The 72089-nt window shown below is 39.4% G+C and overlaps 2 protein-coding genes, 2 long non-coding RNA genes and 1 pseudogene across 5 annotated transcripts; 3 read left to right on the forward strand and 2 right to left on the reverse strand.

The window, feature by feature from the left end:
• The first annotated feature begins 2892 nt into the window (after positions 1-2892).
• Positions 2893-31664, forward strand: LOC143873748 (uncharacterized). Of its 2 annotated transcripts, XM_077376834.1 has the most exons (4): positions 2893-3364; positions 4613-8966; positions 15716-15859; positions 31434-31664. In XM_077376834.1, the coding sequence occupies exon 2, from the start codon at positions 4681-4683 to the stop codon at positions 8914-8916; it is 4236 nt and encodes a 1411-aa protein (XP_077232949.1). In that variant the 5' UTR covers positions 2893-3364; positions 4613-4680; the 3' UTR covers positions 8917-8966; positions 15716-15859; positions 31434-31664. The 2 variants fall into 2 exon arrangements, with proteins under 2 accessions (XP_077232949.1, XP_077232948.1); XM_077376833.1 differs by lacking the exon at positions 15716-15859 and having other exon boundaries at positions 2894-3364.
• A 1385-nt stretch (positions 31665-33049) lies between these two features.
• LOC143885153 (chitinase 2-like) lies at positions 33050-35953 on the reverse strand. Its single transcript, XM_077389178.1, has 2 exons — positions 35781-35953; positions 33050-34076 (listed from the first exon to the last, which is right to left on the reverse strand). Exons 1-2 carry the CDS (start codon positions 35839-35841, stop codon positions 33235-33237), a joined length of 903 nt encoding a protein of 300 aa, XP_077245293.1. The 5' UTR covers positions 35842-35953; the 3' UTR covers positions 33050-33234.
• Positions 35954-44948: 8995 nt separating this feature from the next.
• On the forward strand, positions 44949-45662 carry LOC143885160 (uncharacterized). Its single transcript, XR_013253160.1, has 3 exons — positions 44949-45095; positions 45337-45434; positions 45646-45662. It is a non-coding gene; the product is annotated as an uncharacterized LOC143885160 (long non-coding RNA).
• Positions 45663-53307: 7645 nt separating this feature from the next.
• On the forward strand, positions 53308-55627 carry LOC143885165 (uncharacterized). The gene is made up of 4 exons (XR_013253161.1): positions 53308-53368; positions 53634-53773; positions 53883-53943; positions 55374-55627. It is a non-coding gene; the product is annotated as an uncharacterized LOC143885165 (long non-coding RNA).
• A 5716-nt stretch (positions 55628-61343) lies between these two features.
• LOC143885169 (chitinase 2 pseudogene) lies at positions 61344-62339 on the reverse strand (annotated as a pseudogene).
• Between the last annotated feature and the right edge of the window lie 9750 nt (positions 62340-72089).

The raw sequence follows: 72089 nt of genomic DNA on the forward strand, positions 1-72089 counted from the left end.
CATCACCCTTGATATTTGATCCATGGAAGCATCACCCTTGATATTTGATCCAACTGACTGTGCATATAAACAAGGTACTCATCATCTCATCCTTGATATTTGTCCCCATGGCAGATCACTTTTTGAGAAGAACTGATATGATGAATGGCTTTATTAATATGTACTCATCATCCCATCCTTGATATTTGATCCAACAACAACTCATATCAAGGGTGGTACTTCTATCGTACTACCTTTATGTGTTTAGTTGGCCTTTCATCATATAATTTCTCCATTTTAGAAGCTGTTGTGACATCAACTATCAACGGTGGTACTTGATGAGTATGTGTTTATTTGCCCACTCATAATATAATTTCTCTCATTTCTCTTTGTTTGGATGCTGAAAGGTGGCTGAGATTAGTGGAAGAAGAAATCACAAGAGAGTTGACGAGCATGGAAGATGTTTAGGTGTTGCCTAGGAGAATAGTGGAAGAGCAATAAGTAGTGCTTGGCTGCGCGTCAAACCTCTAGAAGAATAGTGGAAGATGTAGGGGTGTTATTACCAAACTACAGAGTGGAAGAGAGAGAAAAAGATAATAAGACAAGACCTTTTCCACTCTTCTTCCACCAAACTTCCACCAAAATGGTGAAATTTGGTTGGAAGATTAGAGGAGAAAACATTTCCGCCACATGAACGCCACGTAAGAAAAAAAGGCAATGATTACATATCTAGGAGTCAAAGGGAGTTTAAATGCAAATATGGTAACCAAATAGTGTCCGACGATTCATTGGAAGATCATTTGTGTTTGAAACGCCTATGATCTTACATATTGACAATTCCCTTTTTATGTGGAACATACCCGTATATCAATAATTATGATCTTACATATTGACAATTCCTCAATATCTTGTTCAATTAGAAAAGTGTTCAGTAATTCTCTAACTACTAAAAGCTATACAATTCTTAAAAAGCAATCAACAGGCAATTAGAAAAGTGTTTAATAAATGGAGAAATTATATGATGAGTGGGCACCCATGCAAGTGTACGGGGCAGCATCCCTCGATATTTGATCCAACAGAAGCCTCTTCAAAAGTGGAAAAAGTGCGTTGCCCGTTGGATAAAATCTCCAATAAATGGAATGGAATTATATATTCGCCCCTTTTTTTACTTGGGACAGCCCCCTGTAGGGTAAAATAGAAGTCATTAGGGGTGCAAGTTTGGCCCTGACCCGCCCTGAGCCCGAACGTCAGGGTTGGATTTTCTAACCCTGAGGGCGGGTCAGGGTTCATTTTTTTTTACCTTGACTCAGGTTGGGCGGGTTTTGGGTTAATGCCTTGGGTACCCCGACCCGACCCTGAGTTTTCTATTATAGAATTGAACCATCTGTGCATGTTTCTTTTGCTAATGTTTTCTATTATCTTGGATTGATGTTTCTTTAGATTATTATTCTTAATTGTCTCTGTTGCCCGCATGTTGTTGAATTCATATTGTCTTATTTTGTTCACTTTCTCTGTTTATTGATCATTTTGTTCCATATGATAAGTGATTGCTTTATTTGTGGCACTCTTAACAGGTATTTGCACTAGGGTCAATTAGGGCCGGCCCGGCCTTGCCCAATCAGGGCGGGCTAGGGCCAGCACAATACCCTGTAGGGCAGGTAATGGGTTGAGGTTTTCCGGCCCTGACTCAGGATCAGGGCCGAGATAATGGGATCCAGGATTGGGCTAGGGTTTTGTAAAACCCGGCCCAACCCGACCCTGTTGCAGCCCTAGAAGCCATTATTCATTAATACACTAGAGGGGGCGTCCCAAGGAAAAGACGGGGTGAATAGCGAATATATCAATTCCCCGCTCATTTGTTTTGCCTTTGTTTTGATAATGACAGCTACTGTTTTGCAACAAACATAAAGTGTTTAATAAAGTAAGGAGTTTCATTATAAAAATGGAGGATTACAGGGAGAGTGGTTAATACTATGTGATCTAAACCGTTGATACGGTGGGGCCCCATCACCAGATTGTAAAAGAATATCCAGTCCCATTCCAAACACATCCCGCCCACTCGATCAACCATCAATGCAAGCCCCATTTCACTCGAGCGGTTAGGACTCCCCATGTCATCCTGGGGGTTAACTTAGCCCGTGAGATTTTGTTGTGGCCCACAAGATCAATTTATGGGAGGCACATACTAGATAATGGTAAACCAGTCGCGCGACTGTTCATAGCAGTCCTCATCGCTTTAACTTTCCTTCCACGGATGATGACATGCATTTTCCTTCCTCACACACACCGATCAGTGCTTAGGGCAGCACCAATCTACATGTTAAGATACGAGAAAAGCCGAATTTACTAAAATAGTCCTCATTCTGAACTGAATTGACCAAAACTACCCCATACTTCCCACCTCAAGAATTTACATGGTGCGGCCGTGCAGGCCAAAAAAAAAAAAAAAAAAGTGGGACCCACATTGTTTGGGTGATCTAAAGCGTTCATTTGTTGGTCCCTAACGTAGATAGGGTGTGCCAGAAAATCTTATACATAGGATGATCCTAACCCTCCGATCCACTGAGGTTTTTGCCCATTTTATTTATACCTTCACAAATATGGAAGGGTTAGGAGCATCCTTTGGAGAAGATTTTATGGGCACACCTTATCTACATCAGGGCCCAACAAATGAATGGTTTGGACTTTGGACCACCCAAAAAATGTGGGACCCACTGTTTTCTTAGCGCTACACGTGTCTGAACGGCCGTCCGCCTTATAATTTCTCACCCACGTCAATGGAAAGTTGGAAAAACTCCTGATCAATTATTTAATTAAGCAGGGGTAATTTAGTAATTTTACAGTTCAACAAGAGTCAATCGTGTGGGTCAGGTCTATTAGCCGGGAAACTCACATACTCGCCGGAATCTGACCCACAAGACCCAAAGGCGTTGTCCCTTCCAACGGTCTCAGTTTGGCTACTGAGTCTCCGACTACGTTCTCTCTCCCTCCTCTCTCAGCCCTTTTTCGTCTTTTTCCCTCTCTCTCTCTCTCTCTCTCTCTCTCACACACACACACACACACACACACAAACCCTCGTTCCTTTTTATTCCAAAACATCGATTTAACAGCGAAGAAGACCTTTTGCTTATCGCCGCCCTAACTCGATCTGACGAACCAGATTCAGCCACGTCGGCATTGTCTTCTCCCTCTTGCTTCCTCTTATCTGATATTTAACCGCCTCGTTCCCTTTCCTCTCTTTCTATTTTCCCTTGGTTTATTTTTTTTCCCTTTCTAGGGTTTCATAGCCCTGCAAAAAAAGAAGGGAAGGAGACAAAATTTATCGGGATTTAAACGGATCGTGACCTAGCAATCGGAGGCGGAACTGGTTCTGTGATCGAATTGGGTAAGATCTTTTGATCGATTCCTTTTTTTTTTTTTGTTTTTTTTTTTTCAATTTTTTCTGTTTTTATAATGAGTAGAAATTTAGGTTTTTTGACGTTAGGGTTTGGTATTGCAATGCTAGAATCGGAATTGTAAAAAAAATTCTAGCCTTTTGTTTTATTTTTATTTTGTTTTGGTTTCTAGGGTTTGGATCGTTTTCCTTCGGGGATAAGGTTGAGAATTCGGAAGAACTGGTTCTGAGATCGAATTATGTAGATAGTTTGTTCGATTTCTTTCTTTTTGGCTCTTTTTTCTGTTGTTTTAATGAGTAGAAAGTTAGGTTTTTTGACTTTAGGTTTGGTATTGCAATTCTAGAATGGGAACTGTAAATTTTTTTGAAGCGTTTTGTTTTATTTTTATTTTGTTTTGGTTTCTACGGTTTGGATTCCAAATGTAAAAAATTAGGTTAAATCTTTTGTTTATTTTTTTTGTTTTGTTTTGTTTTTGCTCTTTTTTCTGTTGTTTTAACGAGTAGAAAATTAGGTTTTTTGGCTTTTAGATTTGATATTGCAATACTAGAATTGGAACTGTAAAAAAATTTGTTAGAGTTTTGTTTTATTTTTTATTTTGTTTTGGTTTCTAGGGTTTGGATAGTTTTCGGGGAGAAGGTTGAGAATTTGGTTCGTTTAGGGGAAGAATTTGGCTGAGATTTTGCCCTAAGAACTGGTTCTGTGATCGAATTTAGGGTGCAACTCGGGTCGGGTTGCGACCCCGACCCGAGAAACCATTTACTCAACCCGAACAAACCAGAGGTCAAACCATTTACTCAACCCGAACAAACCAGAGGTCAAACCATTTACTCAACCCGAACAAACCATTTCCAACCTGACCCAAGTTCAACACGACCCAACCCGACTTTTTAAGCTTACTAAAATAAAAAATGATAAAAATGTCGGGTTTCACTCGGGTTGGGTTGCTCAAGCCCTCAACCCGAACCCAAACCCGAATTCAACCCGGGTTGGGAAAACTCAACCCAACCCGACCCGACCCACCCAACTAATTTTTTGGGTTGAACCCAACCCGAGTTGCAACCCTAATCAAATTAGGTATGATCTTTTGTTCGTTTTTTTTTTTTTGCAATTTTTTCTGTTGTTTTAATGAGTAGAAAGGTAGCTGTTTTGACTTTAAGGTTTGATATTGCAATGCTAGAAATCGGAACTGTGGAAATATTTGTAGCGTTGTTTTATTTTTATTTTGTTTTGGTTTCTAGGATTTGGATGGTTTTTCAGAATTCGGTTTGTTTAGAGGAAGAATTTGGCTGAGATATTGTCTGGCTTCATGGCGATTGTAAAGAATAACATTGGGGTTTTGAGATTAGACAGTGATTTTTTGCCAGAGAATAGAGATAGTTTCTTGAGTGATGAAGACGAGCTTCACACTCGAAGCTCCATGTCGGAATCGGAATCAGACGACGACGACGACAATGATGATGGTGATGATGAGGTGGACTCCGGGGCAGGGTCAGACGACTTTGATTTGTCGGAATTGAGGGAGGTTGGGGAAGAATTTTGCCAATTAGGTAACCAGACTTGTTCTATACCTTATAAGCTTTACGATCTTTTGGATTTGGGCAGGGTTCTTTCGGTGGATTCGTGGAATGATTGCCTAACAGAGGATGAGCGCTTTAGACTTGCAGAGTACCTCCCCAACATGGATCAAGAGACATTCATGAGGACCCTGAAAGATCTCTTCTCTGGTAGTAATTTCCATTTTGGTAGCCCCCTCACTGAACTCTTCAGTCAGTTGAAGGGCGGGCTTTTTGAACCTAGAGTCGCTCTTTACCGACAGGGTCTCAATTTCTTTCAGAAGCGAAAACACTACCACCTTTTGCGCAAGTATCAGAACTCTATGGTTAGTAGTCTTGTTAAGATAAAGGATGCTTGGGGAAATTGTGCAGGGTACAGTATTGAAGAGAGACTTCGTCATCTGAATATACTAAGAAGCCAAAGTGGTTTGATGTATGAAAGGGATGAAGGGTTGGGATCGGAGACCGACTCGTCGGCAAAAGAGGAGTCCAGTGAGGGTTTTTGGACTAAAAGGCTGAAGGAAAGTAGGCCTGGCGCAAAGATGAGTCATCGAGCTGTATATACGGTGAGATCGCCTTTGGATGTTTCATCTCAAGGAAGGCCTATGACCCTAGAACCCACAAAATATGGAAAACCGAACCCGAAAGGGATTTTGAAGGTTGCCCCACCAAAGGTTGCTTCCAAGAAGGGACATACTGCAGCTGTGGGTCGGTTTACGGGTTCTCTTAATCATGGTTTTGAGACAAAAACTAGATCATCTGCTTCTCTTTTAGCTCGCCAGGTTCGGAGTCAGATAAGAGATGATGACTATGATGATGATGAGGACAATGATTTTGATGATTCGAAAGAAGTTTATGGAATGAGTTTTCAGAATAACCGGAATGCAGCACGAGGAAGTGCAGTGGCTGGGGTTAGGTTGTTGAAGGCCGGAAAGAAACAAGACTTTTTGAAAAAGCATGGCATGGATGTTCACAGCCCGCTGGGTGAGGAGGACACCGAAAGTTACATTGGGTTGCCTTATTCCATGAAAAATGGGAGTTTGTATTCACATGGCAGGAACATGAATATTAAACAGACGGGGAACTTAGAAATGTTGACAGGCAAACTGATTAATGACCGACGAGATGCTGGGAAAAAGGACAAGTATTCCGAGAAGCTTCAGCGATCCATGTTTGAAGATCAAATGAATACTACAAGAGAGAGAGGTCAGCATCTCTCATTGAAAGGAACTCGACTTGACTGGTCAGGTGGAAATCAGCCCATTCGGCATAATAAAACACAAGAAGAGGCTTCTAGAAGCAAGAAATGGAAAACAACGGTGGAATTTCAAACTGGCAAGAACAATGTGGGGCCTGATTCAAAAGTTAGTTCTTATAAGACATTTTCTTCTCAGATGAATGACCCATACTTCCATTTTGATGATAGACCCAACACATCGCAGGAGAAGTTTAAAAGGAAATTTGCACAAAACGGACGAATGAACACAGAAGAACTCAGAGGCATGTATGCTCAAAGTGAGGAAACAGAGTCTGATTCCTCTGGCCAGGTTGATGAAGATGATGATACCAATCCTTCAGTGAGGAAATTGGGATATCCAAGTGGCTCCTTTGAGGGGCGTTGGTCTGCTTCTGTTAAATCAGTTGACGATTCTAAAAATGTTGGTAAACTGGCGAGAAAAAATAAAAAGGAACATGTTCAGGTTCTTGATGGACTCACTCGGTCTTCTGTAATGGGTGGTGATCTTGGCGAACAGTTAAATATTCCAGATAAGGAAATCTACTCATCAAAAGGAAAGCATAGGGGTAAGATCAATGAGTCCAGATACTTGCGCGAGTATGGTGCAGACCGATTGGAGGATAAAAATTTCTCTGGTTCAGCTAAGTTAGTAGATGTTCGTAAACCAACTTATAAATTGGTGAAGAGTGGCCAAATGCAGGGTGATCCTGGTGAAAGGTCACACCTGCTATTTTTCAAGACCTACTCTCCAGAGAGAAAACGGAAAGGGAAGGTTGATCTGGACTATTCTATGCCTCAGTCCAATTATTTGCATGAATATATCAGTGGTAATTTGGATGAGGACGATTTGGTGACACACAGTTTTGGGGACCACCAGGCAAGAACTAGTATATCAGGGAAGAAAGTTGTTGAAGCTCATGTAAATGACGCTGAACATAATGGAAGATCAAATATTCATTTATTAGGATGCAACTCAATAGCACGGAAGCGAAAAGGGAAGGTTGATGCATCATATTTGGATGGGCCAGAGGAATCTGATAACCTACAGTCTAGTTTCGATGACCCCACCTTCATTTATAAACGAGGGAAAAAGAAATTGGAGGGTGAAACTAGTTTGTTGGCTATGGTAACTTCTGATGCTATCATTCCAGAAAGGGGAGTGGTAGATGCAGTGCCAGAAACAAAGCCGCCTAAGAAGCCATTTACTTTGATTACTCCTTCTGTCCACACTGGCTTTTCATTCTCCATTGTACATCTTCTTTCAGCCGTCCGAATGGCAATGATTACTGTGCATTCCGACAATCCCTTAGAGGTTGGCAACCATCTTGAGAGGAGTGATGGAAGACCAAAGCCTAAGAAAGAATTCTCTTCTCATGATAATCTGGATGTAAATTCTTCAGAACAAACAGGGCAGAAGAATTTTCCTTCTCTTACCGTTCAAGAGATTGTCAATCGTGTCAGATCGAACCCTGGGGACCCTTGTATCCTTGAAACACAGGAGCCACTTCAGGATTTGGTCAGAGGAGTGTTGAAGATTCTTTCATCCAAAACAGCACCTTTAGGAGCAAAGGGTTGGAAGGCTCTTGTATTTTATGAAAAATCTACTAAAAGTTGGTCCTGGATTGGCCCAGTTTCCTCTGCCTCATCCGATCATGATATGGCTGAAGAAGAAACATCATCTGTCACTTGGGGTGTCCCCCACAAGATGCTTGTGAAGTTGGTTGATGCGTTTGCTAATTGGTTAAAGAGTGGTCAAGAGACCCTTCAGCAAATTGGAAGCCTTCCTGCACCACCCATGATGTTAATGTTGCCCAACATGGATGAGAAGGAAAGATTTAAGGACTTGAGAGCTCAGAAAAGTCTCAACACGATCAGCCCAAGCTCTGATGAAGTCAGGGCATATTTTCGTAGGGAGGAACTTCTAAGATACACAATTCCAGACAGGGCTTTTTCTTATACTGCTGCCGATGGTAAGAAATCCATAGTTGCCCCACTGAGAAGGTGTGGTGGAAAGCCGACATCAAAAGCTCGTGACCATTTTATGCTTAAGATTGATCGACCTCCTCACGTCACGATCCTTTGCCTTGTAAGGGATGCAGCTGCCAGATTGCCTGGGAGTATTGGCACCAGAGCAGATGTCTGTACTCTGATAAGAGACTCACAGTATATCGTGGAGGATGTTTCTGATGCACAAGTTAACCAAGTCGTTAGTGGGGCTCTTGATCGTTTACATTATGAACGCGATCCTTGTGTACAGTTTGATGGGGATAGGAAATTGTGGGTTTATTTGCATAGAGATAGAGAAGAAGAAGATTTTGAGGATGATGGAACCTCATCTACAAAGAAATGGAAAAGGCAAAGGAAAGAAGCTACGGAGCACTCCGACCTTAGAACTGTAAATGATGTGAGCTATCATGGGACTACAGATCAAGTTGTAGGTAGTGGTTCAGGTGCTGGATATGACTTCAGTTCTGATATCAATGCCGAGTCATCATCCATCTATGCAGGGGAGAAAACAGAGCTTGCATATAATGATTTGAGGCCTAATATGGAGGAGAATATCGGGCCCTTCATTGATTCAACACAAGGAAGCATGCATCAGGGTCATCCAATGGGTTGGGAGGTTCTTGACTTGAATAATTCACGGGAGAACAAAATGGTGTGTCAGGAGAATTCCACAAATGAAGATTTTGATGATGAAACATTCAGCAGGGAAAGGCCAATTGGGCTTTTAAGTGCAACCCTTGTGTGAAGAACAAATGATCCATGAGTGGACCCGTCATGTTTTATAAATTGGTCCAGGTACCCTTCAAGATCCAATATCTCTCATGCTTTATAAATTTTTATTGTTGTATTGACCTTTGCCATTGCAATGTCAGAATTTGCACTGTTTAGCTGATCCATATGCATGTTGATGGTACCATTGAAAAAAAAAAAAAAAAACTGATCCATTTGCATGGTATTCTTCGTACTTCGATACATTATGCATGATGCTTGTACACATGTAGAATGAATTTCCTTTTTTTGATAGGTATGCAGAATGAATTTTCTTCCCTGCTAATATATTAAGAGTGTGCCAATATAGTTATGGGCAAAAGAATATTAATTTAGACATTGTAAAAAAAAACACTTCGGAATGAGTGTTTTACTTGCATCTGGCACTTATATTTAAGTGAAGTGCCATATCTATGACATGGGCTTCACCGTACTGTACCCAATTTATATAGAGGAAAACCTCTTTTTTTTTAATGGCTTATATAGAGGAAAACTTATTTTCCAAAATTGTAGTTGATACCTGGTACAGTTAAACTCCTTTCTTGTTTACACAACTGTTGCTTATGGGGACGTGTAATAACAAAGAGAAATACAAGAATAATAGTATAGTAGTCAAGGGAATAAGCAGATAAAAAAGTGAAGATTAACATAAACTGACTAACTTTGTAGGTCAAAGTTTTCCGATAGCACAAAAACATTCTATGTTTTGCAGAAAATCATCATAAAAACACTAGATACTGCCTTCAAATCAACCCTAAAACCCTAAAAAAATCCCTGCCCTTGATCTAACCTCATTTCTCTCGTTGAAAAATCCTAACCATTGATGTAACCCTATTTTGACTTTCCTTGACACACACACTTTTTTCATCTCTATCCTATAGCAACTAATGTGGATTCTGTCAAGCTGGGGATCGCCTCAGTTGTCGAAATAAATTTCTAAATGACATGGAAAGTGGGGTTTTACTTTTAAAGTGTCCATTTCTACGCTGTTTCTCCTTTTTTTTTTTACTTCCTTTTTTTTGAGGACCGAGATGGTCCTCAAATTTTACTTCCTTTTTTAAACATATAAAATTAATAGAATTAGCAACATGGGCTTATTGCAATGTTATTTAGGATTTTAGTATGATAGCTTTTCATTTTTTTAGTAATCTTTTGACGGGTTGATTTATTTTTTTTCCCCACAAAAGTTATTACTTGACAATCTTTCTCTCAAAAGTTATTACCTGAGAATCTTTTGTAGTCTTGTGGAGGTCTTCTGTCGGTTGTTGGGTTAAAAAAACATTTTACTTTATTGGTTCATTGTCTTATAGAAGAATATGCACTCAGAGAGTAAGACTTACAAAACTCTTAGAGTGATGATGACTCAGGCAATCAAAATTTAAACGTGGGTGCCCAGTGCCCACTTACCCCATCTCCACTATCTTTCTAAAATGCTATAACCAGAATACCCAATATCTTAACCTGACAGTTCTATAATTAAGAGCTGGATTTGTAAAATTTTCCTTCCCCATCAATTTCAATGCTTGGTTTGGGTCAGACCGACAGAACAAATGGTTCAAGTTCTCAACTGATTGGCTAGGCCCAGCTGTGGCAAGGTTTGGTTCTAGTAATTGTATAGACCATCTTAGGTTTGGTTTGACCTGAATTAGTTAAAACCAGCCAGTCCAAACCAGGTTTAACAACAAGGTGAAAGTAATTGCAACGGTTATGGGGCACTGAAGATAACATCTGCTTACAACAACTGCATGCATTTAATCCAGTATGCGACTCTGAGTAGCCAATACCCTATCTAATTAACTGAAAGAAATAAGGATCTAAATATAGTCTGGCATAGATACATCATACATATTAGGCGATACATAATGGTTTTTCACAATGAGTGTGTGGTCTGACACATATTACTGAGACTCCCTGAGATGACAGCAAAAGTTTCATTTCTTCCGTCACTAGAGATAGTTGCTTGATGAAGACGCAGTATAAGGTCTACTCAGGCAGGTTTTAGAAACTCAGCATCACATGTCATTTTGCCGAGACCCATAAGCGGTACTTATTGTTGATGGCAGTAGGTATTGGATGATACTTATTTCCTTTCAGGTACACCAAACCATAGGAATCAGCAATGTATAAGTTAGAAAACAAATAGCTAGTAATAAAGACTAAACATTTTATTTCTGACTCAAATGTAAAGAATATACTCTAACCTGTCTATATGGATGCATGTGGACTATGGATTAAAAACTCTGATAAAACCAAGTTGTGTTTTGCTTAAATGACTCAGTTTCATCCTATACTAATCCTAAATACACGTGTTGAATTTGGAAGGGTCTCTTAAAGCTGTATTTCGATATGTTTCAGCTGTATCCTAAATACAGTCTCTCTCTCTCTCTCTCTCTCTCTTGCGCGCGCGCGCGTTCGTTCGCTTTCTCGTTTTCTTTTTCATCCTGGAATGTTTTGCAGAAAAACCACAGGACTATAACACACTATCCTTTATTTTTTGCTTGAATTCTAGAGAGACCTTATCTTTGGGTGGCATAATTACGTTGATCAAGGACATTCTCTGTGGCATAATTACGTTGATCAAGGACATTCTCTTTAATTTGTTGTTGTACTTTTATGTACATAATAAAAAACCCTGCAACTGTTATTTGTCATATTGAGCAGCTCCAAAGGAATTTCATATAGGATGATTCGGATGAAAGAAGAAGATATCACATGGTCAGATTGAAAGAGGCTTGTTAGCCTAAATCAACTGGAGGGTCGGTTATTAGGGATCTTAAGGTGATGAATAGGGCCTTATTAAGCAAATGGTTATTGCGGTTTCGGGAGGATCCTTCTCATTTATGGAGAGAGGTAATTGCCGACAAATATGGGGTGGGCTTTGGTGATTGGCACTCGGTGGATGTGTAGAGGCATAAGGGGATTATTGCTTGGAGGGACATCTTATGAGAGGCTGCTTTTCCATAGAGGAATCAGATTTTGCGTTGGGATGGGTGATAGAATCAGATTTTGGACAGATTGATGGTGCAGCCAGTGAGCCTTGAAGGATGAATTACCAGACCTATTCTTGGTGGCTTTTGTGCAGGATTGATTGGTCAAAGACTCTTTTTGCAGTTTCTGGAGAGACAATAATAAGGTTAACTAGAAAATTATGTTTCACACTAAATTCTTTGACAAGGAGATCAAAAGGTTGTGACATTGATGGCTTGCTTAGAATCGACATTTATTAAACGGACTGGAGAGGATAGAAGAATTTGGACAGGGAATATCGATGGAGCGTTCTCTGTTCATTCTTTCCATCATCATCTAGCTCCGGTGACTTCATCCTCTCCAGCATTCAGAGCATGGAGAACTCTTGTGGTCTTGCGGTCTTGCCCCTCTTTGGGGGTGTGCCTTATCTTGGGAAAACATGCCTCGACATAATCCTCAGAGTGGACAATCTTCGGAGCCATAGGAAGATTATTGCCGATCATTGTGCCTTATATAATAAGGCGGGTGAGATCCTCAATCATTTATTCATTCATTGTAGGATGATGAGAGCCATTTAGGCTTTTATTCTATATCCTGTGTGGGTCTTCCTGCACGCATTGATGATCTTTTTGAGGAATGGTCTTTTGCTCCGTGGCCTCCATGGTGCCGGATACTGTGGAGTCAGATCTTTAAAGGAGTCTCGAAGAATATCCATAGAATGAAGCAACAAATTTTCTCCCTCATTGTGTTTTGGGCTAGTAGGCATCCTGAATTCAAGGGTATTGAACTCAAACACATTTAGACGATTGTGGGATATGGTTCAGCTTAGTAAGATTATGTTTGGTTTCCGTGACCCCTCTCTCCCAAATGGGTTCCATCCCCCTAAAGGCTTTGTCAATCTCTATGATCTCATTGTGGAAGGGATTCCCTTAATGTGATTCAGTGGTTGAAGAAAGGAGCATCCTTCTGGAGGTTCACAAACAAGATGGAAGAGATCTTGGATCGTTTGATAGGTCATGATGTCAAATTTAATCATGTTTGGAGGGCGGTTAACAGGGAGACGGAGCGGACTGGCTAGCCTTTGAGTTTTTCGATTGTCCGCCCCCCTCGATCCTTTGTAGTTCTTTCTTCTTACATTTCTTGATGATGTGACACGGTCTACTTGAGAGCCATGTGTTCCTTTCAGTTCCAGTTATATGAGACATTTTAGATTAAGTTTTATTTCTGTTTCACTAGGTTTTATTTTATTTTTATGGACATTTTATTATCCTAGATGTGGAGGCTGTCAGTAGATCCAAATATTGGCAAAAGTCCCCTCAACCCTCCTTATAAAAGCCAAAAGAGGAGAGCCCTAGCGATGATTTTTGACGTTTTGGAGCTTCTCTTTTCCTCCCCTTTGGTAGCTGCAGATAAGCATCCATCTATCCCTCGGTTTTTCTTCTTCTTCTCCCATCTTTCTTCACTTTCTTCACTTTCTTCCCCCTCCTCCTTTCTCTCCTCCCATCTCCTCTTTCCTTCTCATTCTCTATTTTCCTTTCTTTTTCTCTTTTCTTTCTTTCTTTCTCTCTCTCTCGACTAGTCTATAGTCTTGGGACAACCCACCTCCACCCTCCTCCCTCCTTTCACTCTACTCTCTCATCTCATAGTGCTGTCGGCTTCCACAACATCTTGACGGCTCCAGCTGACAGTCCAGATTTTTCTCCCTAAACCCTTGAGCAGCCCTTATTGATATGTTATTTCCCACTCTCTTCTTTTGACAGCTAGTCGTCGTGAGTGACCGCTCTTCCCTTTATTTCTGTTGTCTTTCAATTAGTTATAGCCGAACCAGCCCCTATCTCCTCACCTATTTGCACTTTCCTTATTGTCCTACTCGATTCCACTTTTTAAAAACTGCAGTTATAACAATTACTTCCCTTCCTCATCACCTTGTGGTTGTTGCCTTGCCTTGTCAATCATGGTTTTAAATTTCCACCGAAACTGACACGAAACAACTGAAATATTTTTGTTTCCATCCCCACTGAAACGAAATCACAATGGTTTTGTTCCACTTGATTCTTTCCATCGAAATTTCGGAATTTCAACCGAAATTTGACCGAAATGGTCGAAATGACAAAAATTGGAAAGATGTTATGGTTTACCGTGTATAAATATATTATAAATCGAAAAAACACTACAAATCGAAGAAACACTTTTTTTCCTGCTTTTCTGTGGATTTTTTTGAGAAATCTTGTTTTGGAAAAGCCTAAAAAGTTTGGATTTTTTTTCTGGAAAATCCTACTTTTAAAAACCCTAAAATGCTTGGAATTTTTTCCTGGAGACATGTTTTCCTTTGATTTGTTTTTACCAAGGCCTTGTTTTTTCCATCTAGAACATTTCTAGCTTTTACCAAGGCTTTGCTTTTCAAACTTTGATTTGTTGCATTATAGATAAGTTGTCATTCCGATGTAAATGGTGCAAATTGCGGTGTCAACACCAATTCTCTCCTTTGCTGGGATTTCTTGGAACGTTTCTTAAACTTTATAGGTTGAGGTTTCGAGGATTGGTACAGGCAATTCAAAAAAAAAAAAAAAAAAAAACAATTGCAAAGGTAGAAAAACATTTAAGATTTTAAATCTTTGTCAACATGCTTTGTGGGCCATCCTAGTTGAATCGAAGGTGGAACAACTTTTCATTTCAATGTGAATATTCATGAGAATTTCAAATTTCAAAACCCAAGCATCTTACAAATGTTGAGTACCTAAGCTCAAAAAGAGGAATGTTTTTGCTAGCCATTTTTCTTTGCATTTCATTTCATTTTTATTAATGTAGAGAATGATATTTGGTAGGCGGCATCAATTTACTGCACAACAAAGTAATCGTATCTTATGCATGGGAAGTTAGATCGGTCATTTTACTTTCTTATACTTCATTACATTGTATTTCTTTATTGACTTTACTGTTCTAGACATGTGCGACAATGCATGTCACTAGGTGTTCGATGTGATTAAGCCTTTATGGATGGTTTTCTTTTTTATGTGATGGTTTCTAAGTATGTATTTGTGCTTATTCTAGCATTTCCAAAAGTTTCATCTTAAAATTTTATCATTTGCATATGTTTTCATACGTTTCTGTGATTTTACAAGATTTCCACCGAATTTTCTAATCAAAACCAAAATTTTTTGTTTCTGTAGTTACCGAAACCGAAATTTAAAACCTTTATGTCGATTTCCTTGCACCTCCACCAATTTTCTCAGCTTTCTCTTCAATATCGGTGACTGGTACAACACTTGGGGCGGATCGTGGCTGCTGTGATTGCTCTTGCTCTTCTTGGGACTTCTACACGACGGGATTTGAGGCCAAGGCATACTCGATTGTGTGGGGTCACTCTACTTTCTTTTTAACCACTAGTTAAAGACATATCTTGCTGGTTTTTCACCCTTGGTCAGCAGGCTTACTGTCGTACTTCTTACCTTGATCACCATGCCTTTTCTATATTTTCTCTCGGGCCCTAGTTTGCTTATTTTTGCATTATCTCATATTGCGGATAGACTGACATTATTATCTCATCTTCTTTATATACATGATTTATTTGGCATGGCCATGTGTTTGCAAATTAAATTTGGGTGAATTTAACCTATTTAGTAAAATAACTCGGAAACTATGAATCTTTGTGAATATTAGGGCACGTTTGGCTATCATGAACTGTTTTTCATGATAAATCTGGGATTTGCCCCATACATCTGTAATACCCGGTAAAAATAACAGTTATTATGCATAAAAACTATTCACATGTTATCATTCCCCTCAAGTTTTTCCTATAAATAGAGCAGTCAGGAAGAAAAAAAGGAAGAAAGAGAAAGAAAATGGAGGAAGAGAGGGAGAAGAAGGAAAAGGCTAGGAGAATCACTTCTTCCTGATCGTTGTCATCTTCAAGGTCAAGCATCTCCAAATTCCCACTTCTCAGGTTTGATCAGGCAGGTGATAGCTAGACTTGACTGGTCTCTTTTCTCAATGAAAGTGATAGGGATATGATTATATGTTGTTTTATTCAGATATTTCTTATCCGTTTTACTTCAAATATTCATTGTTTACATTTGGAAAATATCAAATCATATTTGTTTCAAAATGATGAAATGTGTTTCATTCTGGAAAATGAAATAAAATATGTTGGCTTTTATATGAACAAAAAGTTTGAATGAAAAATGACAAATGAAAGAAATGGAAGAGGTAAATGTACGGTAGTCTCTCTCACGTGACGTGTTTGTATCTCTGAGCCGTCGACTTACCCAAAAGCGGAAGTGGGCCAAGTCCAAAGCGGACAATATGAGGGTGAGGCGGATTGTTACAGGAAACTTCAGAAATAGAAACAGTTGGAAACTATTGGGCTTTAAATGGTTTGTTTTACTATCTGGTTAAATTGTTTCTATAAAAAAAATCCTATTAGTATTAGTTTTAAATTCACATTATGTTTTATACAATATACTGCATATTTTTATAGAACTGTCTCTTATTATTGATTTCAGCTACTTGTCGAAGCTTCTATATACATGCTCTCCCAACCCACTTTTTCTCACCAGGATTTGAAAATTTGGATGCGGGAGTATTTGTCAATGAGAAACCTTAGTTATGAGAAGTGTGAAAGCAACTTGAGGAAATACAGAAATGATGAATTTAGTCAATCTCCTCAGATGTAAAAAGGTTTTAAATATGTCATACTTGGGATTTTTTTGTAAATTCAGGATGTACTTTAACCTTCCGCTGTGTAATTATATGAATAAATATGTTTTATTGCCCGTAGCGATCCGTGCAGTAAAAATCCGGGTCATTATACTCTGTTGCCAGCTTACAATGAATTAGGAGGTGGTGGATTGATTTCCCTGCCTCTATACATAGAGCGCAATAATCGATAAGCATCATCTTCCTCTATCTAAGTAAGTTGATGGTTTGAATTTTTTCAAGAATCGCCGTCCATCCGAACAAGCATACCCCGGTGGTGCTTGAATGTTCCACACTTTGGCTACTTTGGAGCTACCTAGGCAAGGTAGGAGATGATGATAAAAGGAAATTCCTCATCTGAGTTCCATACCCAAATTCTTTTATCTTCCTCATCTAACTTGATATAGCACCTTTCCTGATGCTGAAAGCTCCCCACCACTTCTAATTCCTTGTTGGAAAAGTTTTTTCAAAATGCTGGGGCCCATATCACACTGTTATCTAGTCTGCTAAATCAATCTTTAACCATGACGTGTTTGTCCATTGCTGCGACAAACAACTACGGATACAAATCTTTCAACGGCTCATTAGTACACCACTTATCCCACCAAATTCTGATTCTATCCCCGGCACAAACTTTGAATTTTACCCCTTCCAAGAACCTTGTTTTAAAACACAACACAACCCTCCATATGGTTCTCCCTGGTTTTCTGAACTTTTCTTCTGTCTCCCAAATTACCTATACAGAACCCATGCTTGCTTGCACCGGCTTTCGCCCACAAGTTGTGACCCTCCTCTCCATATATTGATAACCACTTCCCTAGGAGCGCTTGGTTAGTTTCCTTAATGCACCTAATTCCTAGACCTCCCACCTTGATAGGTTTGTAAACATCCTCCTAGTCCACTAAGGGGATTCCTTTTTTGTCATTGGCCCCTCCCCATAAGAATCGCTTTTGTATTTTTTTCAATCCTCGAGGTAATATTCATGTGAAACAAAATAACTTATGAATTCGCAGTAAGAAGATTGATTCTCATTCCCTATGAATGAGAGGAAAGTGGAAGTAAAGATAAGCAGTGGAAACTGTTTACCCCAAGATTGGTTGATTAGTCATCATGACTTGAAGCAGGTGCAAAAGATCAAATGTATGGAGTTTCTACAATTGTTATTGTATGCATTACCATACCGGAAATCAATAAAAAATGAGTGGAAGGTTAGGAACACCAAAGTACACAAAGGATTCGTCATGGAAATAATGTAAGCTATCCGAAACCAAAGGGATATTTTTGCATAAAAGGAATCATAATGAGGGCTTTAAGTTGGTAGAAATGATCAAGCAGTACTCCCTAGCCAACACTCCCTTAATCAAGGTAAGTCTACCCCCCTTAGAAACCAAGTTCCTCCCTTAGCCAACACTATGGTACCCCTCCTATAACTTAAGGGATTTGAAAAACACATAAAGGATAGTTAAAAATTAGAATATGGGCCCTAGGATGGTCCCCATCATACTCTCCCGCTTGAAAAGATTTGACTCCGTTGAATATAATGATTGACATGACGGGAGACGGTTCTTCTAATGGGATCTTCGCACGTGTGCTTGCTGTTGTCCTTTTCAACGTATTAAGTACTTCTGAATTCTGATGACCAAGTTGCTTTGGGCAGTCATCACACTGGTTTGAAATAATGTGATCAGTATGGGTTCAATTGTCCAAAATCCAAACACTATGATTGTTAACTCCACTGAGAACATATTGATAGAAGTATCGTCTTGGATCTGCACATCTTCTCTTGTCGCAGATTCTTGTTCTTTTACTAGAAGCATATTCAATTCTTTGAATCGACATTGTAGCTCTTGCAACACAAATCACAAAATTATATTTTCTTTTGTTACCATTTTCTCCCCGACAATCCTCATTTGTCTTTCTTGTTGTAGTTGTCGTGCAAGCTCTTCGACTTGATTCTCCAATCTAGTGTCGACAAAAACTTCGGCATTATCTAACGCTCCTGCTATGTATGCTGAACAATTCGCCTCTTTCAGACGTGTTGGATAACACTTAGTGTCCTTTTGATCCTCAGATAGTGTTCACAAACAAACTTCTAACAGAATCAACTCTGAAGGATGATGACCACTTCTTGAATTCTTAAGTAAAGTGAGCGAGTCACATGCTGTCGGACTAATTTCTAGCTCGTTTTTTTTACATTCTTGAAAAGTCTTTGAAGCGAACTTTTATGAATGCCAAGTAGTTTTTCCATCATGCGTTGCTTTTGCTCCTATGTTTGTCACAACTCTAAGGGGCACCGAGCCAAAGTTATTTTTGTAATGCAAATTATTTGGTCATCAACTGGACTATGCTGCCACAAATGTCTCTACCTTATCAAGACATTCACATTCTCTAATCCTCATAGTATATTGATTATGATCCATAGGCTCGAATATTGGAGTCATAATCCTGCTATTTCAATAAGCCATTCGAACCCTAGCTCTGATACAAAATTGATGCAAAGAGGGGGTCCGCCGATTACTTTTCTGAGAAGAGAAAGAAAGAGAGTGGAAAGGAATGAAAGGGAACTGGGAGTGAGGATTGATGCTATCTTAAAGAAGAGGGAGAGCAATGGTTGGAAACCAAGCTTGGGATTATAAACTTCAATTTCTTCAATCATATCATGGTAGCTAAGGCTAGGGATGGACATGGTTCGGTTCGGTTCGGTTCAGGGGTATACCCAGAATCAAACCATATGCAATCGGTTCCCAGAATTTGGAACCAGACTCGAACCATATATCTTTGGAACCGAACCGAACCAGAACCGAACTTGATCGGTTCTGGTTTTACCCAACCTTTATTTTATAATTTTTTTCCACATAACAATTGAGATTTTATTCATTTTTAATAACTTACAATTAAAACTTTAAAAGGCAAAGCAAAACGTTATAGGGGGGTGAATTTATCCTCAAGGAGCAAGTGTAAAGTCTAAAGTATTTTTTTCTCACGAAACCTTATGGGGGGTGATTTTATCTGATTTGGGGGGGGGATATGATCCTACTCGGTTCTCTGTTCTAGGATCCCAAACCCAGAACCGAACCGCATTCTCACGGTTCCAGGAATCCAGAACCGGAGCCGAACCACCAAATCCTAGAACCGAACCGAAGCAAATAGGCCGGTTCGGTTCGGTTCTTCGGGTTGAACCGGAACCATGTCCATCCCTATCTAAGGCCATAGGCCTTCAAATCTCATTAAATTTGTGATTAGGGGAGGTCACCCAAATCAAGTTGTAAACTCCAAATCCTACTACCCAATCAACTCAAGACTCTCTTTTAATAGACTTTCCTTATTAAAATAAAATTCTTAACACTCTAAAGACTCCTATTTTCTACCAATAGTAACAGGACAAGTGTTAAACGACTGAGACAACTCCTAATGACTTAAGTACTCCCATTACACGGACTCTATCTAATCCTACTACAAGTAAATTAGGACCCTTCAAACCTGCCTGTAAAGTAACCCACTTCAAGTCCCATAATTATTAGGACTCCCTTACGTTGCTTGATATCTTTAGCAAATGGACGGGAACCCGAATGCATTGATGATAATTGTACATGCGAGGACCGATGGTCCATGATCGACATGATGGGGATCATATCTTTATCAAAGGGGTAGGGAACCAGATGCATTGATGATGATCGTAAATGAATGATGGCGTTGACTCACTTTCGAGGACTGATGGATCATGTGCATCGGGGAAAGATCTTAGCAACCCCGGTGTGGGACGGTGAAATTCCCTCAAAGAAGATCTCGCAGTTCCCACTTTGCTCCCGCGGGGAGGGGGAGATTGTTGGGGGGTTCCATGCAAAACCAAGTTCCCGCATCGGAAAAGTGGTGAGATGTGTATGAGCTTAAAAGGGCTTGGGCACCCTGCCCTTAACGGCTAGCTTTTAAAGGTGAGTTCTACCCGGGTCCCAACAGTAGGGGTTCTAAGGGTGATGGGAAAGATTTTGAGGGGAAAATATTTATAGGATGGGCTGCAAAGATAGAGATGATTGGATCCGTACATGGGATTGATGTGTCAGGCTTTGTGCCTTGATTGTCCGTTGCATGATGTATCCGAGAGGGGAAAAGATCAATATCAAAGAGACAACAGGGAGATCAAGATCAAGAAACGACCATGATCCAGTAAATATCAATATCAAGATCAACAAAAGAAAAGAGGATCAAGATCCAAGAAAGATCAAGATCAAGAAAAGGGAGAAAGAATATCAAGGAGGAGAAAGATAAGGAGAAAGAGATATGGTTTATAAACCCAATCAGGAAGGGTGAAAAGGGCGAAAAGAGGGAAAGATATATAAACCTAAGCAAGAAGGGTGAAAGGAAGAGAAAAGTGAAAAATGTGAGAAAATGAATGTATGGTGTAAGAAGAGAGAAAAGGGGGAGTAGTGCAGGAGGGGAGGTGAAAGGAAGAGAAAAGAGGGAGAATAACATTGCGGTTGGGAGCTTCTTGAGCTTTCTTCAAAATGTCCAAAATTCCATCGATAGGACTTTCCTCCTTCAGCTTTTATAAGGAGTGTTTACAGGTCTTTTGCCAATGTACAGATTTACTAAAAAGAGTAAGTCCACACTTGCTAAAATAGTAAGCCCTCTTTTATTAAGCATAACAAGTCCAACATTACTAAAAATAGTAAGCCCTCCTTTATTAAACACAATAAGTCTGGCGTTACAGTAAGATCGTACTTAATAAAAATAGCAACTATGCATTTTCTCTCTTCTATTCGCTTAAGTTGTAGTGATATGTCTGGGCTTGGATAATGGACCATGAGTAAAGGGTAGTGGCAGGCCATAGGCTAATGTGGACATCCCCGACATCTAAGTTAATAAATGTCACTAAATCTAAAGAAAAACCTACTTAAAATAAAGAAATAACACATGTCCAATGTAAAACAACCGAATCTTATGACTTAGACTGCTGAATCACATCATGTGTTCTATATATTATCTCTGTTAACAGGTCATTAGGTCTTTATTGTAATGCCCAAGGGCATACTTGTCTTTGTACTTCACTCTTTATTATTTATATTACATGAGTGAGGGGGAGAACCCTAACTCAATCTTATCTCTCATTCTTTACTTTCTCTCTTTTCTCTCTCAACATGGTATCAGAGCTCTAGGGCATGGATGCCTAGGGCCATTTTTCTTCTTCTTTTCTTTCCTTCTTTTTTCCCTAAATCTAACCTTAACATCCACCTCCATCTTCTCCATCCCTAACCATAACCATAACCCCTCCATTATTTGCTACAGTAAATCGCTACAGTACTGCTACATGACTGCTACAGTAATTGCTACAGTACCCTCTTTTTCCCACTCTTCCTTGCCCTAATCTGATCCATCATAATCTCTTCTTCTTCTTTTGGGTCATAGCTATGCCCTAGATTTTCTTGTTCGGCTTGATCACTATCTTCATGGTGTTGTTCTGGATTTGTACTTACATCATTGCGATGTTTGTGGCTCGGAGTTGTCTCGACTTTGTCTTTATGTCGTGAGGCTATCTCATGCCTCCCTTATGCATATGTTGTCCTCACGAAGCCGCGGTCTATTAGCTTGCTTATAGTCTTCATCCTTGTCTCTACTTGCTCGTTGTTGGTCATCTTCAGTCTTCTTCCCGGTCTCTTATGGAAGATACCCCTCATATTGAGGACCCTACTATTCGTACTCCAGCTATGGCTACTAGTTCCCAACCGCGTCAGGCTGCGTCGTCGTCTTTGTCTTCGGTGGATGCGTCATTCCCACCGATTACCACTTCCCGTCTTGATGGATCCAACTATTTGACTTGGAAGATTGCTGTTGAGACATATCTGAAGGCCCGACGAAAGATTTCTATTATTCATCGTGAACCCCTCCTGAGACTGACCCTACCTTTGATGATTGGGATGTAGATGATGCCCTTGTTCGTACACTTCTATGGCAGAGTATGACCCCTGCCATTGCTAGCACCATGATGGATCTCCCTACTGCCAAAAAGGTATGGGAGCACACTGCGGCATTATATTCTGGTGAGGGGAATGTCGCCCGTCTCTCCAACACTTATTCGCGCTGGATGGGTCACAGGCGCGGTGATTCTATAGTCCATGATTACTACAGACAGTTTGTCTCCTATTGCCAGCAGCTGGATGCTCTTATGCCTCTCACCACTGATCTTACCACGACAGCCAGACATCGGGATCAGCTCCGTGTTGTTCATTTTCTTGAGGGGCTTGGACCAGAGTTCACTCATCTTCGACAGCACATCCTTGGGTCTGGTACTGTGCCCACTCTTCAGGAGGTATTTTTGCGAGCTCAGCAGTGTGCACTTGGCATTACTGTTTCTACTCCCGTGGATGTCTCGACTACTGTTGTTTATGGAGCCCCTGACCGCCCTTCCCGAGGAGGAGGCATTTTTGGTCGCGGTCGTGGTCGCGGTCGCGATACTAGCCGAGGCGGACACGGCGGCGGCCGAGAGGGTGGCCGTGGAGGTCGAGCTCGGCCATATTGTACTCATTGTAGGCGTGAGGGTCACTATCACGAGACATGCTTTGATCTCCATCCTGAGCTGTGTCACACTCCATATCCTCGTCAGGGCCGTACTGCACATCTTGCCCTTCCAGATTCGCTTGCTCCTATTGACAGCCCCTCACAGACACCACTGGCTACTCCAACCGATCTGAAGGTCGTCTCTCGTGCCGACTATGATGAGCTACAGCGTTTCAGGTCTGCCAGCCGCCCTCCTACTGCTGGTCTTGTTCAGCCAGGTAGTTCTCCTGCTTTGTTCCTCTCTAGTTCTAGCTCCTGGATTATTGATTTGGGAGCATCTCATCACATGACAAGTACCCAATCATCTTTACATGATTTTCATCATGTTGTTTCACGTTCTATTACTCTTGCTGATGGGAGTACCTCTCCTATCACTGGTGTTGGCAGTTGTTCCCCTTCACCAGGCATTACATTATCATCTGTGCTCTGTATCCCCAAGTCACCTTTCAGTTTACTTTCTGTTAGTCAATTAACAAAGCATCTTCATTGTTCTATCTCATTTTTTCCTTCATATTGTCTTTTTTAGGATTTCTCGACTGGGAGGACGATTGGCTCGGGCCGTGAGGTGGATGGTCTTTATCGTCTCGACTGCACTCCGTCCCATCCGATTCTACATGGCTCGGTCAATGCATACCAGTGGCACTGCCGTCTAGGTCACCCGTCTATAGAGCGTTTACGTAGGATTCCCTTCGTTCCTTCTTCATCTGTTAGGTCTTTTCAGTGCGAGGCTTGTGAACTTGGGAAGCATCATCGTGTGTCATTTCCCTCTAGGACTGTTAGTCGGGCTTCACACCCTTTTGCTCTTGTTCATTCTGATGTATGGGGTCCTGCGAGGACTACCTCTTTATTTGGGTTTCGCTATTTTGTGGTCTTTATTGATGACTATTCACGTATGACATTGACTTATTTAATAAAAGATCGTTCTAAAGTTTTTTCTGTGTTTCGTGATTTCTATGCTGAAGTTAGTAATCAATTCTCATGTGTTATCCAATGTCTTCGCACTGACAATGCAAAGGAATATTTCTCTTACTCAAATGGTTTTAAGGAATTCCTCTCTTCGCGAGGCATTCTTCATCAGTCCTCATGTGCTCATACCTCTCAGCAGAATGGAGTGGCTGAGAGGAAGCTTCGCTCCTTGTTAGATGGGGCCCGGACACTACTCTCTCAGATGCGGGTCCCTAAGACCTATTGGGCTGATGCTGCACTCACAGCATGCTACCTGGCGAATAGGCTTCCCTCTTCGGTCCTTGGTGGCACCTCTCCGTTCTCGATTCTCCGTCCTACCTCTGACCCTTTCCCTCTTACACCTCGAGTTTTTGGCTGTCTCTGTTTTGTCCACGTTCTTGGGTCAGGATTGGATAAGTTGGATCCTCGGGCCGAACGGTGTATCTTTCTAGGTTACTCTCGGACCCAAAAGGGTTATTGTTGCTACAGCCCTCACCTGCGACGATCCTTTGTCTCGGCGGATGTTACATTCTTTGAGACTCAGTCATTTTTTAGTCCGTCCATCTCGTTAGATCCCTTCCCCTCTACACTTCAGGAGGATTCCTCGCATACTCCTGTTCTTCCTCTTCCGGTTCTACCTGATCCCATCCCTGTTTCTACACCTCCGGTGTCCAGTTCATCCCCTACAGTTGATTCTACTGTTATGCCGACGTCAGCGCCTTGTGCAGCCCCTCTACCTCCACCATTGAAGCAGTATCAGCATCAGACCAAATCTGTTGCTCATTCAGCCCCGCCCGAGCCATCATCATCTCAGCCGGAGATCCCCACTTCTAAGGTACATTCTGACTCTCCCGTTGCCTCTCGCACTCGGTCTCGCAGTACTGCTCATCCCATTTCCTCTTTTGTGTCTTATGACTTTCTCACCTCTGTATTTCGTAGTTTTGTTTCGTCTTTGTCCTCTATTTCTCTACCTAAGACTCTACAGGAGGCACTTGATCATCAAGCCTGGCAGGCGGCTATGGATCTTGAGATGCAGGCCAATCAGACATGGGATTTGGTCCCTCTACCATATGGTGCTCGCTCCGTTAGTTGTCACTGGGTTTATGCAGTCAAGCACCTTTCTGATGGCACAGTTGAGCGCCTTAAGGCTTGACTTGTTGCCAAAGGGTACACGCAGACATATGGGATTGATTATAGCGAGACTTTTTCACCAGTTGCGAAAATTCCTTCTGTCCGTGTCCTGCTATCCCTTGCTGTGAATCATGGCTGGCATCTTCATCAGTTGGATGTAAAGAATGCCTTTCTTCATGGTGATTTGGAGGAAGAGGTCTATATGGAGCAACCTCCTGGATATGTTGCTCAGGGGGACATATCTTCTCTTGTTTGTCGTTTGAGGAAATCCATTTATGGTCTCAAACAATCACCGAGAGCTTGGTTTGGGAATTTCAGTGCTACACTTATTTGCTTTGGCATGAAGCAGTGCGCAGTTGATCACTCTGTCTTCAGTTTTCAGTCTCAGGCTGGTTGTGTTTTGTTGATAGTATATGTCGATGATATCATTATCATTGGTAGCGATACAGGTGGCATTCAGAGGCTCAAATCCTTCCTTCAGACAGAGTTCTCTACTAAAGATTTGGGTCGTCTTCGGTATTTCCTGGGCATTGAGGTTGCCTATTCGACTAGGGGTATCTACCTCTCACAGAGGAAGTATGTTCTGGATCTTCTTGATGAGACAGGTTGTTTGGGAGTCAAGCTTGCCTCAACTCCTATGGACCAGAATATGAAATTACTCTCTGAGGAGGGAGTCCTGTTAGAAGATCCAGGGCGATGCAGACGGTTGGTAAGCTCATTTATCTTACTGTTACACGTCCAGATATTACCTTTGCAGTTAGCGCTGTTAGCCAGCATATGAGCTAACCTCGCACTTCACACTGGGCTGCTGTACTTCAGATATTGAGATATTTGAAGAGTTCGCCAGGTAAAGGGTTGTTATTTCAGAGGCATGGGCACCAGAGAATTGAAGGACACACTGATGCAGACTGGGCAGGATCTCCGGCTGATAGGCGGTCTACTACAGAATATTGCACCTTTATTGGAGGTAATCTTGTTTCATGGAGAAGTAAGAAACGAGATGTCGTGTCTAAATCCAGTGCCGAGGCAGAATATAGAGCTGTCTCATACGAGTGGGGAACTCATGTGGCTACGTTCCTTACTTTCAGAGATTGGATTTCCTCCTTCTTCTTCTCCAGCTCAGTTATACTGTGACAACAAATCCGCGATTTACATTGCCACGAATCCAGTCTTCCATGAGAGGGCAAACATATTGAAGTAGATTGCCATTTCATTAGAGATTTGATTCAGCGAGGCTACATATCTCCCGTGTTTACCAGATCTACAGATCAATTAGCAGACATGTTCACGAAGCCTCTAAGTAGAGCTAAGTTAGTTGATAATTGTAACAAGCTAGGAATGTTAGATATCTACATTCCAGCTTGAGGGGGAGTGTTAACAGGTCTTTAGGTTTTTATTGTAATGCCCAAGGGCATACTTGTCTTTGTACTTCACTCTTTATTATTTATATTACATGAGTGAGGGGGAGAACCCTAACTCAATCTTTTCTCTCACTCTTTACTTTCTCTCTTTTCTCTGTCTCTCTCAACAATCTCTATATGCGTTGGTCTTCACTAAGAACTGTTGTGTTTTTCTTATGATACTTACATGGTATAAAATGTGTTTTACCGCATTACATGACACAAGTTCTTGTTAATTATACAATGCAACCTTTCATTTGAGTATTTTGTACACCATATCCTTAATTTCTTATTTAATATGATATAAATGTGCATTATGGTAGCCTAGAATCTTATGTATGAGTAACAACTCATAATATGTAACATCCCTTTTATTGTAGGAAAATATTTTGCCTTTTAAGTGAGTCTTTTCCGAATCAAGAGCGACCATCTTGTCCTGAGATCAGTTCAAGTTAGGACCTTGATGACTTGAATGTCTAGGCAATGCGTCAAATACATAACTGCAAATAATTACACAGGGTCAGATTATATTGTTGACACATGAAGTTTAAGGGGAATGCTAGAGTATGTTTTTCATCTCAAATGGGGCCTAAGAAAACTGCTGGCAATGTGGACTCTTTTATTTTTGATGTTGCTATTGTCATGATAATATTTTAGTTGATTTATTATGAACAGTTTTAGGAGCTGTCACAAAGAGTGTTCTATTCTGTGTTTGTTGTGAAAGGATTTTTGTATATCGTGTTATAAGAAATGCTCATGTAGTAGTTAGTTGATCATTCTTTACATATTAACATGCAACCTCATAAACAATTCAAGATCTGCGAGCCTTGTCATTGTGAAAATACAACTTCCAACCTGATTGATTAGCCTTTTCATTTACTAATGATGCTATGGTAACTGTTGGGAAAGTTGCCTTATTTCCCATGGCAATAGGGAAGGCAGAAACGGAAGGCAAGGATGCAAAATAGAAATTGCCTTTTAGTTTTTTTGGAAAAGCCTAGTATAGAGAGAAAGAGTTTCTCTCTTGGGTTGCGGCAAGAGAATTGTTGGGGTGTGTCGGCTGCCCCAAAGGAGAGAGAGAGAGAGAGAGAGAGAGAGAGAGAGAGAGAGAAGAGAGTGGATTTTTCTTTGGGTTTTTCTCTTGGGTGATCTCTTTGGGTTTTCTCTTGGGTTAACTTCTCGGAGTTTTCTTGTACGGTGTTGGGTTGAGAGAAGCAAGGAAAGGGTTGCGGGTTTGTGGGTTTGAGATTAATCCATTGTAATCCTTGTATATTGTTTTTTTTCTCATAGTGGAAGATCGTGTTTCTTGCCCATGGAGTAGGCTTGGCCGAACCACGCAAAATCTTGGTGTTCATGTTGTAGCTTGCTTGTGTTATTTTACTTTCCGTTTAATTTGTGCACGATCGGATCGGATTGCCCAGCGGATTTTCTCAACAAGTGGTATCAGAGCCGTGGTTGGAGCGATTCGTTGAGGCCGGGTAGAGTGATCGTGGCTATTGTGGTTGGATCGCGGTTAGAGCGGTCTTTGGGAGTAGAAAGATTGTCTAAGTAAGAGTCTCATTCGAGGTGGAGTGATACACCGTGAAGTGTAGAATAATCTGAGATGGCAGTAAAATCAAGTTCTACTTAGTTCAACATCGACAGATTTGATGGAAAGGGCAGTTTCACCCTATGACAGATGAGGGTGAAGGACATCCTAGTTCAATAGAGCTTGGCTAAGGCGTTGAAGGGAAATGATGGGAAGCCGGAGAAGATGACGGGTGCCAAGTGGGAAGACATAGAGTCGAAGGCAGTCAGCACGATTCGACTATGTCTGGTAGATAGCATTATGTTTAACGTTATGGAAGAAGAAGATGCGCCTAAATTATGAGAGAAGTTGGAAAAGCTTTACATGTCAAAAAGCTTGGCCAACCGGTTGTATCTGAAGCGGCAATTATACAGGTTAAAGATGCAGGAAGGCGGGGATCTTATGGAACACATTACGGTGTTCAACGGGCTTGTGATCAACTCCACAAGGTTGATGAAAAGTTGAAGGAAGAAGACAAGGCCCTTTTGCTTCTTACTTAGCTTCCTGATTCGTATGATAACTTGGTGACGACTTTATTGTACGGTAAGGATACGATAAAGTTAAAGGAAGTCACGACGTCGCTCTTATTGAATGAGATGCAAAAGAAACATGTTCTTAGTGCAAATGAAGAGCAGGGGTTGGTTGTTCATGGTGGGAATCAAAGAGGAAGGTCGTTTGACAGGGGATCTGGTAAAGGCAGATCAAGATCCAGGGTCAGCGGAAAGGGCGTGCAATGTTACTGTTGCTAGGAATATGGTCATATCAAGCGGGATTGGCCAAAGCGAGCTGACCAAGCGGACAAGGGTGCTACGTATATGACAGTGGCGGTAACGGATGAACAGAGCGAAGAGTTTGGAGATGTTCTCACAGTCTCCACAGGTAATCACACTTCTCCTCATGATGACTGGATTTTAGATTCATGGTGCTTTGTTCATGTATGCTCCAGGAGGGAATATTTTGATACGTTCCAGGAGACAAGGGCGGGTGTAGTGTCCTTGGGTGACGGGTCTACTTGTGACGTCACGGGAGTTGGGACGGTGAAAATCAAGATGTTCGATGGGGTGGTTGGAACTTTGGGTAGTGTTGCGTATGTCCCAAAGATGCGAAGGAATCTAGTGTCTCTTGGCCGGTTGGACTCTAGGGGTTGCAGGCATTCGGCTGTTGGGACGGTAAAGATCAAGATGTTCAATGGGGTGGTTCGTACTTTGGGTGGTGTGGCGTATGTCCTAAAGATGCGAAGGAATCTAGTGTCTCTTGGCCGGTTGGACTCTAGGGGTTGCAGGCATTCAGCTGCAGGTGGAGCCATGAAAATTACACGTGGCTGTATGGTTATGATGAAAGGTGAGAAGTGTGGCAGATTATATCTTCTGGTCGGGGACACGGTAACTAGTGTTCCTAAGATATCGATGGCTAGTTGGAAATGGAGTGGTAACACGTGCACGCGTAGGGTCTCTTTCGCAGTTGGTGAAGAGACAAGTTTCAAGGTTGCAGACAATGGTGAGAGGATGGCAGTACCTGCGTTGGGGATGATGGATCGAGATCCTTCTCTAGGGTTGACTAGGTGAGTCAACGGGTTGGCAGCTACACATGTGCGTTGCCCTTGTTGATCGAATCAGGAGTAGTCAGAACCAAGGTGATTCGAGGGTGTGTAGCTGGTACTTTGAAAGGCCAATGATGGTTTTGCAGAGACAATGGACGGGTGGTGACATCAACGGAAAATTTTCAGGTGGCTGGGAAATAAGCCAAGGTGGAGAATGTTGGGAAAGTTGCCTTATTTCCCATGGCAATCGGGAAGGCAGAAACGGAAGGCAAGGATGCAAAATAGAAATTGCCTTCTGGGTTTTTTGGAAAACCCTAGTAGTATAGAGAGAGTTTTTCTCTCTTGGGCTGCGGCAAGAGAATTGTTGGGGTGTGTCGGCTGCCCCAAAGGGTAGAGAGAGAGAGAGAGAGAGAGAGAGAGAAGAAGAAGAAGAAGAAGAAGAAGAAGAAGAAGTGGATTTTTCTTTGGGTTTTTCTCTTGGGTGATCTCTTTGGGTCAACTTCTCGGAGTTCTCTTGTACGGTCTTGGGTTGAGAGAAGCAAGGAAAGGGTTGCGAGTTTGTGGGTTTGAGATTAATCCATTGTAATCCTTGTATGTTGTTTTTTTTCTCATAGTGGAAGATCATGTTTCTTTCCCGTGGAGTAAGCTTGGTAGGGTGCAACTCGGGTCGGGTTGAGGCCAACCCGACCCAACCCGAGGAAACCCATATTTCCAACCCAACCCGACCCAACCCAACCTGATTTCCAACCCGGCTGGGCTCAACCCGACCCAACCCGATTTGCAATCGGGTCAACCCGACCCAACCCGATTTCCAATTCATGCTTCTTTTTTTTGTGGGCCCCACTATTTTTTTTTTGCTCACATTCCTACACAGGCATCCACCATATAAAAACTCTTTGCAACTGAATTGAAGGAAAATTTTATGTTGAAATTTAAGCACATTTCTAGCTTCAATGGGAAATGTGTTTAGTTGAAATCGGGTTTTAAGCACATTTAAGCACATATCGGAATTGGAAATCGGGTTTCGGGTCGGGTTGGGTTGCCCGACACCCCAACTCGATTTCCAATTCGGGTTGATTTTTCCCAACCCAACCCAACCCAACCCAAATTCGGGTTCGGTCAACCCGAACCCGAGTTGCACCCGTAAGGCTTGACCGAACCACGTAAAATCTTGGTGTTCATCTTGTGGCTTGCTTGTGTTATTTTACTTTCCGTTTAATTTGTGCACGATCGGATCGAATTCCCGGCGGATTTTCTCAACAGTAACTCCTAGGCTGACGTGTGACTTCTTTACTGTAGTCATACTTCTTTCTTTTGACTGTGACAATTAGGCCATGTTTGGCAACCATGGATTTTTTTTTTCTGTGGAATATTAGCTTAATAAATGGTGAGGGAGGGAGGAAGAGGGAGAGACCTGAGAGGGATCGAGTGAGGAGAGAGTATGAGAAGGCCGAAAATTAGAGTAAAAAAAAAAAACTCCAAAATTTTAGCCACTTCTCATGCTCTCTTCATTCATGTCCTCTCTAGGCTCGCTTTCTTCCACCCTCTCTCACCACTTGATAAACTAATATTGCATGGAAAAAAAAATCATTGTTGCCAAACACGGCCTTAGTATATGAATAAGCATATTTTCTTCAGTATTCAATGTATCCATTCCATAGATTTCTAACAATGCAGAACCATGGTATGTTTTGCAGGGTTTAAAAGTGCACCGAACTCACATGGCAAGAGCGCTTTCGATCTTCATGTGGACATTCAATGAAGGTGTGGCATTTTACATGTATATTATTTTTACTTCAAATTTTCAAAATAGCAAGCGAGACTTGTCGAGGCCCAAAAGTTTCTTTACAGCCTGCATATCGGCATGCTTATACATCCAAGAATAATATTCTCATCTGATGAAATATTTATATGATTTTGAGGCACTAGTTTTTTTTTGTTCTTTGGAATTGGTCGGCAATCAAATTATATCGGAGAAATACAAAAAGGGGGTCGTATTTTAGCTCTCTCAGGTTGGTTGGGATTGATGGCTTCTGGATGATGATTTTTATACTGCGGAGAAGATTTGTATTCATTTACAACTTTGAATATTCATTTACAACTTTGAATCATCCCATGGGGGATTAGCCACTGCATCTCAAAAGCCTTTGTAGGTAAACAGTATGTCAATCTGCTTGTTTAAGTAGCAAGGACAACTGGTCTGGGATCAACAATACATATGGGGCCCTTTGTTTGCATTGGAAAGCCTTGTGCACTTGAATGAGTTGGCATCAAGATAATGAGGTTAGGCCCCATTGTAATTGGTGATCTACAACATCTAGCAGTCCCAACCTTGTTTGTTCAAGGCGTCATTCCAATCAGGACTTTTGTTCCTGTAAAAAAGCTGTTCCTCTATCAAGAATGTGAAAGGTCTTATGTGTCTATTAGACTCCACATGAAGGCAAATTGAATCTTAGGCATGTTAATGAGAGGAAGTATTAATCCATGTCAATTTTATCCCACTCTTTATTAGAACTCTGAGCATTTTTGGCAACCATGAAAAAAATATTCAATGGAATATTAGTGGGGCTAGTTGTGAGAGATGGGCAGAGAGGGAGAGACATGAGAGTGTGGGTGAGGGAGCATGAAAAGCCCCAAAAAAACAGGAAAAACAAAAACACAATTTGTAGTCTATTTTTTTCACTGTTTTTAGGGATTTTGCATGCCATATCCATGCTCTTCACTTGTGCCCAAAAAAAAGGAAAAACAAAAACCCAATCTGAAGTAGGGTAATTTTTTTCCCACTGTTTTTAGGGATCTCTCATGCTATCTCCACTCGTGCCCTCTTAAATATGATTGCATCCAAGGCAATCATAGTCCAGAGCTTGGCTAAAAAGAAACTGAATGGAATGCAGGGGCGAAAATGTCACTGAGGTAGAATTAAATGAGTCAAAGTGCTGGAATCTGTTTCCCATCCCAATAGGTAGTATTCTGATTCCACCCCGGTCGGAATGAAATTTTTATTGGAAAATTTTAAATTAAATTTTTTATTTTAATTTTTTTCCATTTTGTTTCCCAGGTAACAAGAATAGAAATCTGATTCTGATTCGGATTCTGATTCCTGATTCCCATATTCCAAACCCAGCCAAAAAGTGCAGTTATTCCAATAGCATCATCAATAACCAAAATAAAGAACTTAAAATGTAATTGGTATCCATAGCGAAAATAAAGTACTTAGTTAATGAATAGAGAATTTGCTAAAACACAAGGTGGCCGGTTATTCCAATAGTAACAAAATCCAAACAGATTAAGTATTCCATCAGTATCCAAAACAAAACTAAAAATTCAAATATTGAATAAATAATTTGATTCAACACAAAGAATCTTCTCACAATTACAAGAAATCACATGAACAACCCTCACCTTCCCTTCACAAGAAATCACATGAACAACCTTCACCTTCCTTCCACATGAATTAAAGAGAAAGAATAAAATGTTCCACACAATCCAAGAAAACACCTAATAAGAAGATGCTAACAACTCTTGTGATTTCTTCTCATATTGAAACCCCAATTTCTGAGACTCATCTGCACACCATACAAAAATACCCCCAAGCTTCCTTTCCCTCTTAAGCTCTCTACAAGCCTCAAAAAACCCATCATTAGGCCCTAAACCCCCACTTCCATCACTAATAAAACTTGCCAAAATCTCACCCCCTCCATAATTAGCAGCTTGCTCATGGAAGAAATGGACAAACTGGGTTACACTAATCCCCTTATCATAAGCATAAAATTGGAAATTAACATAGTCTATAACATGCCCATATTTTCTCCATAGTGCTAAATAATGACTCTGAACTTGATCATCATTGAAAGGTGCAATAGAGGCAAAAGAGATTACTCTATCTTCCTTGAGAGTCGTTATCAGCTGTCCAATGCACTCTGCGAATGTGTCGGGACCCGCGATGAAGTGTTCATAATCAATATCAATACCATCTAAATTATATTTTCTGATGATTTTGGTTAGTGAATGAACTGCATTATTAACCCAAGAAGAAATTGATTTTGGATCAAAGGAGGCATTTTTCCCATCACCGACGGTGTCTCCTCCCAAACTGACTGCAACTTTCACGTTCTTGTCACGATCTTTAATCGATTCTATGGCCGACGGGCCGAGATTTTTAGTTTCCCAGAAGATATTAAATTTTCCGTTGGTCGGCAACGTAGAATTCCCATGTGAATAATCAATGGCAAAAGAGACGATGAAGTGGAATTCCACGTCGGGATTTATTGGGACGTCGGAGAGCTTCACCGATGAGGATTCGGCGCCGATGTACTCCCGGAAAAGATTGGAGTTTGCAGCTACAAAAGGCATAAGAAATTGTTACAGTGATTTTTTTTTCCGTGTAAATGTAACATTTGAATTTAACTTATTTATTTGATAAAAACTGATATGAACTTTGACATATACAATACTAGCATTCTTGGCCATGCTATGCATGGATGTAAAATAATGGGCCCCATCCGATCAAAATATGAGGTGTAAAATGGTGGAGCCTGATGTACCAGGGCGTCCTCCCACGCGACCGACGGGAAGTCGAGAAAGAGGCGCCGTCTCAGAGAAGAGATAACTCTTCTTCGCCATATCCCTAGAGTACACTTGGAGCTGATAGAGGGCGGAGGCGATCGCCTCTGCAGGGCCCACCTTGCAGATGGGCTTAGGTGGAGATCATGGGACCCACCTCATTAAATATAAAATGATGTGCCCCACTGATCATGGGTTTGAGACTTTGAGTGGTCTTGGTGAGACCTACCTGTCAAAATATGGTGTAAAATGGTGTGCCTCACTGGTCATGGGTTTGCGTGGAGTTGGTGGGACCTACTCTATCAAAACATGCTGTAAAAGTAAAATGTTGGGCTCCACCCACTCCATGCATGGATTTGGGTGGAGATGGTGGACCAACTCATGGGTATAAAAATGGTGGACCCCACCATATGCAAGGTCCTATCAATAAAAACATTATGAGTAAAATGGTGGCCCTTGATATACAATATTGAAGATTTTATATGGTGTACGCGTTTAGCTGAGCATTAATCAGGGTGCATGCCGGCCTTGATGTTAATTTGGTCCAAGAACACCTGACTTTACGAGAGGCTTTGTTTGGATATCATAGTCCAACGTAGGACGGCAACTATGCTCTACTACGCGCGTACACATAATTTTGTTGCAGCATTGTCCTCCAAAATGATTGAATCGACCTGCTTATCTGGATCCCACCCCACAGTTGCCACATTGGAGGTTCACTTCCTAAAACTAGGCCTGCAACTCGGGCCGGGTTGGGTTCAGCTAGGGTTGAACTGTAGCCCAACAGAAGATAGAATTTTCTCAACCATAACCCCACCCAATCCGAGCCTCGGGTTGAGTATGTTCGGTCCTAGCCCAACCTGCCTCTAATAATAAGGGTGCAACTTGGGTCAGGTCAGGTTGGGTTGAGCTTTTGCTAAAAAGTGAATTGGAATAAACCTGATCCCAACCTGATTTTATGGTAAAAGCTCAACCCGAATTCTCAAAAAATTGACCAGAGTTGCACCCCTAGCTTCTAAATCTCTCAATGCTAACCCAACCCGTCAAACCTTTTTTTTTGTCAAATCAGGTTGCGTTGAGCTAGGTTGGTACCAGGTAAATAAAACCGAAGATTTTGAAAATCAAGATAAAATTGGAGCATGGAGGTCGGGATTCGGTTGGGTCCGGTTGGGTTGCCCAAAGCCTCGACCCTAACAAATCAGGCTGGATTTTCCCAATGCTAACCCAACCCAATTCGACCTAAGGAAATGCCAACCCGAGCTGAAATCAGGTTGAACCTGCTTGGTTTGGGTTGTGCCTGACCCCTGTTGCAACCCTACTTGAAACTAATCGGTTGAGGCCCTCGAACATAATTAGGCCATCCCCACATGTGATTACCGTCGGATCAAGATCAAGTGGTTGGTAGTTTCTTAAAGGCTGAAAATTCGGCCCAACACTACTTCTCATTCAAACAAAAGTAGGGGATGTGAAAATTCACTTACCATTGCATGAGGAGAGAACGAGAGCAAAAAGGGCTCCCAATATGAAGTTGGAGGGCTCCATTTCTACTTGCTTGAATGAATTGAATCTTTGGAGCTTCAAGCTAAGCCCTTTTATAAAGAGAAGGGAGTGAAAAACAAGATCCAAAGACAGTTGGAAGTCTCTTGTTAAGGCCCTTCAATTTGAATGAGTAAAAGGAAGTGGGGTCCTTCAATTTTCACTTCTTTAACCAGAAAATAACAAAGAACTCCACAGCTTGCCATGCGTAGGATGCATACATAACTTGAAAGTTCCAAGAAGCTGCTCTAGTGATGTCACAAATATTTGTCTCGGAAATTTCTAGGGATGGGTGGTCCTTGGGGTCCTTCAATTTTCACTTCTTTAAACAGAAAATAACAAAGAACTCCACAGCTTGCCATGCGTAGGATGCATACAAAACTTGAAAGTTCCAAGAAGCTGCTCTAGTGATGTCACAAATATTTGTCTCGGAAATTTCCAGGGATGGGTGGTCCTTTTATATATATATATATATATATATATATATATATATATATATATATATATATATATATATATACATGAGGAAACGGTTGGTGAGCTTAAGCTCACTATACTAGTAAAAAACCCCGTGCGATGCACGGGCCGACAAAGAGCTGTACGGACCACATCACGGGTTGATCCAAACCGTCAATGTGATGGAACACAACATAAATAGGTTGTGCCCCAAAAATCATTTTCATAGGCTGATCCTAGCCCTCCAATTTATAGAGGTTTCCATAATCTGTTGTTCCTCTTAAATCGACTGGTTAAGATCACCGTATAGATTTTTTATTAAAAAAGCATAAAGGAGAGGGGTAGGATTGAAATTATTTGGCTTTAATGGGTGCCTTTGTTAAAAAGCATAAAGGAGGGGGTAGGATTGAAAATATGTGTGTTGAATGGGGTGCCTTTGTTAAAAAAAGTCAAACAGAGTGATGTGTAATTCTACAAAAAATTCTCTTATTTTCTCTTCTAGTATATATATATATACTAGTAAAAAACCCGTGCGATGCACGGGCCGACAAAGAACTGTACGGACCACGTCATAGGTTGATCCAAACCGTCCATGTGATGGAACACAACATAAATAGGTTGTGCCCCAAAAATCATTTTTATGGGCTGATCCTAGCCCTCCAATCTATAGATGTTTTCATAACTCCTCTTAAATCGGATAGTTAAGATCACCCTATAGATTTTTTTATTAAAAAACTATAAAGGAGGGGGGTAAGATTGATATCATATGGCTTTAATGGGTGCCTTTGTTAAAAGCATAAATGAGGGGGTAGGATTGAAAATATGTGAGTTGAATGGGTGCATTTGTTAAAAAAAGTCAAAAAAAGTGATGTGTAATTCTCATATAATTTTCAAAAAAATGAAAAAAATTCACCTCTTTTCATCCCAGCTTATTGTAGTGTATATATATATATATATATATATATATATATATATATATACTATTAAAAAGCCGACAAAGAACTATACGGACCACATCACGGGTTGATCCAAACCGTCCATGTGATGGAACACAACATAAATAGGTTGTGCCCCAAAAATCATTTTCATAGGCTGATCCTAGCCCTCCAATCTATAGATGTTTCCATAATTCCTCTTAAATCGGATGGTCAAGATCACCCTATAGATTTTTTATTAAAAAACCATAAAGGAGGGGGGTAAGATTGAAATTATATTCCGCGAAATCCAGCTGGCTAATTTCATCTGACATTGTGGTATGCATTTCGCTTAAAGGACTGTGCGTATTGAGCATTACATGGCAGTGAGAAGCTAATTGGAAATTGTAAACCAAAGTAAGAAGAGTCGGACAAATTCCTCTACAGATTATAGAGAAAAGGAAACATCCACGTAAAGCCCTTTAATAGTTTTAGAGTTGAAACCCAAATATCCACAGCCATATAGGACAAAATATGTAAAGCCAAGAACCAAGTCAATAAAAAAAATTAAAATGCAGTAACTATAAGCCTGAAAAGCCCCCAAAAACACAATTATACAGTACATGTATTCAAGAAAGAATAAGCATGCCTTTTTGTGCCATATCTTACTCCTCATCCTGGGCTTGACAACCCCTAGAGTCAGGATGTAATGATCCATCATTAGTCGTTAAAAACATAAAACATAGTCCAGCTGAAGAATGGAAATAATGTAGTTGAAGTACGGAAATAAATGAAACTTGAGAACTCCCCAGCCGATGAACGAAGAGAGCCCGAAACCAATCCTTGAGATAGATTTCGCAAGAGTTAAGATTAGAAATTGTAAAATCACCTTTCATGTTGCAGAAATCTCTGCAAATCCAGCCCAAGTCACTGATTCCCGTAATCAATCGCCAAAAGAATAAGAAGAAAAAAGGGAATGTAAATCTAAAGAGAGACCAGCTAAAATCGAATAAAAAAAAAGAAAAAAAAAAGAAAAAGAAAGGCAAGGGAAATGCATTTGGGTTGCCCATAGAAGACCAACTTGGCAAAAAAAAAGAAAAGAGCACGGCTTGGATTTGAATACAAATGGGATGAGGGTTTGGTTGGACTAGGCAAACCGCACTGCTGAAAAATGAAAAAGAAAAGAAACCCAAACCCCAAACCCCAAACCAAAGTAAAAAAATATATATAAAAAGAAAAAAGAGAATCACAGATTATCCAAACTGGTTCTTAAACAGATTTAGAAAATTACATTGCAAACCCTAAGAAATTCATATAAGATAAAAGGGGAAAACCCCAAACTAGGAAAATAAAAAGAAAAAAGAGAATCACAGATTATCCAAACTGGTTCTTAAACAGATTTAGAAAATTACATTGCAAAACCTAAGAAATTCATATAAGATAAAAGGGGAAAACCCCAAACTAGGAAAATAAAAAGAAAAAAGAGAATCACAGATTATCCAAACTGGTTCTTAAACAGATTTAGAAAATTACATTGCAAACCCTAAGAAATTCATATAAGATAAAAAGGGAAAACCCCAAACCAGGAAAATAGCATACAATAGGGGAGAAAACCCAAAATAGAAGAACAAAGATGATAGATCATAAGGGTTTTACCTCACACATACAGGGAAGATGATGAAAAAACTAACCGTGGAAACCTTAGAAGAACTGGAAAGTGCAGAATCAAACTACAAAATCAGAAGAGGAGAGAAAGAGACGTCTGTGAGTTCCAGAGAGACCTCTTATGGGGTTTTAATTTTACATTAAAAAACCATAAAGGAGGGGGGTAAGATTGAAATTATATGAGTTGAATGGGTGCATTTGTTAAAAAAAGTCAAAAAATGTGATGTGTAATTCTCATATAATTTTCAAAAAAATAAAAAAACTCTCTTCTTTTCCTCCCAGCTTATATATATATATATATATATATATATATATATATATATATATATATATATATATATATATAGAGAGAGAGAGAGAGAGAGAGAGAGAGAGAGAGGAAACTGTTGGTGAGCTTAAGCTCACCAAACTTATGGTGAGCTAGCTTGCCCAATCACATGGGTCCCACATTTTCGGGAGTGATCAAAACCATTCATTTGCAAGGCCTTAACATAGATAGGGTCTGTAGCAAAAATAAGCTCCATAGGATCATCCTAACCCCTCCATTTGTGGAGGACAAAAATGGACAGACTATGTAAGGGACTTTCAAATGAATGGTTTGGATCATCCTAACAAAGTGGGCCCCCATGTGATTGGGCAAGCTAGCTCACCATAAGTTTGGTGAGCTTAAGCTCACCAACAGTTTCCTCATATATATATATATATATATATATATATATATGAGAAAACGGTTCCTACACATATGTGTAGAGAGTACACACTAGCTTAAAATACAGTGGGGGCCCACATTGTTTGGGTGATCCAAGCCATCCATTTTAAAGGCCCTCACATAGATAGGGTGTCTACAAAAAATCAGATCCATAGGATCATCCCAACCCTACGATTTGTGGAGGGAAAATGGATGTCTTTAAACCTTCACAAATTAGTCCATTTTTTGCCTCCACAGTTCGAATGGTTAGGATGATCCTATGGATCTGATTTTTTATGGACACCCTATCTATGTGAGGGCCTTAAAAATGAATGGTTTGGATCACCCAAATAATGTGGCCCCCTCTGTATTTTAAGCTAGTGTGTAGATAACTTATCTACACATATGTGTAGGAACTGTTTTCTCTCTCTCTCTCTCTCTCCATATATATATATATATATAATACTATATAGCATATAGCAGAAGAGAAAAGGGAGAATTATTGTCCATTTAACACGTCAATGTGGATGATTTTGACATTTTTACCCCTCCCCACATATCTATGTGAGGGTAAAATCGTAATCTACATCCGCAAAGTACCGACACAGGTACCTGTCTAATGACAATTACGGAAAAAAACTACCAAGAAGAGGTAAAGACATATGACAATGACGAAAGAACTACTTTATATTACTTATGCATGACACTTGTAAAATATTGACGGATTTCAGGCACCCGAAGAGCAACAACATTTATGCAAACTTCTATCGATTGGAGGGCTAGGATCAGCCTATATTGATTGGAGAGCTAGGATCAACCTATGGAAATGATTTTACGGGCACAATCGATTGATGTTGTGTTCCATCACATGGACGGTTTGGATCAACCTATAAAGCCACATAATTTCAATATTACCCACCTCCTTTATGCTTTTTTAATAAAAAAATCTATAGGATGATCTTAACCATCCGATTTAAGAGGAACAACATATTATGGAAACCTCTATAGATTGGAGGGCTAGGATCAGCCTATGAAAATGATTTTTGGGGCACAACCTATTTATGTTGTGTTCCATCACATGGACGGTTTGGATCAACCTATGATGTGGTCCGTACAGTTCTTTGTCGGCCCGTGCATCGCACGAGGTTTTTTTACTAATATATATATATGTGAGAAAAGTGTTCCTGCGCCGCTGCTCAGATAGCTTATCTAAGCAGCTGCTTCAAAAACTCATGTGACCCCCCATATTTTTTGGGTGATCCAAAGCATTCATTTGGAAGGCCCTTCCATGGATAGGGTCCGTACCAAAAATCAGCCATTTAGGATCATCCTAACCCTTCCATTTGTGGAGGGAAAAAATGATCAGAAACAATGTCTGTGGATTTTCCCCTCCACCTTTGATTGGGTTAGATGATCTTATAGGGCTGATTTTTGGTACACACTCTATCCATGGAAGGGCCTTTCAAATGAATGCTTTGGATCACCCAAAAAATGTGGGCCACATGAGTTTTTGAAGCAGCTGCTCAGATACTGTGCAGGAACACTATTCTCTTACTTATATATATATATATATATATATATATATATATATATATATACACACACACACATATAGAGGAAAGTTTTTCTAGTCTGCCGACTAGAGAAGCTTCTCTAGTCCGCCGACCAAAAACACAGTGGGCCCATGTTGTTTGGATGATCCAAAGCATTCATTTGATGGGCCCTATCATAGATAGGGTGTGCCCAAAAAATTAGCTCTATAGGATCATCCTAGCGTTTCGATTTGTGGAGGTTAAAAAAGGACAGTGGAGATTAAAAACACAGTGACCCCACGTTGTTTTAATGATCCAAAGCATTAATTTGATGGACCTTGACATAGATATGATGTGCCTAAAAAATCATCTCCATAAGATCATCCTAACCCTTCGATTTATGGAGGTTAAAATGGACGCGTATAAACTCCACAAATCTGTCCATTTTTCACCTCCACAAATCAAAGGTTTAGGATGATCCTATGTAGCTGATTTTTTAGGCACACCCGATCTATGCCAGAGCCTATCAAATGAATGTTTTGGATTATCCAAATAATGTGGGCGCACTGTGTTTTTTGGTCGGCGGACTAGAAAAACTTTCCTCATATATATATGTATATATATATATATATATATATATAGAGAGAGAGAGAGTTACATATACGTGTAGCTAACTTAGCTACATCGACGGCTTAAAATACAGTGGGCCCACATTGTTTGGGTGATCCAAACCATTCATTTAATAGGCCCTCACATTGATAGGTTGTGCCCAAAAAATCAGCTCTATAGGATCATCCCAACCCTTCAAATTGCTGAGGAAAAAATGGACATATTTGTGAAGGTTTTTACACGTCCATTTTTGCCTCCACAAATCGTAGGGTTGGGATGATCCTATGGAGCTGATTTTTTGGGCACACCCTATCTATGTGAGGGCCCATCAAATGAATGGTTTGCATCATCGAAACAATGTGGGGCCTACTGTGTTTTAAGCCGTCGGTGTAGCTAAGTTAGCTACACGTATGTGTAGCTACACTTTTCTCATTAGGGTTGGCAACGGGGCGGGGCGGGGCCGGATGTTGCATTCCCGTCCCCATCCTGCTTCGGGGATTGCGGGGAATCCCCGTCCCTGCCCCCGCGGGAGAAATCTAATCCCCATCCCCGCCGGGGAAAAAATCTTCGTACAATCTCCGCCCAATGAAATAAGAAATGTGAGAACTACTTACATATAAAATATAAGACAAACTTAAATCATAAGAATATTTTTATGGAAAATGATATTTGCACAACCTCAGTTGTCTTTTCTTCATTAATTTGTTGTGAAAGCCTTTGGGAAATGAAATCATCATTTGATAGATCTTCAAATTTTAAATAAGTTATTTTTTATAACGTAAAGCGGGGTGGGGCGGGGCCAAGGCCCTCCCCGTCCTCACACCGGGGAAATTTTTTACATCCCCGCCCCCGCCCCGAACGGGGCGGGGCGGATCCCCGATTTTCCAGGTTAAATTGCCAGCCCTATTTCTCATATATATATATATACTAGTAAAAAACCCCGTGCGATGCCTGGGCCGACAAAGAACTGTACGGACCACATCATAGGTTGATCCAAACCGTCCATGTGATGGAACACAACATCAATAGGTTGTGCCCGTAAAATCATCTCCATAGGCTGATCCGAGCCCTCCAACCTACAAAGGTTTCCATAAGTAAAAAAGCATAAGGGAGGGGGGTATGATTGAAATTATGTGACTTTAATGGGTGCCTTTGTTAAAAAGCATAAAGGAGGGGGTAGGATTGAAAATATGTGGGTTGAATGAGAGTGCTCTTGTTAAAAAAAGTCAAAAAAAGTGATGTGTAATTCTCATAGAATTTTGGGAGAAATTCAAATAATTCTCTCAAGCCTACCCCCCTCCTCTATGCTTTTTTAATTATGGAAATCTCTACACATTGGAGGACTCGGATCAGCCTATGGAAATGATTTTACGGGCACAACCTATTGATGTTGTATTCCATCACATGGACGGTTTGGATCAACCTATGATGTGGTCCGTACAGTTCTTTGTCGGCCTGTGAATCGCATGGGGTTTTTTACTAGTATATATATATATATATATATATATATATATATATATATATATATATCTACTATAATAAGCTGGGAGGAAAAGCCCAGGCTTTTTTGAATTTTCTCAAAATTCTGTCGAATTAACGCCTCAACCAAAATAGAGAAATGCCTCATATGCCCTCACATTCTCACGCCTTTATGTTTCAAATACCTCCTGTGCCCTCAAATCCGTATCACCTTTACACGTCAGCATTACTCTTTTACCATTAACCCCTTTACTGCTATCTAACATCTATATCTATGAGAAATTATTTGAGGGTAAATTCGTCAATTGCTTTGTCATTTAATACGAAAAGTCCCGACACGGATACCTGTATATAGGGCTGCAACAGGGTCGGGTTGGGTCGGGTTTTTCAAAACCCTGGCCCAACCCTGGAACCCATTATCTCGGCCTTGATCCGCCCTGACCCTGAGTCAAGGCCGAAAAACCTCAACCCATTGCCCGCACTACAGGGCTCAGTGCTGGCCCTGGCCCGCCCTGATTGGGCAGGGCCGGGACGGGCCGACCCTAATTGACCCTAGTGCAAATACCTGTTAAGAGTGCCAAAAATAAAGCAACCACTTATCATATAGAACAAAATGATCAATAAACAGAGAGGAGAACAAAATAAGACAATATGAATTCAACAACATGACGGGCAACAGAGACAATTAATAATAATAATCTAAAGAAACATCAATCCAAGATAATAGAAAACATTAGCAAAAGAAACATGCACAGATGGTTCAATTCTATAATAGAAAACTTAGGGTCGGGCCGGGTCAGGGTACCCGAGGCATTAACCTAGAACCCGACCTGACCTGAGTCAGGCTCTAAAAAAATGAACCCTGACCCGCCCTCAGGGTTGGAAAATCCAGCCCTAACCGTGTTCAGGTTCAGGACGGGTTAGGGCTGACAGGGCCAAACTTGATCCCCTACCTGTATATGACAATTACGGAACAAACTACCAAGAAGAGGTATAGACATATGACAATGACGAAAAAGCTACTTCATATTACGCATGCGGGACAACTTGCAAAATATTGACAGATTCCGGGCACCTGAAGAGGAACAACAATTATGGAAACCTCTATCGATTGGAGTGCTAGGATCAGCCTATGGAAATGATTTTACTGGCACAACCGATTGATGTTGTGTTCCATCACATGAACGGTTTGGATCAACCTATAATGTGGTCCGTACAGTTCTATGTCGGCATGTGCATCGATTGGAGGGCTAGGATCAGCCTATGTAAATGATTTCACGGGCACAACCGATTGATGTTGTGTTCCATCACATCGACGGTTTGGAACAACCTATACTATGGTACGTATAGTTCTTTGTCGGCCTAGAAAACTTTTTCTTTTGCATTTTTTTCATTACTTGGTTAGTGGTTATGCATACTTTTTTGCTTATTGTTTCTATATATTTTTAACTATTTTTTTGTATCATATTCCTTTTTTTGCCGTGTCGTGCATCGCACGTCGGGTCTTACTAGTATATATATATACTACTATCTACTACTATAAGCTGGGAGGAAAAGAGGAGAGTTTTTTTATTTTTTTGAAAATTACATGAGAATTACACATCACCCCCAAACACATAAATACCTCTTATGCCCTAAACTTCCAACGCATCTAAGTGAGAATACCTCCTGTGCCCTTAAATTCCCACGACCTCACGTCTTCTTCTTCTTTCTGTAAACCTTTGAATTTCAGCTTAGCCTTTCCCTTTCAATTGAGATTCTAATGGGGTTTTTCGTAAATCTTTAAATTCAGGGTTAGGGCTTCCCTTTAATTTGAGATTCTAATGGATTTCCCGTAAACCTTTGAATTGCTGGGAATTTGAGATTCCATCATCTATCCCCTCTCTACTACATACTTTCAACAGCTCTGGATCTAAGGTAAATTGGTTGCAACCATAGATATTTCTATGACTTTGTTTGAGAGAGTTTTTTTTTTTTTTTTTTGCTTTTATTCTTTAATTTCATTTTATTTTTTTATATGTTGGGGTTATTTACAAGGATTTCCACATTATGATGAGTTATTTTTAGTTGATCAAAACCCAGCATTTTTCTTCTTCTTTTCATTTTGAGGTATATGTTCGCTTTTGTTCTATTTCGTATTCTAATGGTCGAATTACAGGTTGTTTCTTCAGGAATTCCGAAATTGGGACTCTACTACTAGGTCAATGAAATTGGTGTGTACGATTGCATATGAGGTGTGCACGATTGCATATGAGGGTAGGAATTTTTCTGAGAAATCCCTGAAAGAGGGACACAATGAACATCTCCTGTGGTGTAAGGATTGTGTTTTTTTTTTTTTTTTTTAAGAATTAGGGTTTTCCAGCAATTCCCATTTCTTTAACAAATAGGGTTCTTAAGAATTAGGGTTCTTTGGATTTCAGGTTGCTATTAAGCTTAAAACCCGGGTTCTTCTTCTTTGGATTTTCAGGTTGCTGTAAAGCTTAAAATCTGGATTCTTATTTTTGGATTTTCAGGTTGCTTTTAAGCTTATCATCTGGGTTTCTTCTTCTTTGGATATTCAGGTTGCTATTAAGCTTAAAATCTGGGTTCTTCTTTTTGGATTTTCAGGTTGACATTAAGTTTAACATTCTGAATATTATTTGGGTGATGATATTTTCTCCTAATATGTTTCTATTTTGTTATTTATTTGTACTACATTTTCTTATTGTTGGTGCTTATGCCCACATATTTAGGAATACTTGCGCACTTAGTAGGACAACTGCACTATCGCTTTGAAGGAGTTATCATTTGCTATGTTGTGGGATTCTTTGCTTCTCTTTTTGGCCCCAATTTCTTCGTTCCCTTTTGATTTATTTTGACATTATTTGGCATGATTTTGATGAAATTTTATATTTCAGAGAATGTATAAGTTGGATGTTCATATAAAAGCCAAAAGAAGATAATGACATTCCATTTTTGTAATGGATGCCTTCATCAAAATTGGGCCCAAGTTTAACTTTTAAACTCGAGCATTGTGGCTGGGCATTACAAATTATGGTTGAAGACTTGAAGGCATTCGTAGAATGGGAAATTTTATATGATGTGTGGGCATAAAGTTCAGTATTTTTCAAAAAAGTACATTATGGCCCACTTCATTGGATTATCCAAGCCATTCATTTGTTGGGCCACAACCATTCGGAGCATAATGTCCTCAATTGGTTCGATTAGGCATCTACAACTGTCAATCAGTATAGTCCCAAATGCTGATAGATGATGTTAGGCTATGATGAGCCCTTGGATGGGGTCAAATTATCAAAATTTTGGGTCTGGTGATTCCTATCTTCAAATCTTTCATTTTCCAAAAGAGCCAAAATTATGAATTGATTAAAATATAATTCATAATCCTGATTTATTAGAAATTTTTATAAAAAAATTTATTTGTCGCCCCGTTAAAGCCATATGCTTTTAACAAAGGCACCCATTAAAGCCATATAATATTAATCTTACCCTCCTTTATAGTTTTTTAATAAAAAATCTATAGGGTGATCTTAACCATCCCATTTAAGAGGAATTATGAAAACATCTATAGATTGGAGGGCTAGGATCAGCCTATGGAAATGATTTTTGGGGCACAACCTATTTATGTTGTGTTCCATCACATGGATGGTTTGGATCAACCTATGACGTGGTCCGTAAAAGAAGTGAATTTTTTTATTTTTTGAAAATTATATGAGAATTACACATAACTTTTTTTGACTTTTTTTAACAAATGCATCCATTCAACTCACATATTTTCAATCCTACCCCCTCCTTTATGCTTTTAACAAAGGCACCCATTAAAGCCATATATATAATTTCAATCTTACGCCCCTCCTTTATGATTTTTTAATAAAAAATCAATAGGGTGATCTTGACCATCCGATTTAAGAGGAATTATGGAAACATCTATAGATTGGAGGGCTAGGATCAGCCTACGGAAATGATTTTTGGCGCACAACCTATTGATGCTGTGTTCCATCACATAGACTGTTTGGATCAACCTATGACGTGGTCTGTACAGTTCTTTGTCGGCTCGTGCATCGCACGGGTTTTTTACTAGTATATATATATAGTAGAAGAGAAAAGGTTTGCATTTTTTTATTTATTCCAAAATTCTAATAGAATTACACATCACTTTTTTTGACTTTTTTTTAACAAAGGCACGCATTCAACCCACATATTTTCAATCCTACCCCCTCCTTTATTCTTTTAAACAAAGGCACCCATTAAAGCCACATAATTTCAATCCTACCCCCATGCTTTATGCTTTGTTAATAAAAAAAAGTGGACAAATTCAACATAATGACGTTTTTTCTTTGCAAAATTACGGTTTGGGAACGTATGTTACATAATACTACGGATTCTTGTGAACATTTTACATAATACTACGGATTCAGGACGCCTTTCAAAATATTGACAAATTCCAAGCACCTTAAGAAGAACAACAGATTATGGAAACCTCTATAGATTGGAGGGTTAGGATCAGCCTATGAAAATGATTTTACGGGCACAACCTATTTATGTTGTGTTCCATCAAATTGACGGTTTGGATCAACCTATGATGTGCTCCGTACAATTCTTTGTCGGCCCGTGCATCGCACGGGTTTTTTTTACTAGTATACTATATAGCAGAAGAGAAAATGAGAGAATTATTTGAATTTCTCCCAAAATTTTATGAGAATTACACATCACTTTTTTGACAAAGGCACCCATTCAACCCACATACTTTCAATCCTACCCCCTCCTTTATGCTTTTTCACAAAGGCACCATTAAAGCCACATAATTTCAATCCTACCCCCCTCCTTTATGCTTTGTTAATTATGGAAACCTCTATAGATTGGAGGGCTAGGATCAGCCTATGGAAATGATTTTAAGGGCACAACCTATTGATGTTGTGTTCCATCACGTGGATGGTTTCCTTGGCTTCACACAGTAGGGGATGTCCCTTATTCTTTGCATCAGAAGCTTAAATTCATGAAAGGTAGCAGAGTTATCACCATTCAGGGTGACAAAGACCTAGAATTGTTGGTGCTATCTTATCAGATCCCCATGGCAAGTCGAAGGTAGTGTTTACCGCAATGGGTTCCACCTCGATGTCACTCATATCAGCTGGGAACAATCCAAGAAAGAATTGGTTCCACTCCCTCACGATAGTAATCCTGTTGTGTCCACTATGCTCAAAATTAACGGATACATCCCTGGAATGGGATTAGGACGATATCAGCAAGGAGTAGTCTAGTTCGATGATCTGCAGTTTCCCTAAGAGAATTATTTGAATTTCTCCCAAAATTCTCATAGAATTACACATCACTTTTTTTGACTTTTTTTTTTAAGAAGGCACCCATTCAACCCACATATTTTCAATCCTACCCCCTCCTTTATGCTTTTTATCAAAGGCACCCATTAAAGCCACATAATTTCAATCCTACCCCTCTCCTTTATGTGTTTTTAATTATGGAAACCTCTATAGATTGGAGGGCTAGGATCAGCCTATGGAAATGATTTTACGGGCACAACCTATTGATGTTGTGTTCCATCACATGGACGGTTTGGATCAACCTATGATGTGGTCCGTACAGTTCTTTATCAGCCTGTGCATCGCACGGGGTTTTTAACTGGTGTGTGTGTGTGTGTTTTTTGTTATTTTTGGGTTTATATCGGGAAAAATTAAAATAAAAGTTTCAAAATGCATAAACCAATAGAATTTAAGTAAAATAAAATTTATTGTCATTAAAAATATAAAATTTAAGAAAGAAATTAGGATGATCATGAATTTATTACTATATTTTTGCAGTGAAAATAAAATATGAAGATTCTTGATGATTTTTTTAGAATACTCGTAAAATTTTGTGATTTTGTATTTGATAAAAATTTACAAAATTGGTGATATTTGTGACTGCTAGTGATATTTTCTGGCTGAAAATTCAGTGATTGTTGAGTTGGATTGACACTAAACCGGCATTTGAGTTTGTTTATTAAGGACTAATCAGAGAAATCAATGCAGAACTATTATATTTCAATAGAAAGAAGAAAAAAAGAAGAAAAGGGGAGCGGCATTAGAATCTGTCTCTTTGTCGTTAAGACTTTGCTAGATTGATTAATTTCTCTATGGCAGTTGATGTAAAACTAACTACAAGGAGTAGAAGGTGAATTGTTTAATCCATTGTTGGTTTTTATTTTATTTGAGTTTTGCCTGTAGTTCTCCAAATGAGTGGCAAGAACAATATCAAAATGGATAATTTTAGTTTGGATTTGAGGCAAGGTTGGCTATTTCTACAAGTTTTTAAAGGTAGAATGTAATGTCAAGTTGAAATTAAGTCCAATTATTCAATTGATAATTTGATAACTATAATCTTTTACAAAATATCTTCAAATTTACAAATTTTATGTATTTCAACAAAAAAATTGATGCAGGTGCATTCCTCTAGGCTCTAGATCGTGCAGATCGACGACTAAGATTTCTTGATCTTTGATCGGACTGTCCTAAACCCTCATATCACCAATCTGACAATCTAGATACTTGATCAATCTCAAGACTATGGCAGAGGAGTGTGATCAGAATGCTGGTCGTCCTAGATCATCCAAAGATCGGAGCGTCGACTAGATCAACGACCCAGTTTGATCAAAGAGATTTTATCATGATTGGAATTTATTTTATTAGGATTTTAGTTGGGGTGCAGGAATTTTATTAGGAGTGTTAATCGCCCAAGAATTTGAATTCTTCTATGAATTTGAGATTTGTTTAGGGACAGACATAAGAGTGGGTGAGGGTGAGGGGAGCATGAAAAGCCCCTAGAGACAGGAAATCATATTCCAGAATTTTATTAGGATCATCCAATTGAAGTACGACTATAAAGGCTTACATCATATAAAACCCGATGGGAAGAGCAAAAAAGAAGACACTGCCAAAGAAACGGCTATAGCTATATGAATTGAGTATATGAAAACATGAGGTGTAAAATAGTAGGCCCCACCTTAGTAATGCGTTAGGGTGGAGATGGTGGAACCCATCCATCCAAACATGTGGTGTAAAATGGTGGGCCACAACCATTAGTGTAAAATGGTGGCCCAATGCACCCATTAAAACATGAACTGTTAAATGGTGAGCCCTATGCATGCATGGGTATGGGCAGAGATGATGGAGCCTACCTCATCCAAAACATGAGGTGTAAATTGCTGGTCCCATTTAAATTTATGTTTAGCCTATTTTCCCACACGTTCACTTTTGCTTTTTTCTTCTTCTCGGAAAAAATTCACAGGGCATCCAATGCATCCCTAGTTGTAAGTGGTGATGTAATCCACCATCTCTTGTTTCAAAAGAAAGATCAGATTGTCTGTCATGATCTTATCTATCCCTTCCATAATAGAATTGATGGTGAACGCCCAACAGGAAAAAGAAATATCCCTTAAATTAATAGAAGAATAGAATAAGGAGTGACCTAAAATCAGCAACAAAACCTGCAAAGAGCATCACAGAAGAAGATCACCAAGAAAAGAGATCATTAGCCAAAGAAAAAAAAAAGCAAAAAGAAAAGAAAAAACAAAACCTGCAAAGGAGCATCACAGAAGAAGATCACCAAGAAAAGAGATCATCAGCTAAAGAAAAAAAAAACCAAAAAAATAGAAAAAGAAAAGAAGTTTGAGAAAGAGAGAAGGTGAACCTGGGATGGGAAGAGAGGGATAGATGTAGGGGTGTAAATGGATATTCGAAAATTCGATTACCGTCCGCATCCGAATCCGTTTAAAGCGAATATTATCCGGATCCGTTTCAAGCGGATATTATCCGAATCCGTTTATGAGCTATCTGGCTCTTAGCGGATGCGAATCTGGTAAATGGTATATCCGATCCGTTTAACATCTGAATCCGAGAAGTATATCCTTTTTATTTATTATTAATAATATCATTAATATTTACTTTTAGTAATGACACATTATCTTTTGTTTCTAAAAGAAAAGTGAATTTTCTTTTTAGAAAAATACAAAAATAAAAAGTGTTTTGGGTAGGAAATGAAGTAATCTCTCATTTTAAGGGCATTCTTGGAGTTGACATGGCTTCTTTATGAAGCAACAAATGTGGGCTGTAGGATGAAAGAGACAAATGGATAATGGTGATTGAAAGAAGATGGCATAGTTTCTAAAGAATTCTAGAGCAAAAAGGCCATAGTCATTGATGGTAAATGGACGGCTCTGATCAATTTTCCAACTTAGGGTTATATAAAAACCCAAAATGCAATTAAAAGATGGGACTTCTAAGGTTTGCAAGGAGAAGCAAGAGAGAGGAGAAATGAGGACGCTGAGACACCATCTTCGGCATTCCTTGGTGCCTCCAACCCCACCAAAATCCACCGCCACCCCTCTCCTCCTTCTCACAGCCACCTCCATCACCACCAGTTACCTCCATCTCTAACACAATCCCCATTTCTCTTCATCTTCCACAATCAGCACTCTCACTTCCCCAGTTCAAAATAGCCCAAACCCATTCCATCATATACATAAAAAAAAAAAAAAAAACCCAAAGACTACTACCAACACCATCATCCATCCCCACCGCCTCTCTCTCTCTCTCTCTCTCTCTCTCTGTGCCTTTGTTTTAAAAGGAAGAAGAGGATCTCATATATTTTAGGGTTTGAGAGTTAATTTTGTGAAGAGAAGGTAGAGGTCTGGTTTTAGGGTTTGGAAAATTTATTCGAGGAGTAAGAAGGAGAAGAAAGATAAAGTGCTACAATAAAATGTTCGAATTTACCGGATAAACGGATACGGATAATATCCGAATTCGAACAATATCCGACGGATACGAATTCGGTAATAGATATTAAATATCCGTCAAATTCGAATCCAAATCTGAATTCGGATAGTGTCTACTGTAATCGAATTCGGATATAGCCATATCCGATTCGAATTTGATCCGTTTACACTCCTAGATAGATGCAAAATATGAAAGGAATCCGCCAAGATAAGGATTGGGTGAGAATACAAGGATACAGACCGATTTGGGGAAGTCGAAACGTCTTTTTTTATGAATTAAAAAAACCAATAAAATAGGAAAGATTGCAATCTTGTGAAATCGTGGGTTATTAAAAGTAGGAAACGTCTTTAACTGCCGTGAAATCGTACTAAAAAAACCAATAAAATAGGAAAGATTGCAATCTTGTGAAATCGTGGGATAGGACACGTAGGAAATGTGTTTAACGGCCACGAAATTGTAGGTAGTGATGGTGAAATTTTATTGCCACGTAGATAAATTGAGATGCCACATGGACTCGAGGAAGGAAGGAGAGGGCTGCCACATCAGCGGTGAACAGTTAATCCCCCTTCCTCTTTATTATATATAGTAAAGAACTGTACAGACCACATCATAGGTTGATCCAAACCGTCCATGTGATGAAACACAACATAAATAGGTTGTGCCCCAAAAATCATTTCCATAGGTTGATCCTAGCCCTCCATTCTATAGAGGTTTCCATAATATGTTGTTCCTCTTAAATCGGATGGTTAAGATCCCCCTATAAATTTTTATTAAAATAGCATAAAGGAGAGGGTAGGATTGAAATTATGTGGCTTTAATGGGTGCCTTTGTTAAAAAGCATAAAGGAGAGGGTAGGATTGAAACTATGTGAGTTGAATGGGTGCCTTTGTTAAAAAAAAGTCAAAAAAAGTTATGTATAATTCTATTAGAATTTTGGAATAAATAAAAAAATTCAAACCTTTTCTCTTCTACTATATAGAAGTAGATAGATAGATAGATATAGATATATCTATCTATATCTATCTACTACAATACGGCCAGAGAAAAAATGCATTTCTTTTCTTTCTTTTTTTCTGAGAGTTACATGTCAGCATTAATATTTATATTCTGTGCCATCCCCAACTTTTAAATTTTTCATCGTCAAGAGAGAAAGTCTCTGTTTGTTTTTCTTTTTGCTTTTTGTGTTATTTACCTTTTATCTTTCATGGTACATCATTCTGTTTAATTTCAAAAACAGTTTTCTACTGTTAGGGTTTCCCTTCAATTGAGATGGTAATGGGTTTTCTTGTAAAATTGCAGGTCAATTTGAGATTACCTACTTTTATTTTTTTTGTTGCAAATACTGACCTTTAAAATACAGGGTCATTTGAGATTCCATCATCCTTACCTGTCTCCTAGATATTTTCAGCAGGTCTAGATCTTGAGGTAAATTGATATTTTATTCTTTTTTTACTTGCAAATATGGATATTTCTATAAATTAGCATATATATATATATATATATATATATATATATATATATATTCGACGAGTAAAGATTGGAAGGTGGATTTTGTTCTTCTCTTCTAATTTACTGCATTCCTACTATTCGATGCTATTCGATTCAGATACTATAGTTTCATAAATTTATGTTGTTTCCTCATATCTCTATTTACTTTAGTTTCTGATTATTTTTGCCATTTATTTTGTAGCTTATGGACTTTTCTTTCAGAGCTGAAGGAGGTCTTGACCAGAGAGCTTGGAGAGGATGGATACTCCGGCCTTGAGGTTGGGATTAGGCCAATGCACATTGAGATCATCACGATGGCTACTTGAACTTAGAACGTCCTTGGTAATTTACGTTAAAATTAGGGTTTGATGCCTTCTTTTCCTGATTACATTTTACAAAATAGGCTTCAAATGTGCAGATATTTTTGTCTTACATGAATTTTGTTTTGCAGTTCATAGTTATGCGAATGTGCGGATATCGTTTTGCTACAAGCTCCTCAATTATGTTTCATGGTACTTTATACTTTTCAGATTTTTTCCTTTTCCTTTGCTTTTAATTTTATTTTATTTCAGTTTACATCTTTTCATCTTCTTTTTCTTCTTTCTTTTATTCCTAAAATGGGATTATGCTTACTGATCCCAAGTACTCCATCTTCATCATTGCATATGGGAATATAAAAAGTCAAGAGGGGAAGGCATGACCAGAAGAATGTGTGAAATAAGTGAATTTATCCACTTGAGGCATGATTGATTGAAAAAACAATGAATCTTTTGAAAATCAGGTATGTTTGCAACTATGCATGCGAGCTAGAACCCACATGGATTTCGTTGAGCGAGGTGCAAATTTCTGGCATTCCTCCTCTCTCTACATGTTTTATTTTTCCCTAGGTGCTGTTAGTTTTGGATTTTTAGAACTGAAACTTTCCTCTACTTGAAAGGAACTGTTAGCCTACTCTTTTCATCATCTCTAAGATGAACCCTGGTTTTCTATGATCTTAGTTTGCTTGCAAGTTTAAAATCGCTCAGTAAAACTCATATCGGCAGATGCCTTCACCCTCGGGCCAAGTCCATTACAATCCCACTCCCTTTCTTGATGTGTCATTTGCGCCTTCCTCTTAAGTAAAAAATTTGTGTATCCCGAGTGCCGAGTCAATTTATTTCTTCTTGCATTTCTGCACCACAGGAGCCAATGGTTTTTCTGTGTGTATCTCTTTTACAATCTAAAAAAATAAATAAATTGTATATCCTGGTTACGGAGCAATCCAAGCTTTGTATGCCCTTGCTACCTTGCAACCATTTTGTCTGTTTTAACTTGAATCCCCATTCGAATTTTCTATGGAATTTGCATTGCAATAGAACAGAACAAGGTGCTCCCAGTGCCTATGATAGGGTACTGTTTATTCTATTATTTTCTTTGAGAGGTTATTATATGAAGTGTTAATCCAGCAAGTACTCTCCCAAGAACAGTTCATTCATTCGTTATCTCCACCCCTTACAACAGATCTCTTTTTTACAGCTGATTTACTTGATTACGCAATTCCACAAGTTGTGAACCCACTACTAATTTACTAAATATTATTTACTTTTTCTTTGTTGCCCCATACATGATGCACAGGTGAAAGTAAGAACTTCTTTATTCCTTTTATTTTTGCCTTTTATTCTTTGTCACTCTTGCTTTTCTGTTTTGGTGTGCAATCTTTTGGGTTTTTCTCTAATATGTGATGGCATTTTTGGATTGTTTTTTTTTTTTTATTTGAATGGTAACATCCATTTCTTCTTCAGTGGGTCTCACAGGTTTATATTTGTTTTGTCTTGATGGGATTAGTTTTTCATATATGATTTTGCTTTCTGTTCTTATGTGCATTCTTTTTTAGATAAAATTAAGATTTTTGTTACATAAACTTGGATGTGATTTTTCCTAAATATCATATGGATATTTGCAGCAATGAAACTTCTATCTCCTTGGAGCAAGAAAAAAGAAGAGAAAAAAGGATAAGAGCTTCAGACATTATTCTACCCTACGAGGAGATTGAAGTGATGAGAAATAAGGCTCACAAAATTTTTACCTGTGTCCTTCAAATTTAAGAAATATCTATTTCTATTTCCTTTCTGCCTGTTTAATTAATAGCTTGAAAACTATTTCCTTTGTCTTGGATATCTTTAGACTCTTTATGTGGTGTTTTCAATTGAATGTCTCAGACTTTATTTATATATATGCAGGTAGGGGAAAGTGGTTCCAGTGTATCCCTGACTTATACTCAGTTTTTTTGTTCTTCATTTCCATTCAGACTTTTTTCCTTCCCCGTGCGGGGTGTCTTACTAGTATACTATCTAGCAGAAGAGAAAATGAGAGAATTATTTGAATTTCTCCCAAAATTCTATGAGAATTACATATTACTTTTTTTGACTTTTTTTAACAAAGGCACCAATTCAACCCACATATTTTTAATTCTACCCCCTCCTTTATGCTTTTTAACAAAGGCACCTATTAAAGCCACATAATTTCAATCCTACCCCTCTCTTTTATGCTTTTTTTAATTATGGAAACCTCTATAGAATGGAGGGCTAGGATCAGGCTATGGAAATGATTTTATGGGCATAACCTATTGATGTTGTGTTCCAACACATGGACGGTTTGGATCAACCTATGATGTGGTCCGTACAGTTCTTTGTCGGCTTTTACTATTATATATATATATATATATATATATATATATATATATATATATATATATGAGAATAGAGTTCCTAAGGTGTCACCTCATATAGCTTATATGAGGTGGCACTTAAAAACATAAGGGGCCCACTTTGTTTGGGGTAATCCAAACCACTCATTTGAAAGGCCCTTAGATGGATATGGTGCCTACGAAAAATCAGGTCCATAGAATCATCCTAACCCTTCCATTTATGGAGGTAAACAATGGGCATATTTATGGAGGTTTATACCCATCCATTTCAACCTCCACAAATGGAAGGGTTAGGATGATCCTATGAAGTTGATTTTTTGGGCACACCCTATCTATGTGAGGGCCTATCAAATGAATGCTTTGGATCATCCAAACAAAATGGCCCCCTTTTGTTTTTAAGCGCCACCTCATATAAGCTATATGAGGTGACACCTTAGGAACTCTATTCTCTATATGTATAGCTGGGAGGAAAAGCCCAGGCTTTTTTGAATTTTCTCAAAATTCTGTCGAATTTACACATCAGCCAAAACACAGAAATGCCTCATATGCCCTCACATTCCCACGCCTCTAAGTTTCAAATACCCCCTCTGCCCTCAAATCCTTATCACCTTTACACGTCAGCATTACTCTTTTACCATTAACCCCTTTGCTGCTATCTAACATCTATAGTTGTGAGAAATTATTAGAGGGTAAATTCGTCAATTGCTTTGTCATTTAATACGAAAAGTACCGACACAAGGTGCCTGTATATGACAATTACGGAACAAACTACCAAGAAGAGGTATAAACATATGACAATGACGAAAAAGCTACTTCATATTATGCATGCGGGACAACTTGCAAAATATTGACGGGTTCCGGGCACCTGAAGAGGAACAACAATTATGGAAACCTCTATCGATTGGAGGGCTAGGATCAGCCTATGGAAATGATTTTACTGGCACAACCGATTGATGTTGTGTTCCATCACATGAACGGTTTGGATCAACCTATAATGTGGTCCATACAGTTCTATGTCGGCCTGTGCATTGATTGGAGGGCTAGGATCAGCCTATGTAAATGATTTCACGGGCACAATCGATTGATGTTGTGTTCCATCACATCGACGGTTTGGATCAACCTATACTGTGGTCCATACAGCTCTTTATCGGCCTAGAAAATTGTTTCTTTTGCATCTTTTCCATTACTTGGTAAGTAGTTATGCATACTTTTTTGCTTATTGTTTCTACATATTTTTAAGTATTTTTTTGTATCATATTCCTTTTTTTTGCCGTGTCGTGCATCGCACGTCGGGTCTTACTAGTATATATATATATATATATATATATATATATATATATGAGGAAAGTGAAGCTACACCGCCGGTGTAGCTAACTTAGCTACACCGCCGGCTTAAAATACAATGGGCCCACATTGTTTTGGTGATCCAAACCATTCATTTGATTGGCCCTCACATAGATAGGGTGTCCACCAAAAATCAGCTCCATAGGATCATCTCAACCCTTCAAACTGTGGAGGCAAAAATGGACAAATTTGTGAAGGTTTTTACACGTTCATTTTTGCCTCCACAAATCGTAGGGTTGGGATGATCCTATGGAGCTGATTTTTGGTGGACACCCTATCTATGTGAGGGCCAATCAAATGAATTCTTTGGATCACCAAAACAATGTGGGCCCAATGTATTTTAAGCCGGCGGTGTAGCTAAGTTAGCTACACCGGCGGTGTAGCTTCACTTTCCTCTATATATATATATATATATATATATATATATACTAGTATAAGTCATCTACTAGTATATACAGTGAGAGAACGGTTCCTACACACATGTGTAGATAAGTCATCTATACACTAGCTTAAAATACAGTGGGGGGCATATTATTTGGGTGATCCAAACCATTCATTTTTAAGGCCCTCTCATAGATAGGGTGTCCACAAAAAATCAGATCCATAGGATCATCCTAACCATTCGAACTGTGGAGGCAAAAAATGAACTAATTTGTGAAGGTTTAAAGACATCCATTTTACCTCCACAAATCGTAGGGTTGGGATGATCCTATGGATTTGATTTTTTGTAGACACCCTATCTATGTGAGGGCCTTTAAAATGGATGGCTTGGATCACCCAAACAATGTGGGCCCCCACTGTATTTTAAGCTAGTGTGTAGAGAACCCTCTACACATATGTGTAGGAACCATTTTCTCTCTCTCTCTCTCTCTCTCTCTCTCTCTCTTTATATATATATATATATATAATAGAAGAGAAAAGGTTTGCATTTTTTGATTTATTCCAAAATTCTAATAGAATTACACATCACTTTTTTGACTTTTTTTTAACAAAGGCACCCATTCAACCCACATATTTTCAATCCTACCCCCTCCTTTATTCTTTTTAGCAAAGGCACCCATTAAAGCCACATAATTTCAATCCTACCCCCATGCTTTATGCTTTCTTAATAAAAAAAGTGGACAAATTCAACATAATGACGTTTTTTGTTTGCAACATTACGGATTGGGAACGTATGTTACATAATACTACGGATTCTTGTGAACATTTTACATAATACTACGGATTCAAGACGTCTTTCAAAATATTGACAAATTCCAAGCACCTTAAGAGGAACAACAGATTATGGAAACCTCTATAGATTGGAGGGCTAGGATTAGCCTATGGAAATGATTTTACGGGCACAACCTATTTATGTTGTGTTCCATCAAATAGATGGTTTGGATTAACCTATGATCTGCTCCGTACAAGTCTTTGTCGGCCCGTGCATTGCACGGGGTTTTTTACTAGTATACTATATAGCAGAAGAGAAAATGAGAGAATTATTTGAATTTCTCCCAAAATTCTATGAGAATTCCACATCACTTTTTTTGATTTTTTTTTTTTTGACAAAGGCACCCATTCAACCCACATATTTTCAATCCTACCCCCTCCTTTATGCTTTTTCACAAAGGCACCATTAAAGCCACATAATTTCAATCCTACCCCCCTCCTTTATGCTTTGTTAATTATGAAAACCTCTATAGATTGGAGGGCTAGGATCAGCCTAAGGAAATGATTTTAAGGGCACAACCTATTGATGTTGTGTTCCATCACGTGGATGGTTTCCTTGGCTTCACACAGTAGGGGATGTCCCTTATTCTTTGCATCAGAAGCTTAAATTCATGAAAGGTAGTAGAGTTATCACCGTTCGAGGTGACAAAGACCTAGAATTGTTGGTGCTATCTTATCAGATCCCCAAGGCAAGTCAGCCGAAGGTAGTGTTTACCTCAATGGGTTCCACCTCGATGTCACTCATATCAGTTGGGAACAAGCCAAGAAAGAATTGGTTCCACTCCCTCATGATATTAATCCTGTTGTGTCCACTATGCTCAAAATTAACGGATACATCCCTGGAATGGGATTAGGACGATATCAGCAAGGAGTAGTCTAGTTCGATGATCTGCAGTTTCCCTGAGAGAATTATTTGAATTTCTCCCAAAATTCTCATAGAATTACACATCACTTTTTTTTTCTTTTTTTTTAAAATGCACCCATTCAACGCACATATTTTCAATCCTACCCCCTCCTTTATGCTTTTTATCAAAGGCACCCATTGAAGCCTCATAATTTCAATCCTACCCTACTCCTTTATGCTTTTTTAATTATGGAAACCTCTATAGATTAGAGGGCTAGGATCAGCCTATGGAAATGATTTTACGGGCACAACCTATTGATGTTGTGTTCCATCACATGGACGGTTTGGATCAACCTATGATGTGGTCCATACAGTTCTTTATCAGCCCGTGCATTTGAGTTTGTTTATTAAGGACTAATAATAGAAATCAATGCAGAACACTTTGCATTATAAAATGGGGGAGCGGCATTAGAATCTGTCTCTTTGTCTTTAACACTTTGCTAGATTGATTAATTTCTTTATGGCAGTTGATGTAAAACTAACTACAAGGAGTAGAAGGTGAATTGTTTAATCCATTGTTGGTTTTTATTTTATTTGAGTTTTGCCTGTAATTCTCCAAATGAGTGGCAAGAACAATATCAAAATGGATAATTTTAGTTTGGATTTGAGAATCATTCTATTGCAAGGTTGGCTATTTCTAGAATTTAATTTCAAGTTGAAATTATGTCCAATTATTCAATGGATAATTTGATAACTATAATCTTTTACAAAATATCTTCAAATTTACAAATTTTATGTATTTCAACAAAAAAATTGATGCAGGTGCATTACTCTAGGCTCTAGATCGTGCAGATCGACGACCAAGATTTCTTGATCTTTGATCGGACTGTCCTAAACCCTCTGACAATCTAGATACTTGATCAATCTCAAGACTATGGCAGAGGAGTGTGATCCGAATGCTGGTCGTCCTAGATCATCCAAAGATCGGAGCGTCGACTAGATCAACGACCCACTTTGATCAAAGAGCTTAAAAGAGTTTCTTTTTTATCATGATTGGAATTTATTGTATTAGGATTTTAGTTGGGGTGCAGGAATTTTATTAGGAGTGTTAATCGCCCAAGAATTTGAATTCTTCTATGAATTTGAGATTTGTTTAGGGAGAGACATAAGAGTGGGTGAGGGTGAGGGGAGCATGAAAAGCCCCTAAAAACAGGAAAAACAAAAAACCCAATTTGAAGTGGGTATTCCAGAGTTTGGTTCAAAAGAAACTAAATGGAATGAAGTGGCGGAAATGTCACTGACGTGGAATTAAATGAGTAACAGTGCTGGAATCTGTTTCTCGTCCCAATAGGTAGTATTCTGATTCCACCCCGGTCGGAATAAATTTTTATTGGAAATTTTTTAAATTAAATTTTTAATTTTATTTTCTTTCGATTTTGTTTCCCAGGTAACAAGAATAGAAATCTGATTAGGATACTGATTTCTGATTCCAGATTCCCATAATCCAAACCCAGCCAAAAAGTGCAGTATTTGATTCCAATAGCATCCATAACCAAAATAAAGAACTTAAAATGTAGTTGATTCCAATAGCATCCATAGCGAAAATAAATTACTTAGATAATGAATAGAGAATTTGATAAAACACAAGGTGGCCGGTTATTCCAATAGTAACAAAATCCAAACAGATTAAGTATTCCATCAGTATCAAACAAAACTAAAAATTCAAATATTGAATAAACACAAGAAATCACATGAACAACCTTCACCTTCCTTCCACATGAATTAAAGAGAAAGAATAAAATGTTCCACACAATCCAAGAAAACCCCTAATAAGAAGACGCTAACAACTCTTGTGATTTCATCTCATATTGAAACCCCAATTTCTGAGACTCATCTGCACACCATACAAAAATACCCCCAAGCTTCCCTTCCCTCTTAAGCTCTCTACAAGCCTCAAAAAACCCATCATTAGGCCCTAAACCCCCACTTCCATCACTAATAAAACTTGCCAAAATCTCACCCCCTCCATAATTAGCAGCTTGCTCATGGAAGAAATGGACAAACTGGGTTACACTAATCCCCTTATCATAAGCATAAAATTGGAAATTAACATAGTCTATAACATGCCCATATTTTCTCCATAGTGCTAAATAATGACTCTGAACTTGATCATCATTGAAAGGTGCAATAGAGGCAAAAGAGATTACTCTATCTTCCTTGAGAGTCGTTATCAGCTGTCCAATGCACTCTGCAAATGTGTCGGGACCCGCGATGAAGTGTTCATAATCAATATCAATACCATCTAAATTATATTTTCTGATGATTTTGGTTAGTGAATGAACTGCATTATTAACCCAAGAAGAAATTGATTTTGGATCAAAGGAGGCATTTTTCCCATCACCGACGGTGTCTCCTCCCAAACTGATTGCAACTTTCACGTTCTTGTGACGATCTTTAATCGATTCTATGGCCGACGGGCCGAGATTTTTAGTTTCCCAGAAGATATTAAATTTTCCGTTGGTCGGCAACGTAGAATTCCCATGTGAATAATCAATGGCAAAAGAGACGATGAAGTGGAATTCCACGTCGGGATTTATTGGGACGTCGGAGAGCTTCACCGAGGAGGATTCGGCGCCGATGTACTCCCGGAAAAGATTGGAGTTTGCAGCTACAAAAGGCATAAGAAATTGTTACAGTGATTTTTATTTTTTTTTCATGTAAAATTAACCTTTGAATTTAACTTATTTATTTGATGAAAACTGATATGAACTTTGCATACACAATACTATCATTCTTGGCCCATGTTATGCTGTAAAAGTAAAATGTTGGGCTCCACCCACTCCATGCATGGATTTGGGTGGAGATGGTGGGCCAACTCATGGGTACAAAAATATTGGACCCCACCATATGTAAGGTCCTATCAATTAAAACATTATGCGTAAAATGGTGGGCCCTTGATATACAATATTGAAGATTTTGTATGGTGTACGCGTTTAGCTGAGCATTAATCAGGGTGCATGCCGGCCTTGATATTAATTTGGTCCAACAACACCTGACTTTACGAGAGGCTTTGTTTGGATATCGTAGTCCAAGGTAGGACGGCAACTATGCTCTACTACGCGCGTACACATAATTTTGTTGTTACATTATTCTCCAAATGATTGAATCGACCTGCTTATCTGGATCCCACAGTTGCCACATAGAAGGTTCACTTCCTCTAACTAGGCCTGCAACTCGGGCCGGGTTGGGTTGTTGGGTTCAGGTAAGGTTGAACTGTAGCCCAACCCAAGATAGTATTTCCTCAACCATAACCCCACCAAATCCGAGCCTCGGGTTGAGTATGGTCTGCCCTAGCCCAGCCTTCCTCTAATAAGGGTGCAACTTGGGTCAAGGGTGCAACTTGGGTCAGGTCAGGTTGGGTTGAGCTTTTGCTAAAAAGTGAATTGGAATAAACCTGATCCCAACCTGATTTTATAGTAAAAGCTCAACCCGAATTCTCAAAAAATCAACCAGAGTTACACCCCTAGCTTCTAAATCTCTCAACCCTAACCCAACCCATCAAACCTTTTTTTTTTTCAAATCGGGTCGGTTTGAGCTGGGTTGGTATCAGGTAAATAAAACCGAAGATTTTGAAAATCAAGATAAAATTGGAGCATGGAGGTCGGGATTTGGTTGGGTTGCCCAAGGCCTCGACCCTAACAAATCAGGCTGGATTTTCCCAATGCTAACCCAACCCAATTCGACCGAAGGAAATGCCAACCCGAGCTGAAATCAGGTTGAACCTGCTTGGTTTGGGTTGAACCCGACCCCTGTTGCAACCCTACTTGAAACTAATCGGTTGAGGCCCTCAAACATAATTAGTCCATCCCCACATGTGATGACCGTCGGATCAAGATCAAGTGGTTGGTAGTTTCTTAAAGGCTGAAAATTCGGCCCAACACTACTTCTCATTCAAACAAAAGTAGGGGATGTGAAAATTCACTTACCATTGCATGAGGAGAGAACGAGAGCGAAAAGGGCTCCCAATATGAAGTTGGAGGGCTCCATTTCTACTTGCTTGAATGAATTGAATCTTTGGAGCTTCAAGCTAAGCCCTTTTATAAAGAGAAGGGAGTGAAAAACAAGATCCAAAGACACTTGGAAGTCTCTTGTTAAGGCCCTTCAATTTGAATGAGTAAAAGGAAGTGGGGTCCTTCAATTTTCACTTCTTTAAACAAAGAACTCCACAGCTTGTCGTGCCTAGGATGCATACATGACTTGAAAGTTCCAAGAAACTGCTCTAGTGATGTCACAAATATTTGTCTCAGAAATTTCTAGGGATGGTGGACCTTGGGATATATATATATATATATATATATATGAGGAAAATGAAGCTCATATAGCTTATATGAGCTTGAGGGCCCAAACACATGTGGGCCCACATTGTTAGGATGATCCAAAGCATTCATTTGAAAGGCCCTTACATAGATAAGGTGTGTACAAAAAATCAGCTCCATAAGATCATCCTAACCCATCCAAAAGTGGAGGGCAAAATGGATATATATATATATATATATATATATATATATATATATATATATATATATATATATATGTTATTTTTGGGTTTATATCGGGAAATATTAAAATAATTTTTTTAAAATGCATAAACAAATAGAATTTAAGAAAAATAAAATTTATTGTCATTAAAAATATAAAATTTAAGAAAAAAAATTAAGAAAGTATACCAAATGACCACCCTTTGGCATTATAAAATGGGGGAGCGGCATTAGAATCTGTCTCTTTGTCGTTGACACTTTGCTAGATTGATTTCTATGGTTGTTGATGTAAAACTTACTACAAGGAGTAGAAGGTGAATTGTTCAATCCATTGTTGGTTTTTATTTTATTTGAGTTTTGCCAAATGAGTGGCAAGAACAATATCAAAATGGATAATTTTAGTTTGGATTTGAGGCAAGGTTGGCTATTTCTAGAAGTTTGTAAAGGTAGAAGTAGAATGTAATTTCAAGTTTGACTCCATGAAAAAATGAAGTCCAATTATTCAATGGATAATTTGATAACAATAATCTTTTACAAAAATTCTTCAAATTTACGAATTTTATGTATTTCAACAGAAAAATTGATGCAGGTGCATCCCTCTAGGTCACGCAGATTGACGGCCAAGATTGCCAGATCTTTGATCGGACTGTCCTAAACCCTCATATCACCAATCTGACAATATAGATAATCGATCAATCTCAAGACTATGGCAGAGGAGTGCTATTTGAAGGCTGATCGTCCTAGATCATCCAAAGTTCAGAGCGCTGACAAGATCAATGGTCCACGTTGATCACAGAGCTTAATAGAGTTTTTTTTTTATCATGATTGGAATTTATTTTATTTAGGATTTTAGGTGAGGTGGAAGATATTTTATTAGGAGTATCGGTCGTCCAAGAGTTTGAATTCTTCTAGGAATTTGAGATTTGTTTAGGAAAAGCAAAGGTTGTGTTCGGCAATTGAATGAGAAATCCTAGAATCTCGTTTCACGCCATTTGGTAAAGACAACCATCTAGGCCCGTTTCTTTAAATTCCAAATTATTTGCCGTCGAAGCGACTACGACCCCAGTTGACGAAAAAATGGAAAAAATTTAGGAGCTTTTTGGCCCATAGTAGGGGTGAAACTTGAACCCTACCTGACCTGAGTTCCAACCTGATTAGGTTCAACCCGACCCGAGTAACCCTTTTTCCAGCCCGATCCGACCCAACCCAACATGAGTTTTTAAGCTTACAAAAAGAAAAAAAAAAGATATATAATGTCGTGTTTCACTTGGGTTGCCCAAGCCCTCAACCCGAACCCGACGAGAACTCAACCCCAGTTGGGAAATCTCAACCCAAACCCAAACCCGAACTCAACCCAACCCGACCCGACTTTTTTTCGGGTTGAACCTAGACCTGGCAAAAAGTGACCCTCACCTGCGGGTCCACCTGGCCCGTCCGCAAATTTGCGGGTGTGGGTCTCTAATTAGTGACCCATTTGAAGTGGACCCGCGGGTCCACCCGGCCCGTCAAAACTAGGCCGGGCTGGGTAAATCCGTAGGTGCTCGTAGCATAAAAAAAAAAGCAAAAAACAAAAAATGAAAAAAATCAGACCTTTAGTGTTTTTAAGCAAAGGGCTTTTAGAGACCAAAATGCCCTCATGTACATTAAGAAACTCCACGATATATATATTCTCCCTAAGTGTGTGGGTCGGTTTCTACTTTCTAGGGTTTTTGCATCTCACAGACCCTCGCATTCGAGCAGCAACGAAAGAAGGTTCTCTCCAAAAATGGTATTTAAAGCTCTTCCTCTCTCTCTCTCTCTCTACATACAGTAGATTGTTGAAAACCCTAGTTTTTTCACAATATTTAGTATTAAAGGTAATTAGGTCAAGCAAAGGGTGTTGTCTGCAAAAGCGTGGAGATAACCCGTTTAACCCTTGTCTGCAACGAGAGATTAGAATCAAGAAAAGAAAACCCAACAAGAGAAGTATGCAGCCACAAGAACAAGGCCCAAAAAATCAAGCTCTTTTGCAGGTTTAATCTTTCAATCCTCTGAATTTGTAATGGGCTCCACTGCTATGTGAAAAACCCCCAAAATCGTTTGTAACCTCAACTTGGACTCTTTTTTTATTTTATTTTTCTTCGTAGGAAGAAAGAAATATACATGTTTGTTTGGTGTATATACCTTGGAGAATATGATACCAACAGAACTCCAAAATTTGCCAGATGGTTTACCCGTACCTGCCCGGGTGGGGTCTGGGTACATGAAATGGCTACCCGCAGAATCGCGGGTATTTTTTACCCGTACCCAATGGGTCCGTACCCGTACCTACGCGGGTTACCCATTTGCCAGGTCTAGTTGAACCCGACAGGTTTGCGTTGCACCCCCAAAATAGATATTTCATTTCAATGGTTTGTAGGGATATTTTATGCTATTGGTACTCTTTCCTACTCAATTCTCTCCCTCCCTCCCTCCTTCTCAAGTCCTCTTAGAGAATTGGGCCAACATATATTCCATAGAATAATTTTTCGTGGTTGCCAACAATGGCAGGTCTTAGCATTAGTTCACTTAGTGGCCGTTTGGATACTTGGCAAAATTGTAGCTAAGGGACAAGAGAAAAAGCGGACAAGCCGTTGTTTTTTACTCGTTTTTGACTTCTCGCCCTTCTTTCCATCATCAAGAGAGTAGCAGATCCTTCCATATTTTCAGGTTTTAGAATCTCAGGATGCAGGAGAGATTTTTAAAACCTGAATTTCTCACTTAAAATTCAAGAAACGATGTCAGCATACAACAACTTGATCATGAACCCTCTTTCACACTATTTTCAAACTAAAAACCTGGATTCTAAAATCCGCGTATCAACGGCCCCTTAGTTTTCAAATAAGAGTGAGTTGAGCAGTCCATGTACTCTAGAGTGTGTTGTTGACTTCATTCTTTAAGAATATATTTTTTTTGTCAAGGGCAAATGAAACTTCATGCTATTGTTAGTTTCATCATTGCCAATCTTTTAGAAGCTTAAACTAATTTGGTTTCCAATTCCTGATATTCGATTTTAAGTGTATGGGCTCTTTGGATACAATCAAACTCAGTATTTATTAGCAAATAAGATTATTTTAAGTCAATTTATTTGCAAAGGGGACATTGAGGGTACTTTCGAAGCATTTAATTAAGAGGAAAGTGTTCCTGCTTATCTGAGCTCTAGCTCAAAAACACATGTGGCACCACATTTTTTGGGGCATCCAAAGCATTCACTTGGAAGGCCCTGCCATGAATAGGGTGTGTACCAAAAATCAGATCGATAGGATCATCCTAACTCAATCAAATGTGAAGGGGAAAATAGACAGACACTGTGTGTCCATGTTTCTGCCCATTTTTTCCTTTCACAAATGGCAGGGTTATGATGATCCTATAGGGTTGATTTTTGGTACACACCCTATCCATAGAAGGGTCTTCCAAATGAATGCTTTGGATCACCCCAAAAATGTGGGGTCACGTGTTTTTGAGCTCTAACTCAAATAAGCTTATCTGAGCTAGAGCTCAGGAACACTTTTCTCTTTAATTAACACATAAAACCACTATATCCATTATTTGCAAATAAGATTAGGGTGGCAATAGACTCAGCTCTATGGATCCTAATGATTTGAACTTTAATAGACTGGATTTGGGAACATCAATTGGATCCAAACTGCGTCTATTGGATCTATATCTTAAGGTCCGAAATTATTTCAGATTCTGACACAGACAACCACAAAATTAGATGGAGTGTCCTAGATCCGAATAGAGGGCCCCTATGTTTGAAAATATCCTTCGCATTTTCAGTTCATTGATGTCAATTCTTGAGAAATATTTTAGTAACATTACAAAAACTGCTCAATGGCTTTCATCTCTCTCTCTCTCTCTCTCTCTCTCTCTCTAAGCCCTACCTAACTTTATACAATACAAGTAGGACCTTGGACAGGACCTTGTACACTTCGATGGATGATCTGATTTGAAATGGATTGTGTTATGTTCTTAAGTGGGGGCCTATCTAGGTATGAGATTAGGTGGGACCCCGCCTGATATGTGACATGTTTAAAGGGCCTAGCCTAACACGTTCCATCAACCTCGGGGCCAGACATGTTTAAAGGGCCTAGTCTAACGTGTTCCATCACTCTCGGAGCTTTTGGCATATTGGCTAGACCAGTTACTGTTAGGAGAATTAGGTCAAGCAAGAAGTTGCTTGAAGCATTACACCCAAGGTATCTAGTTTGGAATACCAAGTTTGTTGCCTCTAGCCCCTATATATATTAGATACACTAGGGTTTTAATAGGTTAGTGGGCTCTAGCCCAAATAGGCCCACTACACCGGTCCATTATATTGTTGGGCTTATATTAGAACATATATGGGTTATATTATATACCCAACAATCTCCTCCTATGTTCTACATATAGCACAATCCAATAGATAGATAGTGTAATGTTCAAAACAAAATATTGAATCATCCACATCACCATATGGTCTATATCATAAAAGATCTGTAATCCAACTGAAAACATGAATCCTTTTATGACAAACCAAGAGTTTTAGATATACAACAAGCTAAACTCAACCAAAAGGTAGTTTCACATATAAGTGAACCCCATTGATCTTAGATGAATTCATTCATGGGGTATGATTCTCATCGAGATCCAAAAATAAAGTTCCACAAAAAAGTGAACTCTATGCATACTGAAATGCAAGCATAGTCTTTATGACTTTAGAAGATTTACTCATCAAGTAAGTCATCTTCATCAAAGTCCAAATCAAGACAAGCTCCTCCTTTTTCGCCAATCCCAGTGAATTACCAAATATGGATTTCATGAAAATGAATCCAATCATTTGTGTAAAATACTAAAGTATCTAGTTCTACCAGAAGAAGAACGTAGTACAATTCCATAATTCGCGAAAGTATCTAGTTCTACCTGAAGAACTTAGTACAATTCCAAAATGGCTGAAAAAGTATCAGTATCACTCTCACCATAAGCATCATTATCAAGTTTCAATAAAGAACAAGACCTAAACAGCTTCTTTTGCAAAGAACCATTCATCATTGTCAAGTTTCAATAAAGAACAAGACCTAATAGTTTCTTTTGCAAAGAACCATTTCATGTTTTCATTTGGAATGTCACAGTCATCTTATCCAAATTTGAGTAAAGCTGAATCATCTATGTATGGAATGTCCAACCCTTCCCAAAAAGGATAACCAAATTTGAGTTAAGTTGTATCATCAAGTTTGGAATGTACAACCTTTCCCAAAAAGGACATGTCATCAAATGTGGAATGACACACAACAACTGTAAACATCATCGAAACATATCAAGTGCATATCTTGGCCAAAAAGGGAGATTCAAAGATTCAAAATAACATGGATGTAGGTTAAGTCATGTCTATACAGACTCTAACCCCATCTCCCCCACAGTTTTGAATAGTCGATCTTTGTTCAGTCCTTTTGCGAGACCTTCAGCCTATTATCCTTCGATTTCGTATCAATCAAAGTGATAATCCCATGTTCTTGAAATAATCCAGCATATGGCATGTTTCAGCCTAAGATGTCTCATCTTACCATTAAAGAGTGAGTTCTTCACAACCATTGTTGTAGCTTGACTACCACAGAAGACACATAAGGAACGAATCCTTAACTGGGTCAGTGGAATGTCCATAACCATAATCAGAATCTTTATCTCCTCTGCTTTCATTTGCAACTGAAACGAGAGCATAAAGTTCTAATTCGACTTCCACACAACATCAGTAGAGTTGTTGTCCCCGAATTCTGATCCCCATGATGCATCAGAATATTCTTCCACGATAAGTGGATGGCCACCATAGTTATGAGCATACTCTTGAGTACATGAAAGGTATCTCATCAGCCTCATAAGGGCATTTCTATGCTCATGGCCAGGATTGCTAGTAAAACGACTCAGCATGCCAACTATAAAGGCTATGTCTGGCCTAGTGCAACACAAATCATACATGAGACTAGCAATCAGTTTAGAATAATCTAACTGATTCACACTGTCTCTTCCTTAGAGAGCAGCTTCTTGGTATAATTAAAATGGTGTCCCAATCGGTTTGCACTCACTGCATCCTCAAAAGGAAAGTAGTTTTTTCATATAATGGGCTAGGCTAAGGAAAGTAGTTTTTCAGCATAGGAGTCAGTCCTTCAGTCTTTCAGGAGTCTGTTCTATCATCATAGGGGTTAGGATTCCATCCAGCCTTTCATCAGATCATGTTCTTCTATCCGCTCTTGCAAGGTATAGGATGATGTCCAACCCTTGCAGAGTCGTGATTCTGTCATTTTCCTCCGCAAAGCATAGGATGCAGTCCGACCTTTGCGGGATATCAGGAGTCTGTCCTCCCCTTATGATGATAGGATTTTGTCCTCTTGTGTCAAAAATTCCAAAAAACACTAAAACATTTCAAAAACACTTGAAAATTCAAAAAATATCTAAAAAATCAAAGATCTCAAAATCTCGAGTCATTAAGAGTAGTCAAGTCCGAACTACGGATGGCTTGATCCCTAGCTGAGGGGTACGTAGGCAGCTCAGGCGTGCTGCTGGCATCCTGAGTTCAGTCACCATTTTTGTAAATATTTCTCACAACTTTCACGATTTTCACAACTTCAAAACCTTCCAAAACTACAAAAATTCTTCAAGATAACCTTGCAAACAATTTTCAAAAGATCTTCCCATAGAGTTAGGAGTCAGTCCTAGACTTTTGGGGTGTCTTAGAGTTAGGAGTCTGTCCTGATCTTGTGGATTTGTCACGTCTGGTCGTGTGAGTGTCCCTAGAGTTAGGAGGCCTCAGGTCGTGGTCGGTTAGACACTTAGTCGAGCCGAGGGCTAGACTAGAATGCGCTTAGATAGCCCATGGTTTTCCTTAGGACACGCAGCCTAGTCACGCTTAGGGTGTAGGTCCACTTGCATTAGTTAGGGCATATAGGGAGTCCTAAAAATTACCTTTCACTTGAACTTAAGCAATGGTGCAAGAAGCTTTAAAAACTAGTCAGGTCTAGTTGATCGAGTCTAGGATAGCGGTCTTAGAAGGTTAGGCATTGTAGTTTAGCACAGGTCGCCGAACTACGTTGGCTCTGATTCTTCCCGAGGCCGGGATACGTAGTGCAGCTAAGATGGATGGCCATCTTGGTCCGAGCCAATTATCGCATTAGAGTCTAGGGTTTGTCATATTGTATGTTTTGCCGTGTTTTCTTACTTCCCTGTACAGATCCTATACCTTTAGCTGTAGCATGCATGCGTTTGTGCACCAGAACTTAGACACCAATCAGGCATGACACTCATAACCTAGCTATTCTTAGGTGGCATGTCATTCATCTTTTTTTGTGTGTGCTTCTTATTCATCTCCGAGACATGCATGATTAGCTAGACGTTATCTCGGGGATCTTCGTTCCTATTTCACATGATTTTCGCCCAAAACTCTTCAAAGTTAATAATAAATGGCATAAGAGACCAGGTGCTCGCACTTGGGCGAATTGGGGGCGCCTAACCCCTTCCCCATTCGTCATCAGGCACGGACCTTTTATATCTCTGGTTATCTGTTGCGACAGAGCACAGCATGGGATCCAGGGCCCACTTCCTTGGATGGCGACTCTTTCTTTGTTTAAGGTGCGTCTCGAATCCGGGCTAGTCCCCGAATCGAGAGGTATCTCACTTCACATCACCGCTCATGCTGTGAGGGGCACTCTTTCGAGAGTTCCTTGGCGGAGCTCTCCTTCACGTGGATGATCTCGAGACTCGCGTGGGGGCACGTCCCCCCGCCTCTCTCGGATCGGGGTCCACAGATTGGCGACTCTGCTGGGGAATTTTTGAAACATTGCCTAACTCTGTAAAAATGCCATTTTAATTAATTTTGAAGAAATTTGGGTCAAAACCAAGCTAAATGGGAACTTTATCGTTAGAATCCAGGGGCACCAAGTAGGTGCGTAATTAAAACGAGGGATTCACACACTACACATCATGCATTATGATATCGTTTATTCTTTATTTCTTTCATTGTTTTTCATCATTATTGGCTCAACGGGA

The sequence above is a fragment of the Tasmannia lanceolata genome, unplaced genomic scaffold (genome assembly GCF_043159265.1).
Source record: "Tasmannia lanceolata isolate RefF3 unplaced genomic scaffold, GAP_Taslan_0.1 ptg000002l, whole genome shotgun sequence".
Taxonomy (NCBI): Eukaryota; Viridiplantae; Streptophyta; class Magnoliopsida; order Canellales; family Winteraceae; genus Tasmannia; species Tasmannia lanceolata.

Coding starts and splice junctions, on each gene's coding strand:
- LOC143885153 (XM_077389178.1), bottom strand. CDS start 35,841: ATGGAGCCCTCCAACTTCATATTGGGAGCCCTTTTTGCTCTCGTTCTC. Junction 34,077..35,780: donor CGTTCTCTCCTCATGCAATG/GTAAGTGAATTT, acceptor TGCCTTTTGTAG/CTGCAAACTCCAATCTTTTC.
- LOC143873748 (XM_077376834.1), top strand. CDS start 4,681: ATGGCGATTGTAAAGAATAACATTGGGGTTTTGAGATTAGACAGTGAT.